Source organism: Heptranchias perlo, unplaced genomic scaffold, assembly GCF_035084215.1.
Source record: "Heptranchias perlo isolate sHepPer1 unplaced genomic scaffold, sHepPer1.hap1 HAP1_SCAFFOLD_60, whole genome shotgun sequence".
Taxonomy (NCBI): Eukaryota; Metazoa; Chordata; class Chondrichthyes; order Hexanchiformes; family Hexanchidae; genus Heptranchias; species Heptranchias perlo.
Genome location: NW_027139623.1, coordinates 1,908,873 through 1,968,843, shown reverse-complemented (window position 1 = coordinate 1,968,843; position 59,971 = coordinate 1,908,873). Strand labels below are relative to the sequence as shown.

At 44.7% G+C, this 59,971-nt stretch overlaps 3 protein-coding genes and 1 long non-coding RNA gene across 6 annotated transcripts; 1 reads left to right on the top strand and 3 right to left on the bottom strand.

Moving 5' to 3' along the window:
* Window positions 1-3,013: 3,013 nt before the first annotated feature.
* On the bottom strand, window positions 3,014-11,612 carry LOC137316712 (zinc finger protein 229-like). Of its 3 annotated transcripts, none has more exons than XM_067980558.1 (3): window positions 11,342-11,612; window positions 10,654-10,740; window positions 3,014-4,623 (listed from the first exon to the last, which is right to left on the bottom strand). In XM_067980558.1, the coding sequence occupies exon 3, from the start codon at window positions 4,270-4,272 to the stop codon at window positions 3,178-3,180; it is 1,095 nt and encodes a 364-aa protein (XP_067836659.1). In that variant the 5' UTR covers window positions 4,273-4,623; window positions 10,654-10,740; window positions 11,342-11,612; the 3' UTR covers window positions 3,014-3,177. The 3 variants fall into 3 exon arrangements, with proteins under 3 accessions (XP_067836659.1, XP_067836661.1, XP_067836662.1); XM_067980560.1 differs by lacking the exon at window positions 11,342-11,612 and adding an exon at window positions 11,284-11,336; XM_067980561.1 differs by lacking the exon at window positions 11,342-11,612 and adding an exon at window positions 11,117-11,228.
* Window positions 11,613-13,959: 2,347 nt separating this feature from the next.
* LOC137316731 (histone H1-like) lies at window positions 13,960-14,574 on the top strand. Its single transcript, XM_067980590.1, has one exon. It carries the CDS (start codon window positions 13,960-13,962, stop codon window positions 14,572-14,574), a length of 615 nt encoding a protein of 204 aa, XP_067836691.1.
* A 3,140-nt stretch (window positions 14,575-17,714) lies between these two features.
* LOC137316747 (histone H2A-IV-like) lies at window positions 17,715-18,101 on the bottom strand (the record flags this gene model as incomplete). Its single annotated transcript, XM_067980606.1, has 1 exon — window positions 17,715-18,101. A coding segment is annotated over exon 1 (381 nt), but the record flags the coding sequence as incomplete, so codon positions are not given.
* Window positions 18,102-24,931: 6,830 nt separating this feature from the next.
* Window positions 24,932-32,922, bottom strand: LOC137316781 (uncharacterized). Its single transcript, XR_010961604.1, has 2 exons — window positions 32,867-32,922; window positions 24,932-27,556 (listed from the first exon to the last, which is right to left on the bottom strand). It is a non-coding gene; the product is annotated as an uncharacterized lncRNA (long non-coding RNA).
* Between the last annotated feature and the right edge of the window lie 27,049 nt (window positions 32,923-59,971).

Sequence of the window (59,971 nt, the reverse complement as noted above, 5' to 3'; positions counted from 1 at the left end):
AGGCCGCTCGGCCCATCGCGCCTGTGCCGGCTCTGTGAAAGAGGCCGCTCGGCCCATCGCGCCTGTGCCGGCTCTGTGAAAGAGGCCGCTCGGCCCATCGCGCCTGTGCCGGCCCTGTGAAAGAGGCCGCTCGGCCCATCGCGCCTGTGCCCACCCTATGAAAGAGCGATCCCATTAGTCCCACTCCCCCTGCTCTTTCCCCACAGTCCCGCAAATTTCCCCCCTTCAAGGATTGAGCCGATTCCCTTTTGAAAGTTATTATTGAATCTGCTCCCACCGCCCTTTCAGGCAGTGAATTCCAGATCAGAACAACTCGCTGCCTAAAAACATTCTCCTCATCTCCCTCTGGCTCTTTTCCCAATTCCCTTCAATCTGTGTCCTCTGGTTACCGACCCTCCCGCCAGTGGCAACAGTTGCTCCCCATCGACTCCATCAAAACCCCTCCTCATTTTCAACCCCTCTCTTAAATCTCCCCTTAACCGTCTCTACTCTAAGGAGGACAATCCCAGCTTCTCCAGTCTCTCCCCGTAACTGAAGTCCCTCATCCCCGGGACCATTCTGGTAAATCTCCCCTGAACCTTCTCTGCTCCAAAGAGTGTAATCCCAGCTTCTCTATTCTCTCCTCATAATTATTATTATTTATTAAGTGGGTTGCGCTGGGTATCTGGAAGCTGTAATTCGGTGAGTAGAAAGCAGTGGGAGGATAAGTCTGCAGATTGATTTTGGGAGATGGTGAAGACGGTGATCGTGGATTCAGACAAGGGAGGGAGGTGGTCTTTGAGACCGTCCGTGCTCTGTTGTAAGATCTCACTGTGTGTGTCTTGTTCCAGCCATTCCCATTTGTACCTGTGACCTGACTGGCGGAGTCTGCGACCTCAACTGCTGCTGTGACCCTGACTGTTCCCCCGCGGACATCAATGTCTTCCCCACCTGTCTGCCGGGCAGTGAACCGCAAGTTTCTGTTCATGTTTTACGACATTGGCACCCGGTCCGACAAAGCTTCGAATTTAAGACCCTCGACCTCGTTTTCAAATCCCTCCATGGTCCTCGCCCTCTCCACATCTCTGTCACCTCCTCCAACCGATTTATTCTCCACCGACAACCCCATGTCACTCCAACCTCTCATGGAATCGAACCCACCCATTTATCTCCGCCCACACACCATCTGCACTCTGCGCACAGTCAGTGCTGGGACACTCAATCCTGTTAGACACACAGTCAGTGCTGGGACACTCCGTCCTGTTATACACACATTCAGTGCTGGGACACTCAGTCCTGTTATACACACAGTCAGTGCTGGGGCACTCAGTTCTGTTACACACAGAGTCAGTGCTGGGACACTCAGTCCTGTGAATACACACAGTCAGTGCTGGGACACTCAATCCTGTTATACACACAGTCATTGCTGGGAAAGTCAGTCCTTTTACACACACAGTCAGTGCTGGGACACTCAGTCCTGTTATACATACAGTCAGTGCTGGGACATTCAGTCCTGTTATACACACAGTCAGTGCTGGGACATTCAGTCCTGTTATACACACAGTCAGTGCTGGGACACTCAATCCTGTTATACGCACAGTCAGTGCTGGGACAATCAATCCTGTTATACACACATTCAGTGCTGGGACACCCTGTCCTGCTATCAACACAGTCAGTGCTGGGACACTCAGTTCTGTTATACACACAGTCAGTGCTGGGACACTCAGTCCTGTTTTCACACAGTCAGTGCTGGGACACTCAGTCCTGTTATACACAGAGTCAGTGCTGGGACACTCAGTCCTGTTATACACACAGTCAGTGCTGGGACACTCAGTTCTGTTATACACACAGTCAGTGCTGGGACAGTCAGTCCTTTTTCAATACAGTCAGTGCTGGGACACTTAGTACTGTTGTACACACAGTCAGTGTTGAAACACTCTGTCCTGTTTCCACACAATCAGTGCTGGGACACTCAGTCCTGTCATACACACATTCAGTGTTGGGACACTCAGTCCTGTTATACATACAGTCAGTGCTGGGACAGTCAGTCCTTTGACACACACATTCAGTGCTGGGACACTCAGTTCTGTTATACATGCAGTCAATGCTGGGACACTCAGTCCTGTTATATACACAGTCAGTGCTGGGACACTCAGTCCTGTCATACACACAATCAATGCTGGGACATTCAGTCCTGTTATACACAGAGTCAGTGCTGGGACACTCAGTCCTGTTATACACATTCAGTGCTGGGACACTCAGTCCTGTTATACACACAGTCAGTGCTGGGAACTCAGTCCTGTTCTTCACACATTCAGTGCTGGGACACTCAGTCCTGTTAAACATACAGTCAGTGCTGGGACACTCAATCCTGTTATGCACACAGTCAGTGCTGGGACACTCAGTCCTGTTAAACACACAGTCAGTGCTGGGACACTCAGTCCTGTTATGCACACAGTCAGTGCTGGGACACTCAGTCCTGTTAAACACACAGTCAGTGCTGGGACACTCAGTCCTGTTATGCACACAGTCAGTGCTGGGACATATTGGATATATTGACCTTGGAGGGGGTACAGTGCAAATTCACCAGAATGACACTGGGGCTTGAAGGGTTCAATTATAAGGACCGGTTGCATAAACTTGGTTTGCATTCCCTTGAGTTTAGAAGGTTGAGGGGTGATCTGATCCAGATATTTAAAATTATAAAGGGATTCGATAGGGTCGAAATAGAAACTATTTTCTCTCGTCGGTGAATCCAGAACAAGAGGACATAAACTTAAATTTAGAGCTCGGGTGTCTTGGATTGAAATCAGGAAACTCTTTCCCACACAAGGGTAGTGGAAATCTGCTCAGCCTGATTGAAGTGGACCGTGTGATATAATAGAATTTTCTGTCCTGTCAGAGTTGGACATTTGTAGATCCATCTTTTAAAATGGTGGAGCAACTCAGTTCTAAGATGGATTCCACTCACTTCATCATGAGTCCTCAAACTGCTTCTCTTATCATCAAGATATCAAGGACTGGACACACTGTGTTTGAAAGAAAGCTGATTAATTTGACACTTGTACAGAATATTAATAATCCCTTTAACTGGGCTGGAGTTTAACATCAGAAACAAACCCCAACTGTCAGAATGAACATGGTTCAGTCCTGGATGTGATTAACATCAGCAATAACAGCAGAATCCAACCCCTGCAGTCACATGTGATCCCGCTGGTGACTCAGCAGGTGGGAAGACTGAGTGAATCCCATCCCACACACAGAGCAGGTGATCGGCCTCTCCCCAGTGTGAATACGTTCATGTCTCAGCAGATCCCATGTTCTTTTAAAGCTCTTCTCACAGTTAGAACATTTAAAGGGTCTCTTATCAGTGTGAACAAGTTGGTGTTCAATGAGGCCGGATGAACAAGTGAATTCCTTCCCACACACGGAGCAGGTGAATGGCCTCTCCCCAGTGTGAACTCGCTGGTGTGTCAGCAGGGTGGATGACTGAGTGAATCTCTTCCCACATATGAAGCAGGTGAACGGCCTCTGCCCTGTGTGAACTCGCTGGTGTGTAAGCAGGGTGGATGACTGAGCGAATCCCTTCCCACATATGAAGCAGGTGAATGGCCTCTCACCAGTGTGAACTTGCTGATGTCTCAGCAGGTGGGATGATCGAGTGAAACTCTTCCCACACACGGAGCAGGTGAACAGCCTCTCCCCACTGTGAACTCGCTGGTGTGTCAGTAGGCTGGATGACCGAGTGAATCCCTTCCCACACACGGAGCAGGTGAACGGCCTCTCCCCAGTGTGAGTGCGTTGGTGTGTCAGCAGATCACTTTTTCTTTTAAAGCTTTTCTCACAGACAGAGCATTTAAAAAGTCTCTTATCAGTGTGAACAAGCTGATGTTCAATGAGGTGGGAAGATTGAGTGAATCCGCTCCCACACATGGAGCAGGTGAACGGCCTCTCCCCAGTGTGAATTCGCTGGTGTGTCAGCAGGTTGGATGACTGAGTGAATCCCTTCCCGCAATTAGTGCAGGTGAACGGCGTCTCCCCAGTGTGAGTGCGTTGGTGTGTCAGCAGATCACTTTTTCTTTTAAAGCTCTTCTCACAGACAGAACATTTAAAAAGTCTCTTATCAGTGTGAACAAGTTGATGTTCAGTGAGGTGGGATGACTGAGTTAATCCCTTCCCACACATGGAGCAGGTGAACGGCCTCTCTCCAGTGTGTCTGCGTCGTTGAGTTTCCAGCCGGGATGAGTAACTGAATCCCCTCCCACAGTCCCCACATTTCCACGGTTTCTCCATGGTGCGGGTGTCCTTCTCTCTCTCCACGTTGGAGATCAGTGGAAGTCTCGTCTGCACAGAGAACACGTGTCTCGTTTCTCCCCACTGTGAATGGTATGATGTTTCTTCAGGCTGTGGAACTGGTGAAAGCTCTTCCCACAGTCAGTGCACTGGAACACTCTCAATCGGGTGTGTGTGTCTCGCTGCTATTCCAGTCACAGTGATGTTTGAAATCTTTTCCACAGATAGAACAGATCAACATTTCTCCTATATTTTAAGGCCGATAATCTTCAGGTGCTGGTGAATGGAGTCAGATCTTGACGTGATGTTTGGTTTGAGTTTCTCGTCTTCAAATCCGCCCCTTGTAATACCCTGTAAAAGGAGATAACAAAAGTCCTCACTGTGAATACAGGATAGAAATTCAGAACAGGCAATTCCAGTTCCTGTGGAACATTCTTCCCGCTGATTCCCCCAGACTGTAAATCCCCGTCCCACACACTCACCCTCCTCCCTCTGCTGGAACCCAAACCCATCGCACCACCTCCAACATTTTTCCTTCTATTTAAGTTTTCTCTCTCTCCTGAAGATCCCGACTGTGACTGGGTTCAGTTCTGCACTCTGGTTCCCCTCCCTCTCCTCCCCTGAAGGTGCTGACTCTGACTGGGTTCAGTTCTACACTCACTGGTTCCCCTCCCTCTCCTCCCCTGAAGTTGCTGACTCTGGTTGGATTCAGTTCCACACTCACTGATTCCCCTCTCCTCTCCTGAATATGTTGACTCTGGCTGTGTGTATATGCTCTGCCCCTCATTTCCACACAATGTCCCTCCGTATAGCTGCCTGTATGCCGTCCATCTGTGATATCTCCCAATTTTGGCAAAAGACTCTCCCTGACCAGTCACCATTTCTCCTTCACTTAAAGATTTTCCTTGACCTATCACAATTTCTCCTTCATTTTCAGACGCTCCCTGATCAAACACAATTTCTCCTACATTTATAGACGCTCCCTGACCCTTCAGCATTTCTCCTTCATTTGCAAACTCTCCCTGACCCGTCAGCATGTCCCTTCATTAATAGACACTCTCTGACCCATCACTTTTTGTCCTTCAGATGTCGACACTCCCTGACCTGTCAACAATTCTCCTGCATTTACAGACATTCCCGGACCAATCACCGTTCCTCCTTCATTTACAGACACCCCCGGACCAATCACCATTTCGCCTTCATTTACAGACACTCCCGGACCAATCACCGTTCCTCCTTCATTTACAGACACCCCCGGACCAATCACCATTTCGCCTTCATTTACAGACACTCCCGGACCAATCACCGTTCCTCCTTCATTCACAGACTCTCCCTGACAGTCACCATTTCGCCTTCATTTACAGACACCCCCTGACCACTCACCATTTCTCCTTCATTTACAGACACCCGCTGACCAGTCACCATTTCGCCTTCATTTACAGACACTCCCGCACCAGTCACCGTTCCTCCTTCATTTACAGACACCCCCTGACCAGTCACCATTTCTCCTTCATTTGCAGACACCCCCTGACCAATCACCATTCCTCCTTCATTTACAGACACCCCCTGACCAGTCACCATTTCGCATTCATTTACAGACACCCCCTGACCAATCACCATTCCTCCTTCATTTACAGAAACCCCCTGACCAGTCACCATTTCGCCTTCATTTTCAGGCATTCCCTGATCAAACACAATTTCTCCTACGTTTATAGACGCTTCCTGACCCTTCAGCATTTCTCCTTCATTTACAAACTCTCCCTGACCCGTCAGCATTTCCCTTCATTAATAGACGCTCCCTGACCCATCACTGTTTCTCCTTCAGATATCGACACTACCTGACCTGTCAACAATTCTCCTTCATTTACAGACACTCCCGGACCAATCACCGTTCCTCCTTCATTTACAGACACTCCCGGACCAATCACCATTCCTCCTTCATTTACAGACACTCCCGGACCAGTCACCATTTCTCCTTCATTTCCAGACACCCTCTGACAAGTCACCATTTCTCCATCATTTACAGACTCTGCCTCATCTGTCACCATTTCTCCCTCCTTTATGAACACTCCGTCACCCGTCACCATTTCGCCTTCATTTTTAGACACTCCCTGACCTGTCACCATGTCTTCTCCCATTTATAATACTCCCTTACCAGAAACCATTTCACCTTCATTTATAGACAATCCCTGACCTGTCACCATTTCTCTTTCATTTATAGATATTCCCTGACCCTTCACCGTTTTTCCTTCATGTATAGACACTCCCTTACCAGACAACATGTTTCCTTCATTTACAGACACTCACTAACCAAACAATTTTTCCTGGCACTTTACATGATTGTGGGGTTTATTCTGTATCTGTCAGTCTCTGATCCTGTACAAGAGTTTGGTGTTTATTCTGTATTTTTCACTCTCTGGTACTGTGTGTGAGTGTGGGGTTTATTCTGTGCCTGTCTGGTCTGTCTCTGGTACTGTGTGTGAGTGTAGGTTTTATTCTGTATCTGTCTGTCTCTGGTACTGTGTGTGAGTGTAGCTTTTATTCTGTGTCTGTCTCTGGTACTGTGTGTGAGTGTGGGGTTTATTCTCTATCTGTCTATCTCCGATACTGTAGATGTGTTTGGTGTTTATTTTGTATTTATCTGTCTCTGGTACAGTATATGAGGTTGGGCTTTATTCTGTATCTGTCAGTCTCTGGTATTGTGTGTGAGTATAAGATTCATTCTGTATAAGTCAGTCTCTGATACTGTACATGAGTGTGAGGTTTATTCTGTATCTGTCTGTCTCCGATACTGTGAATCCCAAATTCACACATTCCGTATCTGTCAGTCTCTGGTACTGTATATGAGTGTGGGGTTTATTCTGTATCTGTCAGTCTCTGGTGCTGCATATGAGTGTGGGGTTTATTCTGTATCTGTCAGTCTCTGGTGCTGTGTGTGTGTGGGATTCATTCTGTGCCTATCAGTCTCTCGTACTGTATATGAGTGTGGGGTTTATTCTGTATCTGTCAGTCTCTTGAGCTGCAAATGAGTGGGGGGTATATACTGTATCTGTCAGTCTCTGGTACTGGAAATGAGTGTGGGGTTTATTCAGTGTATGTCAGTCTCTGGTACCTTGTGTGAATTTGGGATTCATTCTGTATCTGTCAGTCTCTGGTACTGTGTGTGAATTTGGGATTCATTCTGTATCTGTCTGTCTCTGGTACTGCAAATGAGTGTGGGGTTTATTCTTTATTCGTCTGTTTCTGGTACTGTATATGAATGTGAGGATTATTCTGTATCTTTCAGTGTCTGGTACTGTGTGTGAGTGTGGGATTCATTCTGTGCCTGTCAGTCTGTGGTACTGTACGTGTGTGGGGTTTATTCTGTATCTGTCTGTAACGGGTACTGTATGCGAGTGTCAGGTTTATTCTGCTTCTGTCTGTCTCTGGTGCTGTATATGAGTGTGCGGTTTATTCTGTATTTTTCAGTCTCTGATACTGTATATAAGTGTGGGGTTTATTCTGTACCTGTCTGTATCTGGTACTGCACATGAGTATGGGGTTTATTCTGTATCTGTCTGCCTTTGGTACTGTGTGTGAGTGTGGGATTCATTCTGTTTCTGTCTGTCTCTGGTACTGTGTGTGAGTGTGGGATTCATTCTGTTTCTGTCTGTCTCTGGTGCTGCATGTGAATGTGGGCTTTATTCTGTATCTGTCAGTCTCTGATACTGTATATGAGTTTAGGATACATTCTGTATCTGTCAGTCTCAGCCAATTTATCTCAGTCTGGGTTTTATTCTATAATTCAGTCTCTGAGACAATGTGCAAGTCTGGATTCATTCTGTGTTCTTATTTCAGTTTATATTATTGTATTTGAAACTATATCTTTAATACTTTAAAGTATATGCCGTTTTTTATCAAGTGTTTAATTTGTAAATATTGATACACTTTTGGATTTTCTTTAATCAAACAATGTTTGTGAGTGTATTACATCTTCATCTCTGAACTCTGTTGTGAATGATAATGTACCTTTCAATCTCTCCATGGTGAAATTATTTAACTGGTATATAATGTGTAGCTCAGTCTATAATAATGGAATTAATTCTGTATCTCAGTCTGACACTGAGATTTTTGGACTGGAATGTAATATACAGCTCAGCCTGCACTAATAGAATTGATAATGTATCTATCAGTCTGTTACTGTATGAGATTTTTGGACTGGTGTGTAACATGTAGCTCAGTACATGCTAAAGGAATTGATGTTGTATCTTTGAGTCTGATATGGTCTGACAGTGTTGGACTGCTATATAATGTTTGGCTCAGTCTGCACTAATGGAATTGATACATTATCTTTCAATCTGACACGAAGATTTTTGGACTGGCATGTTATGTGTAACTCAGTCTGCAGTGATTTGACTTAGAGATTCATTCTGTATTTGTCTGACTGTGGTACTTTGTGATTCATTCTGATTCTGTCAGCCTGTGGTACTGTGTGTGAGTGTGGGATTGATTCTATATATGTCAGCCCCTTGTACTGTATCTGAATGAGATTCATTCTGTTCCTGTCAGTCTCTGGCACCATGTGTGAATTTGGGATTAATTCCATATCTGTCAGTCTCTGGTGCTGCATGTGAGTGAGACATTCATTCCATTTCCATCAATCTCTGATACTGTATATGAGTGATATATATACTGTATCTGTCAGTCTGTGCTACTGTATGTTAGTGTGGGATTCATTTTGTGTCTGTCAGTCAGTGGTACATTGTATGAGTGAGGGATTCATTCTTTATGTCAGTCTCTGGCACTGGATCTGAGTATGAGATTCATTCTTTATCTGTATCTAATTTGTATCTCATTTCACAGCATGGCATTCAAACCTGTATCTTTAATACATAAATGTATAAATAATTTTTCCCAGTGTTTAAGTGGTAAGTAATTATATACGTTAAAATGTGTTGCTGTAGGTTATAATCAGAGAATCACTGCACTTTTTGGCTACGATTAAATCTGCATCAATGTGAACACAATTGTGATACAGTGTATCTTCCAAACTGACATGGTGACATGTTGAACTTATATACAATGTGTTGCTCAGTCTGCATAAATGGAATACTGTATATTTCAGTCTGAATCTGCATTGGTCTTTTGTATTGGTAATTAATATGTAGCTCAGTCTGCACTAATGGAATTGGTACTGTATCTTTCAATCTGACACTGAGATTTGTGGACTGGTCCCTAATTTGTAACTCAGCCTGCACTAATGTAGGTGACTGAGAGATTCATTTTGTATCTCTCAGTCCGTGATACTGTGTGGGATTCATTGTGTATCTTGTCAGTAGTGTGTTTGAGTTTGCGATTCATTTGATATATACAGTCTCTGATGCTGTGTGAGTGTGGGATTCATACTTTATCTGCCAGTCTCTGGTACATTATGAGAGTTTGGGATACATTCTCTGTCAACATTGGTACCATAAGAGTGTGAGATTTATTCTGCATCTGTCTATAATTATTGTCTCAGATTACATTATGGTGTTCAATACTGCAGCTTTAATATCTTCATGTTTAAATAGTTTTTTTCATTTAATTGGTAAATATGGATATACTTTAGGATTTGGTGCTGGAGGTTTTTAATCAGATAATTTGTGTGCTTTTTGGACTACTATTAAATCAATATCTTTGTGTACTATTGTGAATGATAACATATATTTCAAACTGATATAGTGATTTTGGAATTGGTATATAATGTGCAGCTCAGTCTGTACTATTGTAATCGATACTGTGCCTTTCAGTCTAATATTGTATGAGATTTTTGGACTGGTATGTAATGTGTATCTCAGTGTGCACTAATAGAATTGATACTGTGTATTTACATCTCATACTATGTGTATTATAAACTGGTTTCTCATTTGTTTTTCAGGTTCGACTGTCACAACATTTCTCAGTCTGATACTCTACATGAGTTTTGGACATGTCTGCAGTTTGTACCTCATGATACATTAATCGAATGGATACTGCATGTATTAAACTCACATTTGTGAGTTGTGGGGTGGTATTCAATTCGAATCTCAGGGTACATTATTGGGGTTCATTCTGTCCCTTTCAATCGGGTACCATGTGTGATTTCTATCTGGTATTTAATGTTGCCCAATTGTGAGATTGACACAGTGCCTTTCAATCTGAGAGTGTGATTTTGACTGGGATTTTTGTATTTCCCTGTCAGCGGAACTGAGTTTGGGAGAAATGGAACAGTATCTACTTCAACTGCTCTGTTTGATGGTTGGATTGAAAATGTGTCTCTGGGTCTTGGGATCAGTGTGGTACTGACTACTTCTGCTATCTGAGACTGTGGAACTGATGACCTGTCTGTGACTCCGTGCTCTGTGTGTGTGATAATGTACTTACTGTGTGTGAGAAGGAGCTGGCTGCACTGTTTCTTTTGCCTCGGGTGGAGGAAACATCACATTTATTCTGGATCCTTCAAGGATTTGCCTGTGGAAAGAAAATTATCTCTTATTACTCAGGAACAGGTGAGGTTGAAAATACAAAAGTGATCAGTTTAATATCTCTGTTAATGATCATTTTGAATATCCACAAATGAAAACCAGTGATACAAACAGTGTCAATGTCTGACTCCACTGCAGTACTGCAGCACTCAGCTTCTGCACACCCGGTGTGTTGGACGATTCTGTAACAATTTAGTGACATCCAGACACAACACAACCCCTGCACTGATCCGTGAATGGGACTACCCGATGGGGCAGGGACCTTTGTACAGGTCAGGTTTCTCAACTCCTCTCCCATGGGACTAGCCGTTCACCCCAAACCAAACAACCGCTGTTTAAAATGTGTCCTTCACACTTCTCACCTGATGCCTGCAATAGATACTGCTTGTAGAACTCCCCACATCCTGACTGTTCACTGTCCAGTAACAGGGTGAGACTGGAACTAAACCAGGAACATTCACTACTGATTTGGGGAGAGAAAGCAGCAATGATTTTAAATAGCAGGTTCTTCCCATTCTGTCCCCCTTACCCTGGACACACCCTGGACACACACAGCCCGAGAATGACCTCTTCCTTCCCCCGCTCACTCCATGTTTCGGGACCAGTTCCTGATCCACTCCGCATCTTACAAACAGCCCCCGGACTCCCCCTGACCTTCCCCCGGACTCAATGCCGATCTCTGAGCCCATCTGCGGACACGGTCCCGAAGCGATGAGCTGCTGTAACGAGGCTGCTCTTTGCTCCCTTCCCCCGGGGGCCGTGATCTCTCCATTCCCGGCTGTTTTAAACCATCTTCCGCTCACTGAGGGAATGGCGCCCACAGGCCGAGCTGGGGGAGGGCAGCGCGCATGCGCTCTTCTGCTCACCACAATCAGCGCTGGGGAAGGGGCTGAGTCACGCATGCGCAGATATCTGGTTTAATTCCCAATACAAAAATCGATGGAAACTTTCCCCAATTGGAATTTTTCAGAGTCTGAGCAAAGGAAGTGGGTCTGGGGGAAAGGTCAGAGGGAATGGGGTCCACAGGCAGTGCAGGAACAGGCACCAGAATGAGAAACAGATGCTGACTTTCCAATCTCCAACTATTAAACGAGATGTTTCCATCCCTGCTGTTTCTCTCGGTATCATTTGATGGAAAAGAGTCTTTCAGAGATAAAGTGGGCGGCTGTGAAATGAGCCAATTGGTTCTGTTCATTCTTGGTCCCGTTACTGATAAAGAAACTTGTGACTCCGTATCTGGAGGCCGGATTCCTCCAACCAATCCTGGAGAATTGTAAACAATTTTACAACACCAAGTTAGAGTCCAGCAATTTTATTTTAAATTCACAAGCTTTCGGAGGCTTCCTCCTTCGTCAGGTGAACGATGTGAAAATGAAATCCTCGAAATGAGAGGATTTCATCCTGGAGAAACATGGGAGGAAAGTGGGAGTCGGTGTATTTGCTGGGACCGTGTCGGATTAATATCTGACTGCTACAGTCCCAGTTTATTTCAATCGGAGTGAAACTCTCGGTCACTGAGAGAAATACAGAAGGGCCCTGAGCTGCAAAATTGCAGAGGGTACAACATGCAAGAGAGGGTTAAATGCGTGACACTGTCCCTGAGAGTGGGATTAATAATGTGTCTGTCTCAGAAATAATATCAGTGAGAGATGAGACTGCATCTTCTGTCACTCCAGCTTGGAATGGCAATTGGAATGGAGTATTTTCCAATTTGTTACTGGGTGAAAACGGGACATTGCAGGTCAGTTTTTCTCTCTCTTTTGTGCAACATATGAAGGTGGAATACTGCTGCTGAGCGTGATACAGAGACACTGATGGGAAGCGTCTGGCTGATACTCTGCCTGTCTGTATCTCTCTAGCGCTGTACACAAAGGTGGGATACTGTTTGCTGAGTGTGAAACGGACACACTGAGAGGAAGTGTGAGAATGATACTTTGTCTGTGTGCCTGTCTCTGTCTGTCTCTTTATCTGTCCGTCTGTATTTCTCTATCTCTAGCGCTGTACATGAAAGCGGGATAGTGTTATTGAGCGTAATATGAACACCCTGTTGGAAGGTAAAGACTGATTCTGTGTCTGTGAACAGACCTCCGGTGCTGTTGGTGAGACGGTCACTGTCCCTTCTATTCTGTATGAGCCGGTCTGACGGTGCATTTATCAGTCTCCAGTCCAGTAAGGAAAGGTGGAGAGAAACAGCCTGCAACTGTCTGACACTGGACTGCCGATGAATGTTGAATTTATTCAGTAACTGGCCGTCTCTGGGTGTTGAGAATGGGACGGATAGGACACCAGTTACTTTTGTCTGTCAGTCAGTTTAGGAGGAGGGAGAGAAAGACAGAGAGACTGGAGGAGCCCAGAGCGGATAATTTGTATTATCGTCTCAACCAAACATATTGCTGAGTGTGAAGAATATAATCATGTAAATCCAGATATGGATTATCACATCCACAGCTGTGATTGTCTCCTGTCCCTGAATCTGGGGACCAGACACTGTGAGGAGCGCCGGCCTCAGGGTGTTTAACAGTTACTGAGCTGGGAAACGACAACTAACCCCCGAGAATCTGCAGCACAGGCCGAGCGGGGAGGAAAGCCTGTCCCGGGAATTGTCAATCTGGCGAACAGTTTGTCCTGTGAATGTGAAGATGTGAACAGTGTGTCAGAGAGAGTGTGTTAAAGGGGCGGGCGGGTTAGATTAATGTCACTGTGTTTGTGTGGCCGGTCTCATCGCCGGATTTCCAAGTCTATTTTGAGTAAAATTTTTAAAAAATCCCTGTCAAAGGATCGCCCTCCTCCCCTGCCGAGCTCCGAAGTGGAAATTTAAGGTAAAGTTTCAGATCAATTCAAGATTTCAGCCGAAAAACGAAGATCATGTCGGCGATCGGGTGAGAGAGCGCGATCAGTGCATCAATGAAACGGGTTTAAATCGAAACTGGTGCTTTTAATTCCGGTAAAAGTTTATCGACAGCAAACATCCCGGTGTTAGAGATAGGAAGGGGCTAGTCTGGGACTCTGGAGTGCCCGATTTGAATTGGAATCGGGGAGTTTAAGAGGAGAGAGAAACACAGAGAGGCTGGAGGGGCCGGGAGCTGACAGCAGGATGTCTCCGCCCCGTCCGCTCTGTGCCTTTAAGTTGCTCTGTGCCGCCGCCTCTCGTTTCATTTCTGACCCAGCTCTGACTGTCAGAGAGATTTTCGACAGAGTCCCGGACATGACAGACACTGCAGCCGCCGAAACGGCACCTCCTGCCGCCGCCGCTCCACCCAAGGCTCCGAAGAAGAAGAAGGCGGTTCCCCGACCCAAGCCCACCGGTCCCCCGTTGGGCGAACAGATCCTCAAGATTGTGGGGGATTGCAAGGATCGCAAAGGAATATCCCTGGCCGCGATAAAGAAGGTTCTGGCTACCAAAGGCCTGGATGTGGAGAAGCTCCGGTCCCAGATCAAATTAAGTATCAAGAGAAATGTGGAAAAAGGCTCCCTGGTGCAGATCAAGGGCACGGGCGCCTCGGGCTCCTTCAGAGTCGCTAAGAAGGAAACCCAGGCAAAAGTGGTAAAGAAGGTGAAGAAACAAGTGACCAAGAAATCTCCCGGAAAGAAACCAGCGGCCAAAAAAACAGCCGTCAAGAAATTAACGGCCAAGAAACCAGCGGTCAAGAAATCGACCACGAAAAAGGCGGCGAAATCACCAATTAAGAAGAAAGCGGCGGCGAAGAAGCCCAAGACCCCCAAGACAGTGAAGGCGAAGGCGAAGAAGGTGAAAAAACCGAGGGCCAAGCCCAAGCCGAAGTCAGCAAAGCCCAAGAAAGCAGCGGGCAAAAAGAAGTAAAAAATCAAGTGCAACTTGTGACCATCTGAACCCAACGGCTCTTCTCAGAGCCACCCACGTCTCTCAGAAAAGAGCTGATCCCGGAATCAGATGATTCCTGTCCCGGGGCCTGGCTCAGATTTCAGATAGAAATCATTTCAAATAAACCCAGGGTCCTGGTGACTCGCTGACATTCGCTATCCCCGCCCCACCCCCACTGTCTGAAATAAAATAGAGAGAATGGGATGTCCGGGCCGGGCCTCACTGGAACTGGCGTGTGTTCGGCTCCAGTCCCAGTTCATTTTTTCTCACAGATTCAGGGTGAGAGTCCGTGACAGGGTAAAACTGGCGGAGATCCGCCGCTATCACAATTCAAACCCCAACACATGAGATTCTTCAAATCAACTGGAATAAAGTGTTTGTAAACTGCTGAACCCGTCTGGGAGGGGATGTGTGGTGAGATCGAATCGGGTCTGGGACTGAAATGGAAGGAGGCGGGTTGACTTGTTATAGAAAGGACTGTATTTTGGCAGGAATATTGCTGACTATTGATTGTAACGGGGGTTATTGAAAAGCTCCCGGATTCTATGAAGCCCGAGTCTGTAAGGGTTTGTGCGGAGCGCTGTGTTTCGGTTCTATTATCGATAAACGGTTTGAAATTGGAGAAAGCTGGAGGTGGAACTGGAAGATCAGAGGCTGCTCTCCGCTCTGTCCGTCACTCTGACTGTCTCCTCCCCTCCCTGTTCAATATCTCACTCTGTCTCCTCCCCTCCCTGTTTAATATCTCACTCTGTCTCCTCCCCTCCCTCTCTCACCCTCTGTCCGTTTCAGTCAGGTCAGGGCAGGCTGCATAAAAACGGAACCAGCATCAGTTTGCTGTTCATTCAGCAGCGATTTCAGTGAAGAATAATCATGTCTGGCAGAGGTAAAGGAGGCAAAGGACTGGGTAAAGGCGGAGCCAAGCGGCACCGGAAAGTGCTTCGTGATAACATCCAGGGGATCACCAAACCAGCCATCCGCCGCCTGGCTCGCCGTGGCGGTGTCAAGCGGATCTCGGGTCTGATCTACGAGGAAACCCGCGGGGTGCTGAAGGTTTTCCTGGAGAATGTGATCAGGGATGCGGTCACCTACACTGAACACGCCAAGCGCAAGACGGTCACTGCCATGGATGTGGTGTACGCTCTGAAACGGCAGGGCCGCACTCTCTATGGATTCGGCGGCTGAACAACTCGACCCTTTCAAACCGAACACAAAACAAAGGCTCTTCTAAGAGCCGCCCACCGCCTCACAGAGAGAGCACTGACCTGGGAACGGGGAGAGGAAAGATCTCGGGATGGGGAATCAGTTTCCGATATTTAATTAGTATCGGCAGATTCCCCAACACTCGGTGCAGGGAGATCAGAAACAACGGCCGGGGTTCTCGGCCATCCCGAGAGAAGGTGCCGAATTCCCGGTTTCACGGTATAAATGAACAGGCGGTGATACAGAGTCTTTCCCCAGACATTACATTCTCCGCTCAGAGTAAAATCCCTCCTCACTCCCTCTCCCGCTGTGTCCTCTCTGCTCGGTCTTTATTTCCTGCCCTCATTCAATTATCAGTTCGATGTGAAGTTTCTGTTTGAGGAGCGGTTCACCGGGCCGGAACTGGCGGGATTTTTGAAATTGAAGCTGGACTTTGTCCCGTTACGGAAAGCAATGACCCGGGGCTTTATTCCCGCCCGTTTACAGACAGATCAGAGAATGAACCGGAATGTGAAACAGCCTGAGGTTTGAGATGAGGAGTGGGAAATAATGGAGATTATAAAGAGAGAGATTCTTAAATTGCTGGAGGGAAATGAGATTTTCTTGAAACTGTTATTTGATGCTCTGAAATTGGCGGGCTTTTTGAAATTGATGATTAATTTCAGCTCAGCCAATTGGGGCCTAATAACTGACAGAGCGCGGTTCAAACCTGCCAATCACAGGTCCGGAGCGGTCCCTCCTTCAGCCAATCATAGGCCTGGGGCGGATCCCCTTAGACACTTTATAAGGCGGCCCCAGAGCGCACTCCGTATTAACAGTCTCTGTGTCTCAGGTTGTGTTCAGATCTGTTCAGAAAATGGCCAGGACCAAGCAGACGGCGCGGAAATCGACCGGCGGGAAAGCTCCTCGCAAACAGTTGGCGACGAAAGCGGCGAGGAAGAGCGCTCCAGCCACGGGCGGAGTGAAGAAGCCTCATCGCTACAGACCCGGCACTGTGGCTCTGAGGGAGATCCGCCGCTACCAGAAATCCACCGAGCTGCTGATCCGCAAACTGCCCTTCCAGCGCCTGGTGCGAGAGATCGCTCAGGATTTCAAGACAGACCTGCGCTTCCAGAGCTCGGCCGTCATGGCCCTGCAGGAGGCCAGCGAGGCTTACCTGGTGGGGCTGTTTGAGGACACCAACCTGTGCGCCATCCACGCCAAGCGAGTCACCATCATGCCCAAAGACATCCAGCTGGCCCGCCGCATCCGCGGGGAGCGCGCCTAAACCCGACCCGGCTTCAGCACCAAGTGCAACAAAGGCTCTTTTCAGAGCCACCAAATCGGCGATGGAAAGAGCTGTGATCTCCTGGGTTGAGATGGCAGCGCCGTGAGAAATTTGCTCAAACGGGAAATGTATAAAGGGGAGGCAGCAGATGTCAGACGGGCAGGGACAGAATTAATACCTCACTCATCCAAACACAAATATCACTCACATTCTTAATTCAGTAATCGCTGATACAATAACAGCACATCAGTCGGCATCTGTTGTACAAATGTGGGTAAAATAACACAGACTGAACCAGTGTTGTCCGAGGATTGGACGGTAAATAATATTAAGCGTCCCTGGTATTTCTGTATCCCACCCGCCCAGTTGACAATTCTGACGGTTCTGGTATTTTGTCTCATTCACCATACAAACTGCACATTTCAATCTATTGGAGGTTGGCGACATCTGCGGTCCGGAACGAGTACTGCAACAGACCGATATTGATCATTTGTATTTTACAAATAATTGTTCGTTTCCACAATCGGAATCAAGTCCTTATGAAATTAATTCCTGACCCTACAGATAGTAACCAGCCCTTTCATAGATACAGTGGGCGGCTCTGAAAAGAGCCTTTGGGTTATCAGATTAAATCTTGGCCGCTTTCCTTGCTCTTGGAGCTCACAGTGCTGGTTTTCTTCGGCAGCAGCACGGCCTGGATATTAGGCAGCACCCCGCCCTGAGCGATGGTCACCCGTCCCAGCAGCTTGTTGAGCTCCTCGTCGTTGCGGATGGCCAGCTGCAGGTGTCTGGGGATGATGCGGGTCTTCTTGTTGTCCCGGGCCGCGTTGCCGGCCAGCTCGAGGATTTCAGCCGTCAGATACTCGAGCACAGCAGCCAGATAGACCGGGGCTCCGGCACCCACACGTTCAGCGTAGTTCCCCTTTCGCAGGAGCCTGTGAACACGGCCCACAGGGAACTGCAGTCCGGCCCGGGATGAGCGAGACTTGGCCTTGGCCCGAGCTTTACCGCCGGTTTTTCCTCTTCCAGACATTTCCACAATCTCACAAACACTTTCACAAAGAATGAAGAAATCCTCCCGCACTCGCCCTTCTTATACCCTCTGGAGGAGTACAGTGGGGGCAATTGTGATTGGTCCATCTGTTCTCAATCTCATTGGTTGAACGCACAGACCAATCAGAGAGCTGTTTTATTCACCAATCAACAGCCGGCAATGAGAAAAGGCGGAAAATACCGAACTGAACCGTTTTTTTGAAATTTGAAAAGCCCGCCAATATATTTGTAACACAAGAAGCGGATTCAGTAAATAATGTCGCCTTAAGACAAAGGTTGAATAATTTCTCTCCTTTTACTCTGTTTTTCCACATTTCCCGTCACAACTTCCAGAATCTTTTACAATCCGGTTAAAATCCGCCTTCTTTCACCGTTCGCTTTCAATCCGGCGGGAATAAAGTCCCATTTTGTAACGGGACAGATTCCAGCTCAATCTTTGTAAAAGTAACAAACCACAGATTGTGGATTGATCCCTGTTCACAGGAGCTGCAGCGCGATCGAAACCGGAGCCGAGACTCCTGGTGTAAGAAGTCGAACAGTGACAGATCCTTTCGACTATTCTGTCCTCGGTGTGAATTCCCTTTCAGGGTTGCTGCTTTACAAAGGATTGCGGTTCTGAAAGTGATATTCCCGAATAATGAACAAACAAGCGTGAAAAGGAGAAAGAAATGACTGAAGTCTAATCCACCGCCTTAAAACGGCTCTGAAGGGGCAGATGCGGGGGAAGGGGTGGAAAATGAACGGGAATGAGAGGATCAGGGACATGTTTTTAGTTATTGGGACTAAATAAAAAAGCGACACACAGATTATACCGGGCAGTGATTATGAGAATCTTCCAGATTTCAAGAGAAATTACAAAAGCACAAGAGTTATAGAGAGACAGTTAGTATCAAACTATCTACAGTAAAATGATTCCATACAGAGGTGGCGGTACAGCGTCTTCAGAGAGACTGTGGGTGGCTCTTAAAAGAGCCTTTGTGTTTGTTTTTTTTCAGTGCATTGTTGAGTTTTACTTGGAGCTGGTGTACTTGGTCACCGCCTTTGTCCCTTCCGACACGGCGTGCTTGGCCAGTTCCCCGGGCAGCAGCAGGCGCACGGCCGTCTGGATCTCCCGGGAGCTGATGGTCGCCCGTTTATTGTAATGGGCCAGGCGGGAAGCCTCACCCGCGATGCGCTCGAAAATATCGTTCACAAAGGAGTTCATGATGCTCATGGCCTTGGAGGAGATGCCGGTGTCGGGGTGAACCTGCTTCATCACTTTGTAGACGTAGATGGAGTAACTCTCCTTCCTCGACTTTCTCCGCTTCTTGCCGCCCTTGGCTGGTGCTTTACTCAAGGTTTTCTTGGCGCCCTTCTTGGGAGCTGCTTTCTTGTCCTCAGGCATTTTCAAACTCAATTTCAGACCCAGAAATGACCCAAATCCGCTCCGAGCTCGGATTAAATAGGCAGCCCCACAGCCCTATGGTAATGAGGGATGGGGGAAGGCAATGATTGTGATTGGGTCATGGGAAGTGATGTCACAATAATTATTAACTGAAACTGTCTGATTGGTTTCTTCAGATATCCAATCAGATTTAATACCTGCCACCAATCACAAACACGCTCACACTGCACATTGTCCGGTTTCAGCAATTTGTTCCGAACTGTTGCAGTTCTGTTTCCGGCCAGTAGATGTCCCCAAACCCCGGGTCATTGAAGTTCACAGATGAGAGAGGGACAGAAGATAAACTCATTCTTCACATTATATTGCACGGGTGGGGTTTCGAAAAACTGGGAATGGAGACGAGCTCCAAGTACATTTTGTGAGAACAAACGTTAGTTGTAATGCTGTGTTAAATTCTTGTAATTAATTTAGGGGGTATTGTCTATACTGAGGAATGATGTGGAGATGCCGGTGATGGACTGGGGTTGACAATTGTAAACAATTTTACAACACCAAGTTATAGTCCAGCAATTTTATTTTAAATTCACAAGCTTTCGGAGATTTTCTCCTTCCTCAGGCAAATGTTTCAAGAGCTCCTTGAAGCCTACGCATTTATACATATTGAACAATACATGGTGTTTACAGACTGCCCCTGCAACTGCCCGTTGCCAAGGCAATCACCGTGTTCAGACAGAGAGGTGTCACCTGCAGAACCCCCGAATACACATTCAACAAAAAAACAAACAGGGAAAAAAAACAGAGAAAAAAAAACACAGAGAGAGGCAGAAACATCCCGTACCTCTCGCACACTCCGCAACCATCTCATACACCAACTCTACAGCAGACGCCACAACCTCGAAACCAAGATAGAGTCCATACTCTCAACCTGTACTCAGGACACAGCAGACCAGCTACGTTATACCGCCAAACAGACGAGGCAACGGAACTACGCTGCCTACATGAAAACCAAGAGCAGGAAGCTTGAGAAACTCGGCATCACCACCAGCAACGACCAAGCTTCCCCTGGTACCACGGTTGCAACCACAGGGAAGTCTATTGTCAATTTATCCGACCACACCCTTCAACCAGACGAAATCGAAGTTCTCAGCCGAGGGCTCAATTTCTGCCCCACTACCAAAATGGACCCCACTAGTCTCGCGGCGGACACAGAGGAATTCATCAGGAGAATGAGGCTCCGCGAATTCTACCACAAACCCCAAGATTTCAGCAGCGAACCCAATGAGACAATTGACGATCCGGAACAGCAGACAGAGGGATCCGCGGTACAGCAACCGAAGAGGAAAGAGTCAAACTGGACTCCTCCGGAGGGTCGCTGCCCTCAGCTGGACATGTATGCTCAAGCTGTCAGGAAATGCGTCAATGCCAGATTCATCAGCCGCACTCAGAAGACAGTCCAAAATGTCACCCGAGCACAACGCAACGCCATCAACGCTCTCAAGACCAACCGCAACATCGTCATCAAAACAGCGGACAAAGGAGGAGCCATAGTCATACAGAACAGAACAGACTATTGCAAAGAAGCATACCGACAACTGGACAACCAGGAACACTACAGACGGTTACCCGCAGATCCGACCAAAGAACACACCCACCAGCTCAACAAACTGATCAAGACCTTCGATCCAGACCTTCAAAGCATCCTACGCACTCTCATCCCACGTAATCCCCGCGTGGGAGACTTCTACTGCCTCCCAAAGATACACAAAGCCAACACACCCGGACGTCCCATCGTATCAGGCAACGGAACCCTGTGTGAGAACCTCTCTGGATACATCGAGGGCATCCTGAAACCCATCGTACAGGGAACCCCCAGCTTCTGTCGTGACACTACAGACTTCCTACAAAAACTCAGTACCCACGGACCAGTTGAACCAGGAACACTTCTCACCACGATGGACGTCTCGGCACTCTACACCAGTATCCCCCACGATGACGGCATCGCTGCGACAGCATCAATACTCAACACCAACAACAGCCAATCTCCGGAAGCCATCCTACAACTCATCCGCTTCATCCTGGATCACAATGTCTTCACCTGCGATAACCAGTTCTTTACCCAAACACACGGAACAGCCATGGGGACCAAATTCGCACCCCAATACGCCAACATTTTCATGCACAAGTTCGAGCAGGACTTCTTCACTGCACAAGACCTCCAACCAACACTATACACCAGATACATCGACGACATTTTCTTTCTATGGACCCACGGCAAGGAATCACTAAAGAGACTACACGATAACATCAACAAGTTCCATCCCACCATCAAGCTCACCATGGACTACTCCTCAGAATCAGTTTCTTTCTTGGACACACAAATCTCCATCAAAGACGGGCACCTCAGCACCTCACTCTACCGCAAGCCCACGGACAACCTCACGATGCTCCACTTTTCCAGCTTCCACCCTAACCACGTCAAAGAGGCCATCCCCTATGGACAGGCCCTGCGAATACACAGGGTCTGCTCAGACGAGGAGGAACGCGATGGACACCTACAGACGCTGAAAGACGCCCTAGTAAGAACGGGATATGACGCTCGACTCATCGATCGACAGTTCCGACGGGCCACAGCAAAAAATCGCATAGACCTCCTCAGGAGACTAACACGGGACGCAACCAACAGAGTACCCTTTGTCGTCCAGTACTTCCCCGGAGCGGAGAAACTACACCATGTTCTCCGCAGCCTTCAACATGTCATCAATGAGGACAAACACCTCGCTATGGCCATCCCCACACCTCCACTACTCGCCTTTAAACAGCCACCCAACCTCAAACAGACCATCGTTCGCAGCAAACTACCTAGCTTTCAAGAGAACAGCGTCCACGACGCCACACAACCCTGCCACGGTAACCTCTGCAAGACATGCCAGATCATCGACACAGATACCACCATCACACGAGATGACACCACCCACCAGGTGCATGGTTCATACTCCTGTGACTCGGCCAACGTTGTCTACCTCATACGTTGCAGGAAAGGATGCCCCAGAGCATGGTACATTGGCGAGACCATGCAGACGCTGCGACAACGGATGAACGGACACCGCGCAACAATCGCCAAACAGGAGGGTTCCCTCCCAGTCGGGGAACACTTCAGCAGTCATGGACATTCATCCACCGACCTTCGGGTAAGCGTACTCCAAGGCGGCCTTCGAGACACACGACAACGCAAAATCGTCGAGCAGAAATTGATAGCCAAGTTCCGCACCCATGAGGACGGCCTCAACCGGGTTCTTGGGTTCATGTCACGCTACACGTTACCCCACCAGCGAACAAATGTTATCTGTTTTTAATATAATGGGTCATTTGCTGGCTCTCTCTGCCTTCCGGATGTTTCTGCCTCTCTCTGTGTTTTTTTTTCTCTGTTTTTTTTCCCTGTTTGTTTTTTTGTTGAATGTGTATTCGGGGGTTCTGCAGGTGACACCTCTCTGTCTGAACACGGTGATTGCCTTGGCAACGGGCAGTTGCAGGGGCAGTCTGTAAACACCATGTATTGTTCAATATGTATAAATGCGTAGGCTTCAAGGAGCTCTTGAAACATTTGCCTGAGGAAGGAGAAAATCTCCGAAAGCTTGTGAATTTAAAATAAAATTGCTGGACTATAACTTGGTGTTGTAAAATTGTTTACAATTATACTGAGGAAGACTGCGACAAAATACAAGAAGAATTGATAAGCTTGCTGAAAGGCCGTGTAAATGGCCATTGAATTTCAATATAGAAACGTGTGAGGTGGTGCGTTTTGCTCGGGGGAATAAGGAGGCCACATACTGCTTGGAAAATAAGAGTCTAAATGGGGTAGAAGAGCAAAGGGATTTAGGGGTACAGATTGACAAATCATTAAAAGTAGCAACACAAGTTGATAAGGCCACAGAAAGCAAACAGAAGTTTATTTCTCGAGGAATAGAATTGAGAAGCAGATAAGTTATGTTGAACTGTAATTTAAACTGTCAAACCTTCTGCCAAACTGTTAAACCTTCCCTTTCTGAAATCCGTGCTGACTATTCTTTATTATATTTTCGGTTTTCAGATGTTTTTTTACTGCTTCATTGAGTAAAGAATTCCATGATCATTCCGACCACCGACCTTTAGTTAACTGGTCTATAGTTCCCTGGACTTGTTCAATCTCCTGTTTTAAAATATAAGAATCACATTAACTGTCATCCAGTCCTCTGGCACTATTCCTTTTGTGATGATTTTTTCTATATATGTAACAGTGCCTCTGCTATCCCTTTCCTTGCTTCATTTAATATGTGCAGATGGAATCCATCTGGACCAGGAGTTTAACCACCCTTTCTAACTTAAATGTCTTGATATCTTTATTGACCTCTTCCTCTAATATCATGTTCACCCTGTTAATCTCCCGGGTAAATACTGAGGCAAAGTAATCATTTAACATTTCTGCCATTTCACTTACGTTACCTGTGAGTTTATTTTGTGCATTCCTTGGTGGCACTGAAGCTATTCTGATTTTCCCTGTTTTATTTATGCGTCTGGAGAATAATTTACTATTTCTTTTGATATTCCTTGATAATTTAATTTCGTAGTTCCTCTTTGCTTCCCCAATTGTTCTTGTGAAATCTTCCTGGCCGTTTCCTTATTTAATATTTATAAATGAGAAATTCCACCAGCTTGTTGTGTCTGTTCAGGGGCTGGTGTTTGGGAACTATTTATTGTCTGTGATTAAAGTGCCAGAAACTCAAAACCCAAACTCCACAGAAACACTCTATTTCTCCCTCTGAGTGAACTAAGGCGCTATAATGGTGAGCAGAGCTGCCTTCCAAACAGTTAATTCCAACAGGTTTGAATCCCAGTTCGCTTAATTCAGAAACACCAAGACTGGAACCGAATTTGATGCTGTTCAGAGGGATAGTGTTTCCAAAACACAAACGGGTCTAATTTACATTTGAAAAAATACTTTTAAAGCTCATTTATATCCCCCATAATGTTGAATTTAACTCTGTCCCTTTGTATTATTATTTCCCCTGATCTGTACTGTGGATATTGGACACAATTGCCCGGATTCAGTGAAATTAATTGATTTTCTGAAGTCTTTCCCTCTGCTGATTCCCGTTCCTTATTTAAATTATGTCTGATCTATAGAAAGGTCATAGTCCTGAACCGTTAACCCGAGCTTCCCTTCTCCACAGATGCTGCCGGACCTGCTGAGTCTTTCCAGCATTTTTGGTTTTTTTTCTCTCTATTTTATCCCTTTCACCTTTGACGGTCGCGATTAAAACTTCCAGCTTTGTGCTCAGTTTTTATTTCTGTTTCAGTTCGGTTTATTTGTATTAATATAAATCGTGTCCTGAGAAATCAGACAGAAATATTGCGCAATGTACAGTGAAATATAATGGGGCAAATTCACAACTATCGAATGAGTAAAACAAAAACTTTATTCTGAATCAATTGTCTTAATATTTCACTGTCAAAATATGAAAAAATACGAGAGTAGAAGTTACAGAGAGAAACTATTTCCTCACATTGCACTTTGTCCTGAATCTGGAACAACGACAGACAATGTGAATTTGTTCCACTCTGTTACAGTTCTCCCTTACGGCCAGTAGATGTCAGACTGTATATTCATTCTTTATCTGTCAGTCTCCAGTACTGTCTGTGAGTTTGAGATTAATTCTCTCTCTTCAGTCTCTGGTACTGTGTGTGAGTGTGAGATTGATTCTACATCTGTCAGTCTCCGGTACAGTGTGTGAGTGTGGGATTTATTCTGAACCTGTCAGTCTGTGGTACTGTGCGTGAGTGTGAGATTCATAATATATCTGTCAGTCTCCAGTACTGCATGTGAGTGTGGGATTTACTCTGTATCTGTCAGTCTCCGGTACTGTATGTGAGTGACGGATTTACTCTGTGTCTGTCATTCTCTGGTACTGTGTGTGATTGTGGGACTAATTCTGAATCTGTCAGTCTCTGGTACTGTGTGTGAATTTAGGATTTACTCTGTATCTGTCAGACTCAGGTACTGTGTGTGAGTGTGAAATTCATAATATATCTGTCAGTCTCCGGTACTTTATGTGAGTGTGGGATTTACTCTGTATCTGTCAGTCTCTGGTACTGTGTGTGAGTGAGGGATTAATTCTGAATTTGTCAGTCTTTGGTACTGTGTGTGAATGTAGGATTTACTCTGTATCTGTCAGTCTCAGGTACTGTGTGTGAGTGTGGGATTCATTCTGAATCTGTCAGTCTCTGGTACTGTGTGTGAGTGTGGGATTCATTCTGAATCTGTCAGTCTCTGGTGCTGTGTGTGAGTGTGGGATTCATTCTGTATCTGTCAGTCTCTGGTGCTGCCTGTGAGTGTGGGATTCATTCTGTTGCAGTCAGTTTCTGGTATTATATCTCAGCGTGGGATTCATTCTGTAACTCAATCTCTGGGACAAAGTGCAAGTCTGGATTCGTTCTGTATTTTTATTTCAGGTTGCAGTATGTTGCATGAAACTGTGTCTTTAATACATGAATGTATGCATGGTCCTTTGTCTAGCGTTAATTTGTAATTATGGATACACTTTTGGATTTTGTTTTAATCAAACAATGTTTGTGAGTTTTGATGTAGGATTATATCTTAATTTCTGTGAAGACTATTTTAAATGATAATGTACATTTCAATACCTTACTGTGAAATTATTGGACTGGTATTTATTGTGTAGCTCAGTCTGGGCTAGTGGAATTGATACTTTATCTTTCAAGCTGACACTGTGTGATTTTTGGACTGGTATTTAATGTGTAGTTCAGTCTGCATTAATGGGATTGATACTGTATCTTTCAGTCTGACACTGTGTGCTGTATTTGGACTTGTGTGTAAGGAATAACTCAGTCTGCAATAATGGTATTGATGCCGTACCTTTCAGCATGAGTTGATCAGATTATTGGACTGGTTTGCAATGTGTAGCTTAGTCAACATGAATAGGATTTATACTGTATCTTTCAGTACGATAATGTATTCGAATATTGGACCATATATAATGTGAAGCTCAATCTGCACTAATGGAATTGATACTGTATCTTTCAATCTGACACAGAGATTTTTGGGCTGGTATCTGTTGTGTAGCTCAGTCTGCACAAATGGAATTCAAACTGCATCTTTCAGCATGACCCAGAATGTGATTTCTGGACTGGTATCTAATGTGCAGCTCAGTCTGCACTAATGGGATTGATACTGTATCTTTCAGTCAGATACTGTGTGAGATTTGTATGCTGGTATGTAACGTGTGGGTCAGTCTGTACTAATCAAATCGAAACTGTATCTTTCAATCTGACACAGAGATTTTTAGACTGTTATGTGATGTGTAGCTCAGTCTGCATTAATGGAATTGATACTGTATCTTTCAATCTGATACTGTATGAGAATTTTGGACTTGTATCTAATGTGCACCTCAGTCTCCGGTAAAGGAATTGAAACTGTACATTTCATTCAGACACTATGAGATATTTGGACATATGTGTGATTCAAATATGGGCAACATCTGAACTGGTATCTAATTTATATCTTAGTGTCCAATATTGTCATGAATACTGCATCTTTAAGCTCATAATGTGTGTGAGTTGTGGGCTGGTATTTAATTTGAATCTCGGGGTACATTATTGTGATTGATTCTGTATCTATCAATCGGTACCATGTGTCAGTTCTATCTGGTATTTAATTTGTAGCTAAGGCTGAACTAATATGAGATTGACACAGTGCCTTTCAATCTGATAGTGGGTGTAATTTTGGATTGGGAATTATTTATCTGCCGGTCAGTGGTACTGAGTTGTTGTGAAATGGAAATTCCGTCTGTCTCTCCTGCTCTGTTTGACTGTTGGATTGGGATCAGTGTAGGATTAAATATTTCTGCTTGTCTGAGACTGTGGGACTGATGACCTGTCTGTGTCTCTGTGCTCTGTGAGTGATAATGTGCATACTGTGTGTGAGAAGGAGCTGACTGCACTGTTCGTTGTGCCTCGAGTGGAGGAAACATCACACTGATTCTGGGTCCTTCAAGGATTTGCCTCTGGAAGAAAAAGTATCTCTTGTAATTCAAGAACAGGTGAGGTAGAAAATACAAAAGTGATCAATTGAATCTCTCTGTTAATAATCATTGTAATATCCACAAATGAAAACCAGCGATACAAACAGTGTCAGTGTCTGACTCCACTGCAGTACTGCAGCACTCAGCTTCTCCACACCAGGTGTGTTGGGCTGTTTTACAACAATTTAGTGACATCCAAACACGGCCCACCCCCTGCACTGATCCATCAATGGGACTACCCGATGGGGCGGGGAGCTTTGCACATATCAGATTTCTAATCCCCTCTCCCTTGGGACTAACCAATCAACCGAAACAAAACAGCCGCTGTTTAAAATGTGTCCTTCAAACTTCTCACATGATGCCTGCAATAGATGCTCTTTGTATAACACCCCACATCCTTACTGTCCGGCTCTGTTTACTGTTCAATAACAAACAAGAAATGTTAATGGGCGGGTTTAAAAAAAAATCAGATTTAATACCTGCCACAAATCACAAACACGCTCACACTGCACATTGTCCGGTTTCAGCAATTTGTTCCGAACTGTTGCAGTTCTGCTTCCGGCCAGTAGATGTCCCCAAACCCCGGGTCATTGAAGTTTGCAGATGAGAGAGGGACAGAAGAGAAACTCATTCTTCACATTATATTGCACGGGTGGGATTTAGAAAAACTGGGAATGGAGACGAGCTGCAAGTACATTTTGTTGGACCAAACACTACTTGTAATGCTGTGTTAAATTCTGGTCATTGATTGAGGGGATACTGTCTATACTGAGGAAGACTGGGACAAAATCAGCTTGCAGAACGGCCGTGTCAATGGCCATTGAATTTCAATATAGAAAGGTGTGAGGTGGGGCATTTCGCTGGGGGGAATAAGGAGGCCACATACTGTTTGGAAAATAAGAGTCTAAATGGGGTAGAGGAGCAATGTAAATCATCCTGAGAAATCAGAGAGAAATACTGTGCAATATACAGTGAAATATAATGGGGCAAATTCACAACTATCGAATGAGTGAAACAAAAACTTTATTATGAATCAATTGTATTCATTTTTCACCGTCAAAAAGTGCAAAAATACGAGAGTAAAAGTTAAAGAGAGAAACTTTCCTCACATTGCACATTGTCCTGTTTCTGCAACCATGACAGATAATGTGAATTTGTTCCCTCATTACAGTTGTCGCTTACCGCCAGTAGAGGTCAGTCTCTGGTACTGTATATGAGAGTGGGATTTATTCTATATCTGTCAGTCATTGTTACTGAGTGTGAGCATGGGGTATATTCTGCAACTGTCAGTCTCCAGGTACTATATATAATTGATGCATTCATTCTGTATCTGTCAGTCTCTGGTACTGTATATGAGACTGGGATTTATTCTGTATCTGTCAGTCATTGTTACTGAGTGTGAGCATGGGGTATATTCTGCATCTGTCAGTCTCCAGGTACTATATATAATTGATGCATTCATTCTGTATCTGTCAGTCTCTGGTACTGTCTGTTGTGGGATACATTCTGTATCTGCCATTCTCTGCTACTTTATCTCAGTTTGGGATTCATTCTGTAATTCAGTCTCTGAGACAATGTGCAAGTCTGGATTCATTCTGTATTCTTATTTCAATTTGCAGTATCGTATTTGATACTGTATCTTTAACACTTTAAATTATATACAGTTCTTCATCGAGCATTTAGTTTGTTAATGTGGATACATTTTCGATTTTCTTTAATCAAACGACGTGTGTGAGTTTTGGAGTAGTATTACATCTTAATCTCTGAAGTCGATTGTGAATGATAATGTACCTTTCAATCTGTTCACAGTGAAATTACTGGACTGGTATGTAATGTGTATTTCATTCTGCAATAATTCTGTATCTGAGTCTAACACTGTAGGTGATTTTTGGACTGGTATGTAATATGTAGCTCATCCTGCACCAAAGGAATTGATACTGTATCTATCAGTCTGATACTGTATGAAATTTTTGGACTGATGAGTAACATACAGATCAGTCTGTGTTAATGGAATTGATATTGTATCTTTGAGTCTGATACGGGATGAGATTCTTGGACTGCTATATAATGTGTGGCTCAGTCTGCACTAATTGAATCGATTCTGTATCTTTCAGTCTAAAATTGTATGAGATTGTTGGACTGATATATAATGTTGAGCTCAGGCGGTGCTAATAGAATTTAAATTATATCTTCCAGTCTGGTCATTTGTGAATTTTAGACTCGTATGTAATGTATAGCTCAGTCTGTACCAATAGTATTGATAATGTTTATTTCACTATCACACGAGTATTTACCAATATATCTAATATGTAGCTCAGTCTGCACCAATAGAATTGATACTGTATCTTTAAATCTGCCACTATGAGATCTTTGGACTGGTCTGTAAAGTGTAACTCAGTCTGTAGTAATGTGACTGTGACATTCATACTGTATCTGTAGTCTCCAGTACAGTCTGTGAGTGTGGGATTCATTCTGTATCTGTCAGTCTCTGGTACTGTGTGTGTGTGGGATTCATTCTGTATCTGTCAGTCTCTGGTACTGTGTGTGAGTGTGGGATTCATTCTGTGTCTGTCAGTCTCTGGTACTATGTGTGAGTGTGGGATTCATTCTGTATCTGTCAGTCTCTGCTCTGTGTGTGAGTGTGGGATTCATTCTGTATCTCTCAGTCTCTGCTCTGTGTGTGAGTGTGGGATTCATTCTGTATCTGCAGGTATCAGGCACTGTGTGTGAGTGTGGGATTCATTCTGTATCTGTCAGTCTCTGGTACTGTGTGTGAGTGTGGGATTCATTCTGTATCTGTCAGTCTCTGCTCCTGTGTGTGAGTGTGGGATTCATTCTGTATCTGTCAGTCTCAGGTACTGTGAGTGAGTGTGGGATTCATTCCGTATCTGTCAGTCTCTGCTCCTGTGTGTGAGTGTGGGATTCATTGTCTGTCAGTCTCTGGTACCGTGTGTGAGTGTGGGATTCATCCTGGATCTGCCATTCTCTGCTACATTATCTGAGTGTGGGATTCATTCTGTAATTCAGTCTCTGAGACAATGTGCAAGTCTGAATTCATTCTGTATTCTTATTTCAGTTTGCAGTATCGAATTTGAAACTGTATCTTTAATACTTTAATTTATATACAGTTCTTCATCTCGTGTTTAATTTGTAAATATAGATACACTTTTCGATTTTCTTTAATCAAACATGTGTGAGCTTTGGAGTAGTATTACATTTTTATCATTCACAATAGAGTTAAGAGATTATGTACCTTTCAATCTCTTCACAGTGAAATTATTGGATTGGGATGTAATGTTTAGCTCAGTCTGCAATAATGGGATTAATTCTGTATCTCAATCTGTTATTGTATGAGATTTATGCAATGGTATGTAATATGTAGCTCAGCCTGCACTAAAGGAATTAATACTGTATCTATCAGTCTGACTCTGTGAGATTTTTGGACTGGAATGAGATGTGTAGCTCAGTCTTCAATAATGGAAGTGATACTGAATCTTTCGATCTGATATTCTCTGTGATTTTTGGACTGGTGAGTAACATGGAGCTCAGTACGTGCTATGGAATTGATATTGTATCTTTGAGTCTGATCGGGTATGAGATGCTTGGACTGCTATATTATGTGTGGCTCAGTCTGCACTGATGGAATTGATAATGTATCTTTCAGTCTAATATTGTATGGGATTTTCAGTCTGGTATGTAATGTACAGGTCAGGCAGTGCTAAAAGAATTGATACAGTATCTTCCAGTCTGATCATTTATGAGGATTTTGGACTCGTATGTAATGTGTAGCTCAGTCTGAAACAATGGTATTGATAATGTTTATTTCAGTATAATACTCTCTGAGTATTTACTAATATATCTAATATGTAGCTCAGTCTGCACTAATGGAATTTATACGATATCTTTCAATCTGACACGATGATATCTTTGAACTGGTATGTAAAATGTAACTCAGTCTGCAGTAGTGTGATTGTGAGATTCATTCTGTGACTGTCAGTTCCTGATTCTCTTTGTGACTGTGGGATTCATTCTGTATCTGTCAGCATCTGGTACTGGTTGTGAGTGAGGGATTCATTCTGTATTGGTCAGTCTCTGGTACTGTATGTGAGTGTTGGATTCTTTCTGCATCTGTCAGTCTCTGGTGCTTTATGAGAGTATGGGATGAACTCATATCTGTCAGTCCTTGGTATTGTATGTGAGTGTGGGATGAACTCAGTATCTGTCAGTCCTTGGTACTGTCAGCCCGTTTGGGATTCATTCTGTTTCTGTCATCTCTGGTTCCATACTTGAGTGTGGGATTCACTCTGTGTCTGGCAACCTCTAGTACTGTATGTGTGCTTGGGATTCCTTCTGCATCTGTCAGTCTCTGCTACAGTATATGAGTGTGAGATTCATTCTGTGTTTGTGTGTCTCTGTACTGTATCTGAGTGTGAGATTCATTCTGTATCTGTCCATAATTATTCTCTCCGATTACATTATGGTATTCAATACTGTAGCTTTAATATCTTAATGTTAAAGTAGTTTTTCTCATTATTTAATTGGTAAATATGGATACACTTTAGGATTTGATGCTGGAGGTTTCAATCAGATAATTTGTATGATTTTGGACTACTATTAAATCTGTATCTCTGTCAGTATTGTTGTGAATGATAATATATCTTTCAACCTGATATGGTGACATTTTTGAATTGGTATATAATGTGTAGATCAGTCTGCACTGAAGGAATTGATACTGCATCTTTAAGTTTTATTATAAGATTTTTGGACTCGTGTGTAATGTGTGCTCACAGAATTGATACTTTATCTTTAAATCTCATACTATGAGTTTATTATAAACTGGTATCTAATGTGTTTCTCAGGTTACACTGTCACAGCATTTCTCAATCTGATACTGTACATGAGTTTTGGACTTGCAATTTGTATTCGAATGGTACACAATTCGAATGGATACTTCATGTATTAAACTCACGTGTGTGTGAGAGAGTTTTGGGCTTGCATACAATTGGAATCTTGGGGTATCTGGGATTTAATTCATGGCGAAAGTCGTCCTTTTTTGAAATTGACAATCTGAAAGCATGACTTTGGACTGGGATTTTTGTATCTCCCTGTCAGCGGGACAGAGTTCGGGAGAAATGGAACAGTGTCTGCCTCACCTGCTCTGTTTGACTGTTGGATTGAAAATGTGTCTCTGGAACTTGGGATCAGTGTGGGACTGAATACTTCTGCTGTCTGAGACTGTGGAGCTGATGACCTGTCTGTGACTCCGTGCTCTGTGAGTGATAATGTACTTACTGTGTGTGAGGAGCTGGCTGCACTGTTCCTTTGCCTCGGATGGAGGAAACTTCACATTCATTCTGGCTCCTTCAAGGGTTTGACTGGAGAAAGAAACATATATCTTGTAACTCAAGAACAGGTGAGGTCGAAAATACAGAAGTGATCAGTTTAATATCTGTGAATAATTATTTTGAATATCCACAAATGAAAACCAGTGATACAAACGGTGTCAGTGTCTGACTCCACTGCAGTACTGCAGCACTCAGCTTCTGCACACCAGGTGTGTTGGGCGATTTTAAAACAATTTAGTGACATCCCCTCCACTGATCCATGAATGGGACTACCCGATGGGGCAGGGACCTTTGTACAGGTCAGGTTTCTAATCTCCTCTCCCATGGGACAAACCGTTCAAATGAAAGCAAACAACCGCTGTTTAAATTGTGTCCTTCACACTTCTCACCTGATGCCTGCAATCAAAACTGCTTGTCTCACTCCCCACATCCTGACTGTTCACTGTCCAAAAACAGGGTGAGACTGGAACTAAACCAGGAACATTCACTACTGGTTTGGGGAGAGAAAGCAGCAATGATTTTAAATAGCAGGTTCTTCCCATTCTGTCTCCCTTACCCTGGACACACCCTGGACACACACAGCCCGAGAATGACCTCTCCCTTCCCCCGCTCACTCCATGTTCCGGGACCAGTTCCTGATCCACTCCGCCTCTTACAAACAGCCCCCGGACTCCCCCTGACCTTCCCCCGGACTCAATGCCGATCTCTGAGCCCATCTGCGGACACGGTCCCGAAGCGATGAGCTGCTGTAACGAGGCTGCTCTTTGCTCCCTTCCCCCGGGGGCCGTGATCTCTCCATTCCCGGCTGTTTTAAACCATCTTCTTCCGCTCACTGAGGGAATGGCGCCCACAGGCCGAGCTGGGGGAGGGGAGCGCGCATGCGCTCTTCTGCTCACCAACGGCCAGCGCTGGGGGCGGGGCTGAGTCACGCATGCGCAGATATCTGGTTTAATTCCCAATACAAAAATCGATGGAAACTTTCCCCAATTGGAATTTTTCCGAGTCTGAGCAAAGGAAGTGGGTCTGGGGGAAAGGTCAGAGGGAATGGGGTCCACAGGCAGTCCAGGAACAGGCACCAGAATGGAAAACAGATGGGATTCCACCAGTGCCTAACGCTGGAATCCAGACTGACTTTACAATCTCTAACTATTGAACTAGATGTTTCCATCCCTGCTGTTTCTCTCAGCGGTTCTGAAATGAACCTATGGATTCTGTTCATTCTTGGCCCCTTTACTGATAAAACTGATGCGAGGATTTCTCAGACCAATCCTGGAGAAACAGACGAGGTAAGAGTGAGTCGGTGTGTTTGTTGGGACCATATAGGATTCATATCTGACAGCAAAAGTCACAGATTAACTTAACCGGAGTGAAACTCTCGGTCAATGAGAGTTATACCAAAAGGCCCTGAGCTGCATAACTGCAGATGGTAGAACAGGCAAAAGAGGGTTAAATGTCGCCCATTGTTTTTGTCACTCTCTGCACTGTCCCTGAGTGTGGGATTAAAAGCGTGTCTGTCTCTGGTACAATAACAGTGAGAGATGAGACCGCATCTTTTGTCTCTCCAACGGGATCTTTCTGGATAAAACGCAACTTTACAGATCAGTCTGGAACAAATACTGTTTATGTCTGTCGTTCTCTCTCTCTCTGGAGCTGTATACGTATGTTGGATACTGTTGGCAAGTGTGATATAGACACACTGATTGGAAGTGTAAGACTGACAGTGTGTGTTTGTCTCTCTCTGGTGCTGAACATGAAGGTGGGAGACCGTCTGATATAAAACAGAGAGAATGAGATGTCCGGGCCGGGCCTCACAGTAACTGGGGATGTGTTCGGCTCCAGTCCCAGTTCATGCTCATTTTTTTTTAACAGATTCAGGGCGAGAGTCTCTGTGAGACGGTAACACTGGCGGAGAAATTCTGCGCCACAACTCAAACACCAACACACGAGATTCTCCAAATCAGCTGGAATAAGGTGTTTGGTAACTGCTGAACCCGTCTGCGAGGGGATGTGTAGGGAGATAGAATCGGGTCTGGGACTGCAATGGAAGGAGGCGGGTTGACTTGTTATCGAAGGGACTGTATTTAGGCAGGAATATTACTGACTGTTAATTGTAACGGGGTTTATTTAAAAGCTCCGGGCTTCTGGGAATCCTTGAATATGAAGACCGAGTCTGTAAGGGTTTGTGCGGAGCGCTGTGTTTTGGTTCTATTATCGAGAAACGGTTTGAAATTGGCGGTTGGAGAAAGCTGGAGGTGGTATTTTCATTCTCACAGTCGTTTCCAGGGCGATATGAGAGAGTAAACCAACTCAGTATCAGAGTCACATTGAACATATCCATGTACATTCATTATACCAGACTTCCGTGGAACTAAATTGCTACCTGGTTTGGATGTTCCAGTTTTATTTTTAATCGTCTGTAATGTAATAATGAAAACACTTCACTAAACAAGCCCACGGGAGGGCTGTTTTTGGAAATAGAAAAGCAATGAACGATACAGTAGCTCTTCTGAGATTTGGGTTGAGGCACTTTGTTGTTACATTTCCCTGCGCCTGAATTTTGGGTGCTTGACGCTGACACCGAGTGCCGAAAGTGGGACATAGTCCCTTCCCAGTAATAGAGATCCTGACCATGATGGGAGCAATCGTTCGAACTGAACACAAACGATTTACGCTGTTTTCTGGGTAAATGGTCCATTCTCACCTCTTCATCCTGTGATCACCGTCTAATAGTCAAAGGCGGCCATATTAGATGATTGCAATGTTCCAAACCACATCTTATTTCAGGTTGCACAAAACTCGGTGCTGTTACTTTAATTGTGGGGAACAACTCATTCCCACCCATCCTCCATATCCGCTCTCAGTCTCTCAACCCTTCCGGGTTTGTCCTTCTGTGAGTTGGAGCAAGTGATTCAGTCGCCGTTCCTCACAGCTCTCATGTCTCAAAGTAGCACTTCTTCGAAAATGGATACAACCGGCTTTTTACTGCTGTTTGGTGAGTCGTGAAACAATTTGATACCAATTCCCGGTCTGAGTGGGCAACTGTAAGCGGGAGAGTGCGACTGAACCCGGCGGTGTCCGAACTCCGGTATCTCAGTGGATGAAAGCAACTCATAATTTGGCGTGGAGCCCTCGACATTGGAAAGCATTCAGAGCGGTTGCTTGCTTGTGCTGAATTCTCTGCGGGTAACGGTGAGGGGAGTGTAACGGTGAGGGGACAATCTCTCTTCATATCGGTATTAAAGTATCTCGGATCTAGTTTTTCTTTGACAATTGAATCTATGAGAATCTGTCTGTTAAAACCGACAGCTTTGACCAACTGTTGGTCACCTGACCTAATATCTCCTTTAGCGGCTCGGTGTCACATTTTGTTTGATAACGCTCCAATGAGGCGCCTTGAGACGGGGTGAAAAGGGGAGATATTGGTCTCCCGATTGCCCAGTTACTGTCCACAGTGTAGGAGTAAGATGTATATAAAAGGAAAATTCAACGATCAACATCCACTGAGTTTGCTGATCTCCATCAAGGGGCGGGGAGGGGGGAGGGGTGGGGGTGGGGCGATAGCGGCGATCCCAGTGGGCTCAGTGCCCCAAAGCCATTGAATGAAATATCGGCCAAGTGTCGCCTTATTGCATCTCGGACGAGCCCTGCTATTTCTGGCGGGGCAGTGGGACTAGCTGGATTGCTCATGCATCGAGCCGGCACGGACTCGATGGGCCGAATGACCTCCTGCCATGCAGTAACCTTCTCTGATTCTCTGATTCCATGATACTATATGGTCCATGCTTGGAAGTGATCATGCGCGTTAGGAGGGTGCAGTTTTCCAGGGGTCACCACGGCTGACCTCAGGTCAATCAACCCCCTGCACTCAGACATGAGCAGATAATGCGGTGGGGTATTGGAGGGCGACCCTGAGCAACTCCCTTCGTGAATACACGTCTTTGGAGGAGATAGAGAGAAAAAAAAGGGGAGAAGAAACATTTGAACACATTCAGTGGATAATCTGGTAAATATATTTTTAGCGACTCAGTTGGTGTTGAGACATTGTTCCCTCTGTCAGAGTTTAAGTTCCTCTTTCTTTGAACTAACCCACCGCTAAGTTGAAACCGCTGTCTTCCGCCATGAAGCCAACTGCTCTTCCTGTTCTCTTCAGGACTGGCCATTTTCAGTTTGCTTGCTTATTTTTCGTCCTGTATTCCATCTTGCATCTCGATTTTAGGGGTTTTGTGATATTTATGTGCGTGTGTGTACTGTCTGTACAACTAAATGTTTCTGGTGAATAATTCTGACGGCATTCAGCTCTAGGAATTTATTTTAACTCCACTTCCTCCTTCAGTGTGCTAGAATTGACCATGTCACTAAGATACAGATCTACACAGTGGGTGGAGATTAATGTTCCTCAATAAACACAGTGCTGCAGCTGCAAGTTGGGCTCAGCATTAACCCCTTATCTCCAACTTTTCATGCTGTTTTTTTGTAATTAGACCCAAGTGCACCTATTGATAATTACCATGGATTAATGGAATTCGTTACAAATTTACACCTCTCGATAGACCTTATTAAGTTATGGTGGTGAAATGGAGAACAAGGGGGCACAATCTAATATATCCTCTTATTGCTAGCTTAGGAGATATTAGGTGGAATATTAAACATCTCCATCAATTTCAAGTGAATTCAATTCAATTTTATTAATAAATGAATGCCTGATAATCAGTGTGCTACTGCACCACTATTAGGGGTGGTTTTCAAAGAATTAATTAATTACTCGGTTAAAAGCCTATCAGAGAGATTGCCACAATGTATTTTCATTCAATATATTTCAACACATTCTTGGTTCTGCTACAATGTTCTTACTGTCAGGGGTTCCCATTCTGTTTGAGTGCTGTCCCTAAATAGATTCCCTTAATGAAAGCTTCGGAGATGTTAGTTGCAATGTTAAATATTTTTATTCATTTTAAGTTTCTTGAATTATATTTTATTAATAAATGAATGCCTGAGAATATATCCGTTACTGCACCTCTAATAGTGGTTGCTTTCAAAGAATTAATGAATATAACCATCGATTGGAAGAAAATCAGATAGATTGGCACAATGAATTTTCATTCAGTGTGTTTAAACACACTCTTGTTCTGCTGACTGTCCTTACTGTCAGCGGTTAAACTTCCTCTTTGTCCGAGGTGATGCGCTTCTGAGCTGAAACCATTGGCTTCCGTTCTAAGTATTTGATATCACTGTTAAATTCTGCCTGCAATATTTTCAGATTCTTTACTTATTCATGTTCAATTTACTTCCTCCTTCCATACCGTTCACCCGAATTGTGACATTTGTAACAATGAATAAACTGTTTGTAAAAGTATCGGTTCCCAGTGAGTTCAAACACCATTCTGTTCTCATTATTTAGACTCCACCTCCTCCTTCAGTGTGCTGGAGTTGACCATATCACAGATGTAGATCTGCACAGTGTGTGAGACTAATGTCCTGAAATAAACACAGTGCTACTGCTGCCCGTTGCTCAGAAAAAAATAATGAAAGGTTTTAATCGAGAAGTTGGGGAGAGACTGTTTCCACTGGCAGGAGGGTCGGCATTTACCGTTTAATCTCCAACTACCACCTTCAAAGATTTGTGTATGTGTATCCCCAGGTCTCTCTGTTAATGCTCCCGCTGTGCAATTTGATCATTTAGGTAATATTGCCTCTTCTCACTCTTCTTTCCAAAATACATCACTTCACACTTCTCTACATTAAATGTCATCTGCCACGTGTTTCCCCTTTTCACCAATCTACCAATGCCCTCCTGAGCTCTGCCAATATCCTTCTCATTGCTTACTAAAATTTCAAGTTGACAAGAATCATAGAATCATAGAATCTTACAACGTGGAAGGAGGCCTTTCCGCCCGTCGAGTCTATGCTGGCTCCTTGAACGAGCTATCCAAATTAGTAACACACCCCAATTATTTTCTCCATAACCCTGCAAATTAGTCCCCTTCAAGTACATGTCCAATTGCCCTTTGAAAGTTCCTATGGAATCTGCTTCCATCACCCTTTCAGGTAGTGTGTTCCAGATCTTCGCAAACCTCTTTATGTAAACATTTCTCCTCATTTCCCTCTAGTTCTTTTGCCAACTCTTTGAAATCTGTGACCTCTGGTTGAAGACCACTTGCCAGCGGAAAAAGTTTCACTCTAGTTTCTCGATCAAAGCCCCTCATTATTTTGAATACCTCTATTAGGTCTGCCTTTACGCTTACCTGGTCTCAGAAGAACAACCCCAGCTTCTCCAATCTCTCCACACAACTGAAGTCCCTCTTCCCTGGTATCATCCGGGTAAATCTCCTCGTTACCCTCTCCAAGACCTTGACATCCTTCCTAAAGTGTGGTGCCCAGAGTTGTACACTGCCAAGGCATTAGTCACTTCCTTGCAACCATCATGACCTACATCTCCTTACTTACTTCAAATCAAATTACTTCTGCGTTCCAACTTTGGAATAAACAGTTTCACACTCCCTGTTGCCTCGACTTTGACCCGCCATTTGTCATCATACTTCTGCGGCTGTGGAACTTCTCAACCACTCCCGTTCTTCAACCGTTGATGCCTTTGCCCCGAGTAAAACGTTTACTCTCTTCTATCCTGATCGTTCCTGCTGGTTTAATTCCAAGGGGTGCAGACTTGAGCATATCTGGATCACAACTGGTTCAGCCATCCATCACCAGATATGGCTGACCCAGAATTAGAACAAGCACTATGTCCTCTCTGAAAACCGCCTGCTGCTCCAGAATGACCCTGGGGACCAAAGATAACCTCCAGCTTCTTTTGCCCACAACACACAATCTCCATAAATCTCTTTCCCAGCCCCCTCCACACTCTCCTCCAACAACAAATACGAGGACCTAGTGAACTTCATGAAGTCTGACAGCACAGAGGAAGGCCTTTCGGCTCGTCATGCATGTGCCAGCTTTTAAATGAGCTATCAAATTAATCCCACTCCCCTGATCTTTCCACATCGCTCTGCATTCTTTCCCTTTACAACTTTCTATCCAATCCACTTTTGGAAGTTACTATTGAATCTGCTTCCACCACCATTCCAGATCATAACAACTTGTGGCGTAACAAAATTTATCATCATCTCCTTCTGATTCTTTTGCCAATTAACATAAATCTGTATCCTCTGATTCCCGACCCTCCTGCCAGTGGAAACAGTTTCTCACTACACACTCGAACAAAACCCCTCATAATTTTGAACAACACTATTAAATCTCCACTTAACCTTCTCTGCTCTAAGGAGAACAATCCCAGTTTTTCCAGTCTCTCTACATAACCGAAGTCACTAAGATTAAGACCATCCATTCAGATGCCTGTGCTGCATCCCACAATTCCCAATATCACCAAGCCCAACCTCTCCTAAGGCTCCCCCATCATCCAGCCCTGATCCTGAGCCTTTTTCGAGTTTCCCTCCGATCTCCACGCATGTACTTTCCGAGCTGAGCTTGCCCATTAGACCCACCTCCTGCTCCCTTGACCTTATTCGGTGGAAACAGCTGACTACCCAACTTCCATTCCGGGCCCCAAACCAGGTGAAATTGTGAATGGTCAGTTTCCTCAGGTACTGTCCTCCTCTTGCCGTGAGACTGTTTGTTTCCTCTGCTTTCTCCTATTCTGATTGAATGCTGTACCTAAATACATCTCCTTATTCATGGCTTAGGCGATATTAGTTGCAATATTAAATATGTCTACGTATTTCAAGTGAATTGAATTGAATTTATTAATAAATCAATGACCATGAATAAGTCTGTTACTACACCTCTAATATTGGTGGTTTTCAAATAATTAAATAATTATTTGAAATTAACTTTCAGTTGAAAGCATATCAGAAAGATTAACACAGTGAATTTACGTTCAAAATGTTTAACCTCAGGTTTCCTTTTTATGTATTTGCTCTCACTGGTAACTTCAACCTGATGTTATATAGAATTTACAGCATGGAAACAGGCCATTCGGCGTAACTGGTCTGTGCCGGTGTTTATGCTCCACGCGAGTCTCGCCCCATCCTACATCAGCTAAACCGATCAGCATATCCTTCTACACCTTTATCTCTCATGTACCTATCGAGCCTCCCCTTAAAGGCATCTATACTATTCGCCCCAACTACTCCATGTGGTAACAAGTTTCACATTCTCACCACTCTCTGGGTAAAGAAGTTTCTCCTGAATTCCCTATTGGATTTATTGTGACTATTCTATATTTAGGGATCCTGGATTTGGACTGTCTCACAAGTGGGAGTGTTTTCTCTACGATTACCCTATCGAACCACTTCATAATGTTTAAAACCTTTATCATCTCACCCCTCAGCCTTCTCTTTTCCAGAGAAAAGATCCACAGCATGTTCAATCTTTCCTGATGGGCGTAACCACTCAGTTCTGGTTTCATTCTTGTAAATCTTTTTTGCACCTTCTACACTGCCTCTGCATCCTTTTTTTAATATGGCGACCAAAAGTGTGCACAGTATTCTAAGTGTGGTCCAACCAAGGTTCTATATAAGTTTAACATAACTCATCTGCTTTTCAATTCTATTGCTCTAGAAATGAACCCCAGTGCTTTGTTTGCAATTTATGGCCTTGTTAACTTTATTTGCTGCTGTTAATGATTTGTGAATCTGGACCCCTACATTGCTTCGCTCCTGTGTCCAATTTAGACTCTTATTTTCCAGGGAGTACGTGGCCTCCTTAATCCTTCTACCAAAATGTACCATATAATACTTTCAAATTCTTTACTTATTTATCTTGTATTTTTAGTCCGCCCTCCAAAGCGATGACACTCATATTATGATGTTCGTGACAGTGAGTAAAGTGTCTCTCAAAGTACCGGTTTCCAGTGGATTCTAACACCATTCGGTTCTCATTATTTAGACTCCACTTCCTCTTTCAGTATGCTAGAGCTGACCATATCACTGAGATCTAGATCTGCACAGTGGGTGGAGACTAATGTCCTTCAATAAACTCAGTGCTGCAGTTGCCCGTTGGGATCAGCATGAAGCTTTTAATCCCCAATATTTCCATATCAATTCCCACCGTTAATGCATCGATCCATCCATCCCATAATAGAGCTCCGACACTTCTAATGCAATTCTGTTTCATGGTGTGGAGATGTGGGAATCTGTAAAAATGCACAATGTTTGGACACACACCCAACCCAGCTGCTTTCCTTTATCTTTCAGTGACGGTTTCACTCTGTCCCAAACCGGGGCTTTTGTGCATTTTGAAGAACTTTTCACGCTGTTTTGTGTCAATAGGCTCAAGGCCACCTTTTGAAAGTGACCATGGATTATTGGAATTATTTGCAAACGGACATCTTGATAGGCCTCACTGTGTACACAAATTCTCCTCATCTCGCCTCTGGTTCTTTTGCCAAAAATTTTCAATCTGACCCTCTGGCCACCGACTCTTCTGCCAGTGGAAACATGTTCTCCTTATTTACTCTATCAAAACCCTTCATGGTTGTGAACACCTCTATGAAATGGCCCTTTAACATTCTCTGCTCGAAGGAGAACAATTCCAGCTTCTCCAGTCTCTCCAATTAATTGACATTCCCTATCCTTGGTATCATTCCAATAAATTTCCTCTGTACCTTCTGTAAGGTCTTGACATCCTTCCTAAAATGTGGTGCCCAGAATTGGACGCAACACTTCAGCTGCGGTCAAAACAATGATTTATAAAGGTTTAGCATAACCTCTTTGCTTCTTTTCCCTATACCTCTATTTTTAAAGCCAATGATCCTATAAGTTTTATTTAACAGATTTATTGACTTGTACTGCCATCTTTCATGATTTGTGCACATACACCCCCAGGTCTGTCTGTTCCTGCAACACCTTTAAAATTGCACTATTTAGTTTATATTGCCTCGCCTCATTCTTCCTCCCAAAATGCATCTCTTCACACATCTCTGTATTAAATATCATCTGCCATGTGTCTGCCCATTTTATTACCAGTCTGTCTGAAGTCTGCTACTATCCTCCTCACTGCTTACTACAATTTCAAGTTGACTACATTTTCAACCGAGCTACAAGGTGACGACTTTTTAAATAAATATTTTTAAATATTATCCTCCCCTTTTTGAAGCACGTCTCTGTTATTGCGACTAGATCATAGTCCCATCTGGCGACTTGAGCCTGCAGCTCACGAACTTTATTTACAACGCTACGTGTGTTTTTTTTATTCCTTCATGGGATGTGGGCATCGCTGGCGAGGCCGGCATTTCTTGCCCATCCCTAATTGCCCTTGAGATGGTGGTGGTGAACCGCCGTCTTGAAACGCTGCAGTCCGTGGGGTGAAGGTTCACCCACGGTGCTGTTAGGACGGGAGTTCCAGGATTTCGACCCAGCGACGATGAAGGAACGGTGATATATTTCCAAGTCGGGATAGTTTGTGACTTGGAAGGGGAACGTGCAGGTGCTGTTGTTCCTATATACCTGCTGCTCTTGTCCTTCTAGGTGGTAGAGGTCGCGGGTTTGGGAGGTGCTGTCGAAGAAGCCTTGGCGAGTTGCTGCAGTGCATCCTGTGGACTGTACACACTGCAGCCACTGTGCGCCGGTGGTTAAGGGAGTGAATGTTTAGGGTGGTGGATTGGGTGCCAATCAAGCGGGCTGCTTTGTCCTGGGTCGTGACGAGCTTCTTGAGTGTTGGAGCTGCACCCATCCAGGCAAGTGGAGAGTATTCCATCACACTCCTGACTTGTGCCTTGTAGATGGTGCAAAGGCTTTGGGGAGTCAGGAGGTGGGTCACCCGCTGCAGAATACCCAGCCTCTGACCTGCTTTTGTCGCCACAGTATTTACGTGGCTGGACCATTTAAGTTTTTGCTCAATGGTGACCCCCAGGATGTTGATGGTTGGGGATTTGGCGATTGTAATGCCGTTGAATGTTAAGGGGAGGTGGTTGGACTCTACCTTGTTGGAGATGGTCATTGCCTGGCAATTGTCTGGCGCGAATCTTCCTTGCCACTTATGAGTCCAAGCCTGGATGTTGTCCAGGTCTTGCTGCAAACGGGCTCGGATTGCTTCATTATTTGATGGGATGCGAATGGAACTGAACACTGAGGAATCATCAGTGAACATCCCCATTTCTGACCTTATGATGGAGGGAAGGTCATTGATGAAGCAACTGAAGATGCTTGGGACTAAGACACTTCCCTTAGGAACTCCTGCAGCAATGCCCTGGGGCTGAGATGATTGGCCTCCAACAACCACTACCATCTTCCTTTGAGCTCGGTATGACTCCAGCCACTTGAGAGTTTTCCCCCTGATTCCCATTGACTTCTATATACTAGGGCTCCTTGGTGCCAAACTCGGTCAAATGCTGCCTTGATGTCAAGGGCAGTCACTCTCACCTCACCTCAGGAATTCAGCTCTTTTGTCCATATTTGGACCAAGGCTGTAATGAGGTCTGGAGTCGAGTGGTCCTGGCGGAACCCAAACTGAGCATCGGTGAGCAGGTTATTGGTGAGTAAGTGCCGCTTGATAGCACTGTCGATGACACCTTCCATCACTTTGCTGATGATTGAGAGCAGACTGATAGGGCGGTAATTGACCGGATTGGATTTGTCTAGCTTTTTGTGGAAAGGACATACCTGGGCAATTTTCCACATTGTGGGGTTGATGCCAGTGTTGCAGCTGCATTGGAACAGATTGGCTAGAGGCGCAGCTAGTTCTGCAACACAAGTCTTCAGCACGACAGTTGGGATGTTGTCGGGGCCCATAGCCTTTGCTGTATCCAGTGCACTCAGCCGTTTCTTGATATCACGTGGAGTGAATCGAATTGGCTGAAGACTGGCTTCTGTGATGGTGGAGATATCAGGAGGAGGCAGAGATGGATCATCTACTCGGCACTTCTGGCTGAAGATGGTTGCAAACGCTTCAGCCTTGTCTTTTGCACTCATGTGCTGGACTCAACCATCATTGAGGATGGGGATGTTCACAGAGCATCCTCCTCCCGTTAGTTGTTTAATTGTCCACCACCATTCACGACTGGATGTGGCAGGACTGCAGAGCTTTGATCTGAGTCGTAGGTTGTGAACTCGCTTAGCTCTGTCTGTAGCATGTTGCTTCCGCTGTTTAGCATGCATGTAGTCCTGAGTTGTAGCTTCACCAGGTTGGCACCTCATTTTTAGGTACGCCTGGTGCTGCCCCTGGCATGCTCTTCTACACCCTTCATTGAACTAGGATTGATCCCCTGGCTTGTTGGTAATGGTAGAGTGAGGAATATGCTGGGCCATGAGGTTACAGATTGTGCTGAAATAGAATTCTGCTGCTGCCGCTGGCTCACATTGCCTCACGGATGCCCAGTTTTGAGCTGCTAGATCAAGAAGATAGATGAGGGCTGTGCAGTAGACGTGGTCTACATGGACTTTAGCAAAGCCTTTGACAAGGTACCACATAGTAGGTTGTTAGATAAGGTTAGACCTCACGGGATCCAAGGTGAGGTAGCCAATTGGATACAAATTGGATTGACGGCAGAAGACAGAGGGTGGTTGTAGAGGGTTGTTATTCAAACTGGAGGCCTGTGACCAGAGGTGTGCCTCAGGGATCGGTGCTGGGTCCGCTGTTATTTGTTATTTATATGAATGATTTGGATGAGAATTTAGGAGGGATGGTTAGTAAGTTTGCAGATGAAACCAAGATTGGTGGCATTGTGGACAGTGAAGAAGGTTATCTAGGATTGCAACGGGATCTTGATAAATTGGGCCAGTGGGCCGATGAATGGCAGATGGAGTTAAATTTAGATAAATGTGAGGTGATGCATTTTGGTAGATCGAATCGGGCCAGGACCTACTCCGTTAATGGTAGGGCGTTGGGGAGAGTGAAAGAACAAAGAGATCTAGGAGTACAGGTTCATAGCTCCTTGAAAGTGGAGTCACAGGTGGATAGGGTGGTGAAGAAGGCATTCAGCATGCTTGGTTTCATTGGTCAGAACATTGAATACAGGAGTTGGGATGTCTTGTTGAAGTTGTACAAGACATTAGTTAGGCCACACTTGGAATACTGTGTACAGTTCTGGTCACCCGATTATAGAAAGGATATTGTTAAACTAGAAAGAGTGCAGAAAAGATTTACTAGGATGCTACCGGGACTTGATGGTTTGACTTATAGGGAGAGGTTGGATAGACGGAGACTTTTTTCCCTGGAGAGTAGGAGGTTAAGGGGTGATCTTATAGAATTCTATAAAATAATGAGGGGCATAGATAAGGTCGATAGTCAAAATCTTTTCCCAAAGGTAGGGGAGTCTATAACGAGGGGGCATAGATTTAAGGTGAGAGGGGAGAGATACAAAAGGGTCCAGAGGGACAATTTTTTCACTCAAAGGGTGGTGAGTGTCTGGAACGAGCTGCCAGAGGCAGTAGTGGAGGCGGGTACAATTTTGTCTTTTAAAAAGCATTTGGACAGTTAAATGGGTAAGATGGGTAGAGAGGGATATGGGCCAAGTGCAGGCAATTGGGACGAGCTTAGTGTTATAAACTGGGCGACATGGACATGTTGGGCCGAAGGGGCTGTTTCCATGTTGTAAACTTCTATGATTCTATGATTCTATGTTCTGAATCTATCCCATTTAGCACGTTGGTAGTGCCACACAACACGTTGGATGGTGTCCTCAGTGCGAACACGGGACTTCATCTCCACGAGGACGATGCGGTGGTCCCTCCGACCAATACTGTAATTGACAAATGCATTTGCGACAGGTAGATTGGTGAGGACGAGGTCAAGCAGGTTTTCCCTCGTGTTGGTTCGCTCACTCCCTGCCGCAGGCCCAGTCTGGCAGCTATTTCCTTTAGGACTCGGCCAGCTCAGTCTGTCGTGGTGCTACCGAGCCACTCTTGGTGATGGACATTGAAGTCGCCCATCCAGCGTACATTTTGTGCCCTTGCTACCCTCAGTGCTTCCTCCAAGTGGTGCTCAACATGGAGGAGGACTGATTCATCAGCAGAGGGAGGACGGTAGGTGGTAATCAGCAGGAGGTTTCCTTGCCCATGTTTGACCTGATGCCATGAGATTTCATGGGGTCCAGATTCAATGTTGAGGACTCCCAGGGCCACTCCCTCCTTGGATTCCAGTTGAAGGAGCTGTCCACGACCGACTGTTGCCGAATGGCACACTCCAAGGTCCAGGAGTATGTTTTGAGGGACGCACTGAAGTGAGTTGCTGCCTACGTAAAGGTTCTTTGAGGAAAGGCGACCATGTAAGGACATGTCACTTTGTACGGTACAGAATGTATTAGAAGATCTGTACTGTGTTTTGAATTGTAGTCATGAGATCTTAGTTTGCACGATCTGTATTGTATTGTTTGAACGGTAATTGTGACATTTTCATTGAAATGTGTGCATCATTAAATTTTATGAAATAAAGCATATTTTGAAATTTTAATGAAATTTTCTGGCACAAATAGACCAATCACTAAAAGTAGCGACGCAGGTTTACAAAAAGTCGAGTCAAGCACTGAGGTTCAATTCTAGAGGGATAGAATTGATAAACAAAGAAGTTATGTTAAACTTGTGTGGAGCCTTGGTTCGGCCACACTTGGATTATTGTGCACAGTCTGGTCTCCATATTATAGAAAGGATATACAGGGATTGGAGAGGGTGCAGAAAAGATTCACAGGGATGATACCAGAACTGAGGGGATATCCTAATCAGGAAAGGCTGAACAGGCTGGGACTCTTTTCTTTTGAAAAGAGAAGGCTGAGGGGTGACCTGATAGAAGTCTTTAAGATAATGATAGAATTTGGTCGGGTAGATGAAGAGAAAATGCTTCCACTTGGGAGGGAGTATAAAATTAGAGTTCATAAATATAAGACTGTCACTAATAAATCCAATATGGAATTCAGGTAAAACTTCTTTACCGAATGAGTGGTAAGAATGTGCAATGCGCTACCACAAGGAGCAGTTGAGGGAAATAACGTAGATGCATTTAAGGGGAAGGTAGATAAGCACAAGAGGCATAATGGAATATCGTATCCTGATAGGGTTAGATGGAGTAGGGAGGGAGGAGGCTCGTATGCAGCATACATGCTGGCATAAACAAGTTGGACCGAATGGCCTGTTTCTGTGCTGTAATTTCGAAGTAACTCGATGGAACTCAATGTACTATTTTGGGGGTGGTGGAAGAGCAGAGGGACCTGGGGGCGCATATTCACAAATCTTTGAAGGTGGCAGGGCAAGTTGATAAGGTGGTTAAGCAAGCGGATGGGATACATGGGTTTGTAAAAGAGGGGCATTGAATAAAAAAATAGGGAAGTCATGTTAAACCCTTACAAAAGACTGGTTAGGCCTCAGCTGGAGTATTGTATCCAACACTGGGCACCACATTTTAAGAAGGATGTAAAGGCCTTGGAGAGGGTACAGAGGAGAGTTACCAGGGTGATACCAGGGATGAGGGACTTCAGTTATGTGGAGGGATTGGAGAAGCTGGGCTTGTTCTCCTTAGAGCAGAAAAGGTTAAGGGGAATTAAAAAACAGGTGATCAAAATAATGAGGCGTTTTTATAGAGCAAATAGGGGTAATTAAATAATTGGATTGATAACCAGAGGTCATCGGTTTACAATAATTGGCAAAACAACTAGAGGGGAAATAAGGAGAACATTTTTCACACGGAGTGTTGTTAAGCACTGCCTGAAAGGATGGTGTCTCTTTTGGAGGCTGTCTTCGTGTCAACATTCATATTTTCACTGGGAAACTGCAGGAACAGAGTGAAACGGGTCTGCTTGTGTCCCTGGATTCAATGTATAATGTGGAGAAATCTATAAAATTTATAATTGAATCGGTAAAAGTGAACATGGTCAATACAATTATATGAAAACTGTAAATGAAGCCGCTCATTGTTGGAGCAGTCCTTTCTGAGCACAGCTTTTCACTTTATTCCGGAGAGAGGTCTCATTAAGACAAGGTTCTGAACTTTGAGAAGTTTGTGATATATCCACGTCATCATTTACATCGGAGTCAAAGCTGCTGATGTGGCCTGTTTGTTCAAATGACTGTAACTAATAGCAATGATCAGGGGTATAACCGTGTCAGTGGAGATTTACCCCCTGTATAAATCAGGGATCGCTGTCGTGAATCCACACAGAGTGCCTGCCGGAGCTGCGGTTTCCAGGCCAACAGAAATCATTGCTTCTCACAGAAATGGGATATTCAGTAATATATCTGATAGAATGTATTTATTATCCAGTTCTCGCAGCCGTTGGAGTTCCAGGTAAGCCATTATCTCAGCTGTTCAAGGTGTAAATCGTTATTAAATCTGCCTCTGTACTTTATACTTTTTTTTTCTCCCATCATGTATTACACAGTGGACTGTTCTGTCCTCAGTCTCTGCTCTTTTGGTCTTGGAGCAGCTGCATTATATGCTTTACGATTATGTTTATCCAATTCTGGCATTGTTACTGGATTATTCTCTGTGCTGAATGTATTGGAATCAGGTGTCTGGGCTAAGAGCTGGTCTCAGACCATCAGGAGTTGTTCACAGTTTCATGTTGTGGAACTAACCTGTCCTGGAATATTTTTTTCATAACCGTGTTTTTAGTGATTGATAATGAGACAGCTCACGGTCTCAGTGTTACAAGGAGGCAGCGCAATGTCCTCCGTCCACAATAATATGGTTCAGTTTAACTGGGATTTCAATGTATTTATTGGTTATCACTATTCTGAAAGTTTATTTCATTGTGTGTGTATCTGACGCCGCTTCAGATGTCTGCCTATTGAACTAAGTTTGCAGCTGATCCTTTTACACCTCATTCTCTGCTTCACTGTCGATGAATTCACTGTAAAATGCAATGTTTTGATGTTATGTTGTATCAGTTTGCACTTTATCTGTTGGAATCATGGGCCCTTCTATTTATCTGCAGACTTTCAGCAGCAGCGGTGATGTTGGCGTTTTGTTAATTGAACAATACCGCCATCTAACGCTGTACTTTGTAATTACAGGAGAAGGAATTTCAATTGTTGTGAGGTGTGTCTGGAAGTGGCATTCAATTCTATTCATTCCATGCATTGTTGATGAAGTGAACAGTGTAGGTGAACAGGTGGAGAACGGGATGTCTGTAGAAACATTAAACCGTTCACAGAGACTTCACCATTAAACAAACTTACACTAAGAATAGGATCTTTGGAACACGGGGCTGGTGAGGAGAAAGCAGGCGCAGGATGTTAGGATTTACTCGGATGTCAAAAGGGGCATTGAGAAAGAAATTAGAGAGAGCGGAGAGTTAGAGAGGAGCGACAGAGAACGCGACTGAGAAGGAAAATGAGAGAGAGGGGGCAGAAGAAACGAGAGACAGACAGACAGACGCACACACACTCAGAATGAGAGCGAGAGGGGAAGAGAGAGAGAGAGCAGCAGCGGTGTGAATAATTCATCGGAATGAACTGCGAAACTTCCAGTACAATTGTGAAGAGGAAATGTGACTTCAAGGTTTTATTAGGATGTTGTCAGATTGTGAGAGTTTTATTGTACTCTCTCCGGGTGTGTTTATCACGATCAGATCCTCAGTCTGTTTATGTGAATGTTCCTTTTACTTGTTTACTGACTGAATACATGGACATAAATCAAATGTATTTGAAGAATAAAATCAGTGATTTTTTGATCGCAGTGAATTATTAGAATACTGTATTCTAGAGAATGTATATTTCAGCTTAATTCAACAAAGAACGGGGCAAATTTAATCAATGCATTTTAATTTAATTTCAGTTGCATGTACAAAGTAAATTTGTTGTACACATTATGTAGCCAACGAACTATTCACTGACACCAATAATCACAAAAATATAATGGTTGAATTTATTAATTGGATTGTGAGTTGGACCTATCGATCAGATTTCCTCCAACACTCTGCTGCAGTCTCTCCCTGTGAATCCCAGCCTCTCCTCCCACTGCATTGAATCCTCTGTCTCCTCATCCGTTACTTCTGTTTATCCGCTTTCACAAACCATCTGCTCCTGTCTCCCCTCCAGCTCCGACATGTCCTTTTCTTTGTCTCCCTCCCAATTTCACTCACTGGCTCGGCCCACAGCTGCCCCTTCCAATCCGATTCGAAGTATAAAACTTACCGACGCGGATATTGGTCTTTCCCGTTTTGTGCCGGCCCCTGTCGGCTCTCTTCATCCAGAGCAACAAACCAGCAGCACCTCCCGTTGTCCCCTCACCTTCTCGGCCATCAGTCACTTTCCCTTCTGTCTGGAACCCAAATCCGCATTTCATCGGTTCAGGAAAGCACCTTCTCCCTTCCCCACCGGCACTGCGCCCTCTCTCGGGCCTTCCAGTGGATCCGGTGTTCAATTTATTCACTTTCTGTATCAATTTCCCAATTCATTGTTTATAATTGTGTTTAAAAACATTTCTCCGCCCGAAAGCGCTGCCCAGGTCAGTGAATCAGTTTCCACCGTTTGATGCAGCAACAAAGCTGGAAATTTCACCCCAGATCCTCTCAAACTGCTGCTTTGGCTCCAGGTCTGATCAGTAATTTCTCTCCTTCCGTTTCTCTCTCTTACAGTTAACTTGGTGGCGATTGTAATCCTGTCCCGAGGAAAGTGCGGACTCTCCAAATGTATCACTCGCTACCTGGTGGGAATGGCGGCGGCCGATCTCCTGGTCGTTATCACTGATGTCATAATGTGGCGCATTGCTGAGATTTATTTCCCAGTTTCATTCTTGACCATTACCCCCGTGTGCCGTTTCATTCTCAACCTGAGTTTTGCAGTCACAGCGGCCTCTGTCTGGTTCACAGTGGTTTTCACCTTTGATCGATTTGTGGCCATTTGTTGTCAGAAGCTGAAAACAAAATATTGCACCGAGAAAACGGCGGCTGTTGTTATCGGGGTGGTGAGTGCGCTGAGCTGTTTACTAAACATTCCCATGTACTTTGTAATTGGCCCGGAATATATAATGGACAATGTACCTCGGGGTTGTGTCTTTAAACCGACATTTTTCACTTCACCCACATTTGCTGCGTTTGACTTGTTTCATCTTGTGTTAACTCCTTGTCTTCCATTCATTCTGATTTTGCTGTTCAATGTTCTCACCGCCAGGCACATTTTAGCGGCCAGCAGAGCCCGCAGGGGACTCCGGGGCCGCAGCAATGGAGAGAATCACAAGGATCCAGAGATGGAGAACCGAAGGAAATCCATCATTTTACTTTTCAGTATATCAGGCAGTTTTATATTGTTATGGAGCGCAGAAGTTTTTTATTTTATCTCTCTGCGTATAACAGACGCCCAGTTCTATACGGTCAGTGACATTGAGTCAGCCGGATTCATGCTTCAACTTCTCAGTTCCTGCACCAACACGTGTATTTATGCTGTGACCCAGACTAAATTCAGAGAGGAGCTGAAGAACGGGGTGAAATACCCACTGAATCTAATTGTTACATTAGTTAAATCATAGAAACGTCTGAAGTCTTTCCATCCGAAATTAAATAAAAAGTTAATTAGAGTCAATTAGAGTTTCACGTTTGGCGGTGGCCTAAGACGGGCGGTAGCGGATCGGGCGCCCGTTATTCACCGCGCTTGATTTTACTATCTATTGACATCAATGAGTTCACTAAAGTAACTGATATCAATCGAATACTTGAAATAAATTTGGAAAAAAGCAGACAGGAATTATATTTTACCCGACAAATGCGGTGTTTGTGAAATGATACAAGATGTGATTCTAACATGAAATTATTTGCTGTTATTAGTCTGGAAATAATATGATTTCAATATTAAATGTTTAATCCTGAAATGAATAAAATCAAATCCTCCTTTTCGATTGATGATTATTTCCCATCATACAGACTGCCCGGTGGGATGGACTGAGGGTGAGCTGTCAGGGTCAGACAGCGTCCTGTTCATTGGGACATTTGTTTTGACCAGAACAGAATAATAATGGACCAACACCCGGACCGTTACTAACTGGTAAAATATTAATGTAATTTCAAACTCCAGTGGGGAGTTCCGGAGATCCTTTCCTCTCTGAGCTGCTGGGCAGCAATGTTTACTCACTGCAGGGAGTTTAATGGGACATGAGGCTGGGCCTGGTTACACAGATCGATGAGGAAACCTCCTGATACATTTCTGAGACAATCAGGGGCCGGGAGATTTCTCACGGCCTCAGCAGGCCAAGGGAAAGCTCTCCGGCTCATCCTTACTCCAAAAAATATAAGTTAAAAATAAACTTCTCAGTGTTCTGGATCACTCAATGCCCATCGATAGGGCGGCTCCTCCTCCCATTCGTCACCAAATTTAAATACTGTCCCGTGTACGTCATAATACTCTGATTTACATATTACACGTGGTCTGACCCGGAAACAGGTGGTTGTTGCTCCGGCCGCTCTTCTCAGGACCCGACCCACGATGGTGGAGGCAGGAACTCCAACGTTAAAGGGGCGGTAAGTGACCTGACACCATTTACTAGCCTCTACCACCCCATGTCCGCCAGGCGGGGATACTTAAAATCGGCCACACCTTTCCTGACCTCCGCCCTAATATCAATCTTCGAAGCCCACAAGCTGGTCCATTGTCTCAAACTGCACCGGTTCACAACACGTGGAGGGAAATTTTCACCATCACTGGGGGCTGAACTGGTCGAGCCGATCACCCGCCCCTTATAGAACCGGCCCGATTTTAATTTCTGCTCCGTCAGTTTACCGCCCAAGCAGTGAAGGTGAAATTACCCCCTACGCCTCTGACCCCAAGCTTCTACAGGTGTGTGAAAGACATCAGACAGTGTTCGCCAAACACTAACATGAATGTGGGCGAAAATATCGGTGTATTCAGGTAAAAGGTGATAACCCCCCTCCACGGAGACTGCTCTCGGACCTGACGGTATCCACCCCAGCGTATTAAAGGAAACAGTTGGGGAAATTAGAGATGCATTAGTTATAATTTCCCAAAGCTCTCTGGACTCAGGAATTGTGCCTTTGGATATAAATGTTGAAAATGTCACTCCGTTATTTAAAAAAGGAGGGAGGGAGAAACCAGGACAATACAGACCTGTCATTTTAACGTCGGTTGTGGGGAACTTACTGAAATCTATCATGAGACACAAATTGAGCTGGTCAAAGAGAGTCAACTTGGATTTGTGAAGGGTAGGTCATGTCTGACTAATTTAGCTGGATTTGTTGAGGAAACCAACAAGGTGGACAGGGGAGTGTCTTTGGATGTTGTCTATGTGGACTTCCAGAAGGCATTTGATAAGGTTCAGCACAAGAGATTAATAGAATAAATAAAATGCACACAATTGAAAGTGACCTTGTGACATGGGTTGTAATTGATTGGGAGATCGGAGAAGAGAGTAGGGATAAAGGGAAAGTTCTTTGATTGGTGGGATATGACAAGTGGTGTTCCCAGGGATCTGCACTGGGGCCTCAGCTTTTCACCATATTTATCAATAAATTGGATGAAGGAATAGAGAGTTGTAGATCCAAGTTTCCAGATGACACAAAGTTATGAGGCACAGTAAGTGATGCAGATGGGAGCAGGAAGTTACAAAGGGACTGTTTAAGTGAATGGACAAACTGCGGCAGATGGAGTTCAATGTGGGGAAGAGTGAGATCATTCAATTTGGATGCAAAAAGGAAACATTGGAGTATTTTCTTAAAGTGAGAGATTGGGAACGGTGGAGGAGCAAAGGGATTTGGGTGTCCTTGTACACAAATCACTAAAGGCTAGTGCACAGATACAAAAAGCAATCACAGATTAATGGCCTTTATCTCCAGGGCTGGAATACAAAGGGAAGGAAGTGATGCTTCAGTTCTACAGAGCCTTGGTCAGAGCCCCTCTGGAGTACTGATCCTCACCAAGGATATATTGGCCTTGGAGGGGGGACAGTGCGGATTCACCAGAATGATACTCGGGCTGGATAAACTTGGTTTCCATTCACTTGAGTTTAGAAGGTTGAGGGGTGATCTGATCCAGGGATTTAAAATTATAAAGGGGCTCGATAGGGTAGAAATAGAAACTATTTTCTCCAGCGGGGGAATCCACAACAAGAGGACATAAACTTAAATTTAGAGCTAGGGCGTCTAGGATTGAAATCAGGAAGCTCTTTTTCACACAAGTGTAGTGGAAATCTGCTCAGGCTGATTGAAGTGGACCCTGTGATATAATACAATTTTCTGTCCTGTCAGACTTGGACATCTTGTAGATCTATCTTTTGAAAAGGTGAAGGAACTCAGGATTCCAAACACTTCATCATAAGTCCTCAAACCAGAAAGAGTGCAGAAAAGATTTACTCGGATGCTACCGGGACTTGATGGTTTGACTTATAGGGAGAGGTTGGATAGACTGAGACTTTTTTCCCTGGAGAGTAGGAGGTTTAGGGGTGATCTTACAGAAGTCTATAAAATAATGAGGGGCGTAGATAAGGAAGATAGTCAAAATCTATTCCCAAAGGTACGGGAGTCTATAACGAGGGGGCATAGATTTAAGGGGAGAGATACAAAAGGGTCCAGAGGTGCAATTTTTTCACTCAAAGGGTGGTGAGTGTCTGGAACGAGCTGCCAGAGGCAGCAGTAGAGGCGGGTACAATTTTGTCTTTTAAAAAGCATTTGGACAGTTACATGGGTAAGATGGGTATAGAGGGATATGGGGCAAATGCAGGCAACTGGGACTAGCTTCGTGGTATAAACTGGGCGAACTGGACATGTTGGGCCGAAGGGCCTGTTTCCATGTTGTAAACTTCTATGATTCTATGATTCTTATCATCAAGATATGAAGGACTAGAAACACTTTGTTTGAAAGAAAGCTGATTCATTTGACACTTGTACAGAATACTAAACTCCAGCCCAGTTAAAGGGATTATTAACATCAGAAACAACCCCCAACTGTCAGAATGAACATGGTTCAGTCCTGGATGTGATTAACATCAGCAATAACAGCAGAATCCAACCCCTGCAGTCACATGTGATCCCGCTGGTGACTCAGCAGGTGGGATGATTGAGTGAATCTCATCCCACACACAGAGCAGGTGAACGGCCTCTCCCCACTGTGAACTCGTTGGTGTGTCAGCAGATCACTTTTACTTTTAAAGCTTTTCTCACAGACAGAACATTTAAAAAGACACTTATCAGTGTGAACAATTTAATGTTCAATGAGGTGGGAAGATTGAGTGAATCCGCTCCCACACACGGAGCAGGTGAACGGCCTCTCCCCAGTGTGAATTCGCTGGTGTATCAGTCGGCTGGATGACCGAGTGAATCCCTTCCCACACACGGAGCAGGTGAACGGCCTCTCCCCAGTGTGAATTCGCTGGTGTATCAGTCGGCTGGATGACTGAGTGAATCCGCTCCCACACACGGAGCATGTGAACGGCCTCTCCCCAGTGTGTCTGCGTCGATGAGTTTCGAGCCGGGATGAGTAACTGAATCCCCTCCCACAGTCCCCACATTTCCACGGTTTCTCCGTGCTGCGGGTGTCCTCTCTCTCCACGTTGGAGATCAGTGGAAGTCTCGTCTGCACAGAGAACACGTGTCTCGTTTCTCCCCACTGTGAATGGTACGATGTTTTTTTCAGGCTGTGGAACTGGTGAAAGCTCTTCCCACAGTCAGTGCACTGGAACACTCTCAATCGGGTGTGTGTGTCTCGCTGCTATTCCAATCACAGTGATGTTTGAAATCTTTTCCCACAGATAGAACAGATCAACATTTGTCCGACATTTTAAGGCCGATAATCTTCAGGTGCTGGTGAATGGAGTCAGATCTTGACGTGATGTTTGGTTTGAGTTTCTCGTCTGCAAATCCTCCCCTTCTAATACCCTGTAAAAGGAGATAACAAAAGTCCTCACTGTGAATACAGGATAGAAATTCAGAACAGGCAATTCCAGTTCCTATGGAACATTCTTCCCGCTCATTCCCCCAGACTGTAAATCCCCGTCCCACACACTCACCCTCCTCCCTCTGCTGAAACCCAAACCCATCGCACCACCTCCAACATTTTTCCTTCTATTTAAGTTTTCTCTCTCTCCTGAAGATCCAGACTCTGACTGGGTTCAGTTCTACACTCAGTGGTTCCCCTCCCTCTCCTCCCCTGAAGGTGCTGACTCTGACTGGGTTCAGTTCTACACTCACTGGTTCCCCTCCCTCTCCTCCCCTGAAGTTGCTGACTCTGGTTGGATTCAGTTCTACACTCACTGATTCCCCTCTCCTCTCCTGAATATGCTGACTCTGGCTGTGTGTATATGCTCTGCCCCTCATTTCCACACAATGTCCCTCCCCATAGCTGCCTGTATGCCGTCCATCTGTGATATCTCCCAAATTTGGCGACAGACTCTCCCTGACCAGTCACCATTTCTCCTTCATTTTAAGATTTTCCTTGACCTATCACAATTTCTCCTTCATTTTCAGACACTCCCTGATCAAACACAATTTCTCCTACATTTATAGACGCTCCCTGACCCGTCAGCATGTCCCTTCATTAATAGACACTCCCTGACCCATCACTTTTTGTCCTTCAGATATCGACACGACCTGACCTGTCAACAATTCTCCTGCATTTACAGACACTCCCTGACCAATCACCGTTCCTCCTTCATTTACAGACTCTCCCTGACAGTCACCATTTCGCCATCATTTACAGACACTCCCGGACCAATCACCGTTTCTCCTTCATTTACAGACACCCCCTGACCAATCACCATTCCTCCTTCATTTACAGACACCCCCTGACCAATCACCATTTCGCCTTCATTTACAGACACCCCCTGACCAATCACCATTTCTCCTTCATTTACAGATACCACCTGACCAATCACCATTCCGCCTTCATTTACAGACGCCCCCTGACCAATCACCATTCCTGCTTCATTTACAGACACTCCCGGACCAATCACCATTCCTGCTTCATTTACAGACACTCCGGGACCAATCATCATTCCTCCTTCATTTACAGACACCCCCTGACCAGTCACCATTTCGCCTTCATTTACAGGCACTCCCGGACCAATCACCATTCCTTCTTCAATTACAGACATCCGCAGACCAATCACCATTCCTCCTTCATTTACAGACACCCCCTGACCAGTCACCATTTCTCCTTCATTTACAGACACCCCCTGACCAGTCACCATTTCTCCTTCATTTACAGACACCCCCTGACCAGTCACCATTTCGCCTTCATTTACAGACACTCCCGGACCAATCACCATTCCTCCTTCATTTACAGACTCTCCCTGACCAGTCACCATTTCGCCTTCATTTGCAGACACTCCCTGACCAATCACCATTCCTCCTTCATTTACAGACTCTCCCTGACCAGTCACCATTTCGCCTTCATTTACAGACACTCCCTGACCAATCACCATTCCTCCTTCATTTACAGACACCCCCTGACCAGTCACCATTTCGCCTTCATTTACAGACACCCCCTGACCAATCACCATTCCTCCTTCATTTACAGAAACCCCCTGACCAGTCACCATTTCGCCTTCATTTTCAGACATTCTCTGATCAAACACAATTTCTCCTACATTTATAGACGCTCTCTGACCCTTCAGCATTTCTCCTTCATTTACAAACTCTCCCTGACCCGTCAGCATTTCCCTTCATTAATAGACGCTCCCTGACCCATCACTGTTTCTCCTTCAGATATGGACACGACCTGACCTGTCAACAATTCTCCTTCATTTACAGACACTCCCGGACCAGTCAACATTCCTCCTTCATTTACAGACACCCACTGACCAGTCACGATTTCTCCATCATTTACAGACTCTGCCTCCTGTCACCATTTCTCCCTCCTTTATGGACACTCCGTAACCCGTCACCATTTCGCCTTCATTTTTAGACACTCCCTGACCTGTCACCATGTCTTCTCCCATTTATAATACTCCCTTACCAGAAACCATTTCACCTTCATTCATGGACAATCCCTGACCTGTCACCATTTCTCTTTCATTTATAGATATTCCCTGATCCTGCACCGTTTTTCCTTCATGTATAGACACTCCCTTACCAGACACCATGTTTCCTTCATTTACAGACACTCACGAACCAAACAATTTTTCCTGGCACTTTACATGATTGTGGGGTTTATTCTGTATCTGTCAGTCTCTGATACTGTACAAAAGTTTGGTGTTTATTCTGTATTTTTCAGTCTCTGGTACTGTGTATGAGTGTGGGGTTTATTCTGTGCCTGTCTGTCTCTGGTAGTGTGTGTGAGTGTGGGGTTTATTCTGTGCCTGTCTGTCTCTGGTACTGTGTGTGAGTGTGGGATTCATTCTGTATCTGTCTGTCTCTGGTACTGTGTGTGAGTGTGGGGTTTATTCTGTATCTGTCAGTCTCTGGTACTGTGTGTGAGTGTAGGTTTTATTCTGTATCTGTCTGTCTCTGGTCCTGTGTGTGAGTGTGGGGTTTATTCTGTATCTGTCAGTCTCTGGTACTGTGTGTGAGTGTAGGTTTTATTCTGTATCTGTCTGTCCTGTCTCTGGTACTGTGTGTGAGTGCAGCTTTCATTCTGTATCTGTCTGTCTCTGGTACTGTGTGTGAGTGTGGGGTTTATTCTGTAATTATCAGTCTCTGGTACTGTATATGAGTGTGGGGTTTATTCTGTCTATGTCTGTCTCTGGTACTGTGTGTCAGTGTGGGATTTATTCTGCATCCATCTATCTCCGATACTGTCGATGTGTTTGTTGTTTATTTTGTATTTATCTGTCTCTGGTACAGTATATGAGGTTGGGCTTTATTCTGTATCTGTCAGTCTCTGGTACTGTGTGTGAGTATAAGATTCATTCTGTATAAGTCAGTCTCTGATACTGTACATGAGTGTGAGGTTTATTCTGTATCTGTCAGTCTCTGGAACTGTGTGTCAGTGTGGGGTTTATTCTGTAATTGTGTGTCTCTGATACTGTAGATGTGTTTGGGGTTTATTCTGTATCTGTCTGTCTCTGATACTGTGAATCCCAAATTCACACATTCCGTATCTGTCAGTCTCTGGTACTGTATATGAGTGTGGGGTTTATTCTGTATCTGTCAGTCTCTGGTGCTGCATATGAGTGGGGGGTATATACTGTATCTGTCTGTCTCTGGTGCTGCATATGAGTGTGGGGTTTATTC

Bases quoted from the DNA above. Each gene is read 5' to 3' on its own strand.
- LOC137316712 (XM_067980558.1), bottom strand. From the start codon at position 4,272: ATGGAGAAACCGTGGAAATGTGGGGACTGTGGGAGGGGATTCAGTTAC.
- LOC137316731 (XM_067980590.1), top strand. From the start codon at position 13,960: ATGACAGACACTGCAGCCGCCGAAACGGCACCTCCTGCCGCCGCCGCT.